Raw genomic sequence first — 71383 nt, 5'->3', positions numbered from 1 at the left:
AACGACCAATTTCCAGATGAGGAAACTGAGGCTCAGGGAGGGGAAATGTCTGGTCCAGGGCCTGCAACAAGCATGCAGAGGAGCTACACTCAAACTCAGGCCTCGCACACTTGACCGTCGGAGCCTCACCCCATCTCTTCCTGCTAGAACTCAGCCCGTGCTCAGCTCGGCCCCTGTGCTTCCTCCTGGTTTATCTGACCAGCATCCAGGCCCCAGGCCAGGTGCTGGATATTCAGAAATGAACAAGTAGAGTTTGTCTCAAGATCCCTCACGGTGTTGGTTGAATGAATATTTCATTCATTCCCTGGGAATCTCATTTTCCCGAAAGTCGTGGGCCCCCGTCCACGGCCAATCTGTTTGTCTCAGCCCCGGCATCTCATTTCTCTGACCACAGGTCTGCATGCTTCCCAGATGCCTGCTCCTGGAAGGCCCCCAGGACACTTCCCAATCAATGCACCCAAAGTGAACTCAGCAGCATCCCCCAACTGCTCTCCTGCCCCCACCTTCTCATAGGAGGCCCCACCATCTGCCCAATGGCCAAAGCCAGAAGCTCAAGCATCATCCAAAATGCCTCGCCCACCAGACTCTCAACCCAAATGGTCCCCAAGACCAGGGAGTATCAGCCTCAATGTCCTTCAGATCTGTCTGCCACTCACCTCCCGGGTAACAACACCTGCCTCCTCGCTGGTCACTCTAGGTTGGCACTCTCTCACCCCCCAACCCAGCTACCAGATGTAGCTCCCATCACCTTCAGGAGGAGATCCAAACACCGTGGTCAGCCTGAAAACCCCAGCTTGGTCTAGCAACCTCTCCCCTGTGCCCTAGCCATTCCAACCAGCCTGAACCATGTTTCCAATATGCTGTGTACTTTCTCATCGAGTCTTTGCACAGGCTGTTCCTTCTGCCTGGAGTGTTTTTCCCTCCCCCACCCCCATCTCTTGTCTGCTTATTCCAAAAATGCCCTTCAGGATTCGGCTTAAGTGTCATGGGCTTCATAAACCTTCCCTGATCCCCTAAGTCTGGTTTAGGTTTCCCTTGGGGTCTGACAGCCCTTCCCTCCCTGCGCCCCCCTACCCCATGTGTGAGCCAGACTCCAGCTGCAGGAACCAGAAACCCCTCTAGGTATGGAATCCAGGGGCGCCTGGGTGGCTCAGTCGGTTAAGTGTCCAACTCTTGGCTTCGGCTCAGGTCATGATTTCAGGATTGTGAGATCTAGTCCCGCATCGGGCTCTGCGCTCAATGGGGGAGTCAGCTTAAGATTCTCTCTCTCCCTTTGCCCTTCCCCCAACTTGCACTTGCTCTCTTTCTCTCTCTCTAAAATAGATAAATAAATCTTCAAAAAAAAAAAAAAAAGAGGATGGACTCCAGGGAGTTGGGTGCTGACAAAGCCACCAGAAGGGCTGGAGGGGCTCCAGAACGACATGGCAGAGCTGGCCCTATAGGGGGCCACCAACTCAGTCGGGAGGCAACCACAGGAACTGCTGGTTTTGAGAATATACCACTGAACAGTGATCCAAAGATCAGGAGGTCACTAACACCACCTCTAGACGTCCCCCAAACTGGTAACCAGGCAGGGTATGTTCCTGCAAGAAAACTCCGCCCATGACCATGTTCGCCCACAGAGACAGCCAAGGTGAAACCAAGATGGCCTGAATTTCACCAGATTCCTGAATTTCACGGGAGAGCATCTGGTGGGTGGGACCCAAGGAGCACGCACAATCGGCCTGTAAAGGAGGCTGCAAAATGAGGCCTGCAGCTTTCCAGTCTCTGCAGCCTCCAGCCAAAAGGCAAAGCCCATGTAAATGGATGCTGAGAGCCAATGGACCCTCAACGTGATGTGTCAGGACTCCCCACTGCAGCCTGGGCACTGTGTTGAGTGTATCCCCTGTTCACTTGTCTGTCTTTCCTACCAGACGGTGAGCACTTTAAGGGACAGGATGGTGCCTCACATACCCCTGGTTCGCCAGGATTTTTTTTGAGCAGTTACTATGTGCTGAACACTGAGCTATGTGCTTTTTATACTGATTCACTTTTTACAACCCAATAGGGTGGGGATTATTGCTGTCCCTATTTTATACATGAAGAGGAGGCCCAGAGATGTGAAGTGATTTTCCTAAGATTACTCAGTAATTATTGGAGATGAAATGAAAAACTAGATCTGACTTCAAGCTCCAAACACTTGCCACTTTGGAAGGCAGATTTGTCTTCTCGCAGGCATCCAGAGAAGTCACAGAAATGCTGTGCAATGAACAAATGAAGGCCCAAGTGGTCCCTCCACTGGGACACCTGCTGTCCCCATCCCAGCTGGCTTCATCCCTCTGGGTCCGAGTTCCTCTCCAAGGTCAGGGCTCATGGAGTAGAAAGAAACAAACTGCACTGCACTGAGACGCCTCACCTAGGGTCTAGAGGTGGCTACTAGGCTTGATGATCGCTGTCTTCTTCAAATTTCCAACAGCATTTTGGGTCTATGTACAATTTTCTAGAGCTAGGGTTTGTTGTTTTCAAAACTTTCAAACTCCAAAACCTTGATAAACTGCTGCATCGGGGAGAGATACAGGGATCTGTTTGCCATTCTGACCTCAGTTCAAACCTTATGACATTGCATGCATCCACTCTCCCATCCACCCATTCATCCCTTCTTCTGTCCACTCACTCATCCATCCACATGTCAATCCACCCATACATCCACTCACTCATCTACCCATCCATCCATACAATCCATCCATCCATCCACTAACCCATCCATCCATCCGTTCGCTCACTCATCCACCCACGCACTCATCCATCCATCCATCCAACCATCCATCCATCCATCCATCCACCCATCTATCCATCCAACCATCCATCCATCCATCCATCCAACCATCCATCCATCCATCCATCCATCCATCCATCCATCCATCCATCCATCAACCCGCCCATCCATTCACTTATGGAATCACCAATCCATCTATTCATTTATCCCTTTATGTGTTTACTCACCTAGCCATCTATTAACTTATCCATCCTTTCATTTATTAATTTATTTACTCATTTAATTATATGTTTATCTATTCACTCACCATCAATAATTCACAGATTCAACCATGAAATCATCCACACCAGCCATGTCATAACTTACCATCCATCATCCATTTATTTATTCAACCATCCATCCATCATCCATCTATCCATTTATCCACTGATTTCTTTATTCATCCATCCTTCCCTCCATCCCTCCATCCATCTACCCATCCACTACTTCAATTGTTTATCATTTCATTCATCAATTCATCTACCTTCCATTTATCTGTCTCTTCATCCATTTTGTCCACCCATGTATTCAGCCATCAAATCATCCATTCGACCATCTACCCACCCATCAAATCATCACCCATCCTTCCACCCATTAAATTCTCCATCCACTCATTCTGTTTCCTGTACCAGAACCAAGAGATGAATCACAGCTGGTCCCTCCCAAGAGAAGCTCACAGTCTAGCGATGGGAACAGATAGTTATAACTCAAGGTGGAAAATCTTAAGAGGTCAAAGGGAGCTCTAGGCAAGTGCCCGCACAGGAAGCAACTCAGGTCCATTTGGGATTCAGAAGTCTCCTTGGGGGAGGTGGCATCCAAACCAGGATTCATAGAGACAGGAAAACAGTAGACAGGAAAGACAGAAACACAGAGAACAAGTTCTCTTAGATATCTCAAAGGGTGACTCAGAATACCTATCTACCAAGATGTTCACTGAGCTTAAGACATTAAAGACTCTGATAAGTCCTGCAGCAAACATTAACATTGTTAAACTCAGTAATTCCCAGACTCATTGGACTGTGGAACTCTGTCCCCACATCACTCCTATTAATATCTCAGAGAATCTGTGTCCTTTAGAACCCTAGCTGAGAAATGCTGTCCTGGTCAAAACTCCTTGTTTTCATAAACAAGAAAACAAAATTCCACAAAACAAGTCTCTGCCCTCAAAAATTGTTCCATCTGGAGGTAAGATGCAATATTTGTGCCCAGGACTCTTTTTTAATCCCCAGAGCTGAGCACAGTGCCCGGCACACAGTAGGTGTTCAATAAGCATTTGTCAAAAGAATGTTGAAGGAGTCATTCCAAAACGACCCCTGGTTCTTAAGCTCTCCCTGTTCCCCAGTGACCCCTGTGTGACCTCAGCCAACTCCACAGACCCCAGGCTCGGTTTTTCAGTCTAGGAATGAGCAATGACATCTTCTTGGGCAGGACCGATGAAGGAAGCTCATGCGCACACTTGGCATCTGCTGCAGGCTCTGTCCCACGGGGTGGCTCTGTCCGGCCCGCTACGTTCTCACCCCTGCTGGCTGAGTTTCCAGCCAACGATGGAGATGAGACCTAGAGGCCTCTGGGCCTCGCTGAGTCTTTGTAACGGAGGCTGGTACCTGGAAACCGCCTGAGTAATCCCACAGCGTCCCTGCCCAGCCTGATGGGGCATGAACTGGAAATTCCCTATAATATTCGCTAATTAAATGATTCCTCCCCCCTCCTCCTCTTCCTTTAACCGCAGCCTCCTGCTCTCCCTTACTCAGCTCCCAGAGCACCTCCAGAAACCTCTGCAAAGGAGTCCGACTGGTTTGGGGAGGACCGGCTGGCCACCTCCCCTTCCTGCCACCTACCTGCCCGCCCACTGCCGCTGCCAGGGCCCAGGACATGTGGCCTGCTGGGAGGTGTGGGCTGTGCAGTTCTAGAACACTGCGCCGGATGCCCACGCCAGATAAAGGGGCCAGTAAGTGCCTCCTCAGCCCAAGCCCAACCCTTGTGCAATCCACATCTTTGTTCCACAGAGACAGCCACAGGGATGAGCGGATGTGCTTATCTGATGGGGCCATGAAGCTTCCAGATCATTCCAGGGACTGTTTTGATAGTCAGTCCTTGGGCTCCTCGCTGCCATGCAAATGTGCCTGCCCCTTCCCCACTTGGACGCATCCCTATCCTCCTGCCAGCAAGTCAGTCAACAATTATTAGGCATCTCCTCTGTGCCCAGCCCTGTGCTGGGTGCCGGCGACATAGAGAGAAGCAAGTCTCTCACCTTGTGGATCTCAGGGCAAGCGGGGCAGATACCCCCCCGCCAAAAATGGTTGCAGCAACATGGGTGAACCTCATAATCATTATGCCGAGGGAAAGAAGCACAACAAAGGTTAAATATGCTATATGATTCCACTTACAGAAAATTCTAGAGAACACAGACTGACCTGCAACAATCGAAAGCCTACTGTGGTTGCCTGGCGATGGGAGCGGGGAGGTGGGGGGCAGGAGAATGAATGATAAAAGGACACAAGGAAACCTGTGGAGGGGAAAGATCTGTTCGCCGCCTTGGCTGTGCTGGTGGTTTCATGAGTGCATACGTGTGTCAGAACGCATCAAAGTGCACACTAGGATATGTGCCAGTTATTGTAGGTCTGTCTCTGTTCTACAAAGATAACTGTGAGGTGGTGTGATCAGTGCAGCAACGGGAAACCTCAGGAAGGGCATGGGAGAAGGACTGGGAAGGCAATCAGGGAAGGCTTCCTGGAGAAGGAGGCTACTGAGCAAAATTCTGAAGATGAAAATGAGTTACATAAGGAAAGAAGAGAGTGGTGTTAAGTTCCAGATGGCCTGAGCTCAAATCCTGACTCCTCTGCTTTCAGGCTGTGCAACTCTGGGCAAGAGACTGTACCTCTCTGAGACTCAGCTCCCTCATCTGTAAAATGGACCCCACAATAGTATTTATCCCATAGGGCTGATGGGGGATTTAAATTATGGAAAGCACTTAGCCTGGTATCCAACGGTCACAGCATCAACACTGCAAGAAGGGGCAGCGATGTGAACAACAGTGAGGGAGTCAGAATGGCTTCATCAGAGAGGGAGGGAGAGGCTTCAGGGGCCAGGGCTGTAGGATGCCTGGGCCATGGTGAGGGCTGGAGCTGTCTCCAGAGGCCTGGGATGTCAAGAAAGAACTGAAAACGGGAGTTTCATTATCAAGGCTGTTCTTTTATCAAGGTCACATTAATTAATTGATGGGTGGATCGATTGATTGAATTTACAGTGGGGAAACTGAGGCTCCAACAGAGGATTAGGCCGAGATCCTGTGAAATCACAGAGCTTGAAGGGGAGGGGTCTCTCATTCATCTAAACCTCTCTGCGACCCTGTGAGCAAATGAAGGACTGCTATCTGGGTCTGCTTGCATGCCTCCAGTGATGGGAAACTCACTATCTCAACTGTCGGGCAGTTCTATCTGTAGGGCTTAATTAAGAGGCCTCTCAAATTGGCCCCAGCTCCTCCCCCTGGCTCTGCCCAGACACCAACTGCTCCCTTGGCCAGAGTCACACTGAGAGGAGTCCAGTGGACGGGGAGGAAGTGGAAAGAGATATGAGCGATGACAGAGGCGTCCCGGGTGCTACCACCAGCTCCCCACCGCAAGGCTCAGGGACATACCCTCTCCGCCTCTGTGCTTCGCTTTCCCTATGTGCAACCTGGAAACTTTCCTGCTCCACAGTCTCCTTCCAGCTCTCAGAAGTAGATCTGGCCCTGCCAAGGTGCCTGGTGGGGGCCCGGGCGGGCACAGGGGTTCACCAGTCCCGCCCATCCACTCCCATCTGGGGGTCAGGGTCGACTTCAGGGCAGGCGGGCCAGGCTCTGTCTGGGGATAAAGGCAGGCGCCCCAGGGTGCAGCCAGCTTAATAACAGGCTGCAGGAGCCAGGGGGTTTGAACCCGGGAGAAGAGGTTCAAACACAAATTGAACAGCCCACGTCCCTGTCTGTGGGTCTAAAGGCTGATCGTTCCCACACCCAGCGGGCCTGGCCCCTACTCTCTTCAAACCCATTCACCCCGGGGGTGCCCCATCTGTATGTCTGCCAGGTGCCAAACTTCTCATACTCAGAATAAGATCCACACTCCTGACCCTGGCCCATGAGTTCTGGCTCTGCCCATACATGACCCTGCCTCCTACCCCCTCTCTTCAGTCACTCTTCTACCTAGGGCCCCCCTAATGCTCTGCAAACATGCCAGGCTGATGCTGCCTCAGGGCCTTTGCACTTGCTGTTCCTCCCGCTCAGAACTCTCTTCCTCCAGATCTTGCCATGGCTGCTCATCCCTTAGGCCTCAGCTCTAAGGTTACCTCCTCAGAGGGGCCCTCGCTGCCCCCATCCTGTCGCTCTCTCCGTCCTCATCCTGCCTTATTCTCCTCCCCAAAAGGCTTCATTGGGATTTCTTGTCCACCTGGTTTGGCATCTGTCTCTCCGTGGATTTGGAGCCTTAGATGGCAGAGCCCAGGGCCGGCCCAGCACTGGGTCTAACGTCACCAGCACGGCTTGGCGCCCACCAATTAGTGTCAGTTAAACGAACAAGTGAAACGGGTGTTGGAGATTTTGACCCAGGCTGGGGGCCATCAGTGCTCCATCTACATGGACCCTCTCACCTCCTCATGGACGGGCTGGAGGGATGCCTAGACTGGTTCTCTGGGCCCCGGTACACACCCGCACATGTGAGTGTGCACACACACACGCACGCACGCACACTGCCACCAGCACCCTCTACCCTGTCCTCCACATCAGCCCTTGGCACCCAAACTTCTCAACTTTCCCTCCTTTAACCAGGCGCCAGCTGGCCCAATGCCAACTCCTCTCCCCCGACCTGCCTGCCCGCCCCGGGCACCAGACTCATAAAGGATGAGGAAGGGCCTGGGGTGGGCTGGCTGGGTGCCATGTGAACGCAGCCCCTGGGGCCCTCGCCTCCCCCTGTGTTTCCAGACACCTGTGTAATGAGTGTCATTTCTGGGGACCCACCAGGCAGGCCCTGGCTCGCCCCCCACCACCCAGGCGGCCATCATTGCTGGGGATGGGGTGCAGGGAGTGTGGGGGGCAAAGGGGTGGTGGGGATGTCTCTGCCATCCCTGGCCCCCAAGCTCAGCCCTGGGTTTCTGGATCAGCACAGAGCTTCCCAGCTTCCATACAGACTCCCAAGCTTCGGGTCCCTATCATAGTCCACGCTGGGCTCAGAAGGGGACAAGGGACGAGAAAGACTTCAGTACCTACTATACACCTACTTGGTGCTAAGAGCTGGAATTGTCACTTCCCACATCAGACACCATCTTGTCCACTCACCTGTCATCTGCCTGTCTATTGTCTCTCTCCCCTATTTGAGCCCAAGCATAGAGAACACTTCCTGGGCACCTACTGTGCCCCCGACTCCGTGCTAAACACATCACAGGTATCAACTCATATGTCCTTACAGCAGCCCTATGAGGTGGGTACTATAACGAGTCCATGTTACAGGTAAGGCTCAGAGAGGTAAAGTGACTCGACCAAGGTCACACAGTTGATGAGTGGTGGGCCAGGAGCTACCGCAGGCCATCTGGCTCCAGAGTCGTGTTCTTAACTTAAATACCACCTCTCCCCTCAGAGCAAGGTTTTTGTCACTGCTGTGTCCCCAGCACCAAGCCTAGTGCCTGGCACATAGTAGGTGCTCAAAAAATAGTGACTGAATGAATGAACGAGTGAATGAAAGAATGATCTCACAGAGCTCTGACAATATCTTTCCAGGTGGTATTTGCAGAGGAGGAAACCAAGGCCCAGGAGGGTGAGGAGGGGGACAGGTGCCCATCTTGGTGTCCATAGGGTCCAGCCCAGGCCCGGAACACAGGAGGCCTTCGGAATGAAACCCCAGCTCCTCCCCCTTGGTTCCGAGGCCTCCCAGGATCAGGATCCTTAGCACATCCCCCATCACCTCTCCCTTCTATATGCTGTTCCCTCTTCCCAGACCACTCTTCCAGCACCTCGCCCCTCCACCTCGGCTTAGAGGGCACTCCTCTGCCCGGAAGCTTGCAGCACTTTGGGCTGCAGGGCCCCATTCTGCTGACCCATGGGCCCTCTAGTCCTCAGCCCGTGGTCTTACTTCCCTCTCCTTCGGGGCGTTTGTCCTGCACTGGCCATCCAGCCACCCTGGGTTTCATCCCCACCCTGCCGCTGACCTTCTGGGTGAACTTGGCCTGGGCCATAGTTAGCTCATCTATCAGATGGGTAGAAAATTTGAATGTCAGAGTATGTGAAGGCTTGCTGTCCGTCAAATTGGGTCACATCAGTGCCCTCCCGACTCAGATCCTGCCAGTGGCACTCGGCCCACAAATCCCTGCATGATCTCAGCCCTGTTGACCTCTCCAGCATCATCTCCTGTCACTCACCGCCACCCCCCACCCCCACCCCCGGTTCCGTTCAACCACCTGGCCTCCTACATTTCCTGGAACATTCCAAGCCCAAACCCACCCCAGGGCCTTTGCCCTTGCTGTTCCCCCTGCTGAAAATCCCTTCCCCTGGGGTCCATTCCTTCTCCTCCTTTAGATGTCTCTCCACACTACCTCCTCAGAGAAGCCCTCTCTGATCCACGCAGCTCCAAAACACCCCTACTTATCTCTGCTATGGCCTTCTCCCTGCCTGAAACTGTCTTATCTGTTCATGGGTTTGCTCCTATGTCCTCCACCGGAATGCAGGCAGAGACCTTGTTCGCCACTCTGTTCCCTGGAGTCTGGTATACAGTAGGTGCTCAAGCAATGGTTGTAACATGAAGGGAAGATCATCAAAGTGCTGCCCTTCCCCTGCCTACCCCCACCCCCAGCCCAAAGTTCAGGGACTGGGAACCAGGTGGCTCCCTCTGAGCCCCAGAGCCTGTCTGGTTCCCAGCCCCATAAAAACCACCACTCTCACCACTTCGCCCTTGGGCAGCAAAGAGTGAAGGAGGCAGGCTCGGGGCCCAGGGACTGACCCCAACATGGCTTCTGAGACCCGGGCCCGGAGAAGATGCGGACCATGACTGTCAGTGTTCACGGGGCACTTTTTGCGGGCCCGGGAGCTGTTGGAACACTACAGACAGTGCTCACGGCCACGCTGCAAGGTCAGGATCACCACAATGACCCTTTGCCAGTGAAGAAACCGAGGCGTAGCGGGGTGCAGCTGCAAGCTCCCAGCCGAGCAGCCAGGGAAAGGCACAGTCAGGATTTGAACCCAGCTCTGCCGGGCACCAAAGTCCGTGTGTGCGCTCACCCACCCTTGTCAGCCCACAGATATCGAGTGAGCGCTATGTGCCAGGCACTGGTTCCGAGCACTGATCCTTGAAGCCGACTAGTACTGAGACCACAGGCACGGTACTCAGCCCCGGTGGGCCTCAGTTTCCCCAGCTGTGGACTAGACCACGTGGCCCCACCCTGTCGAGTTGTTGAGGAATTGAAAGGAGATCGCCTGAGGTCAAAAAGAGCTGCTGGGATTCAGTGCGGCCCTGCACGGTTGCATGCCGCTGCTCCCCTCTGAGCCTCAGTTTCCCCATGTGGCATTCATTGTTTCATTAGGGTTGTCATAAGACTAGGATATTTGCCCAGCGCCTCGAACACCGTAAGCGCTTAATAAGTGCATACAGTTATTTACTCCAGTTCTCTGGGCCTTGCTTTCCCCATCTGTAACCCCAGAGGGCAGCCCTGATCAGCCACGACCTCTTCTAGGTCACTGGGGCAGAAGCCCGGGGGTCCTGGGGTGGCCCTACCAGGGAGAGGAGGTCCTGGGGGTGGGGGAGGGCGGCAGGGTGGCTGGGATCAGGAAGCTGCAGGAGGCCGGGTTGACTCACCGGCCAGCCGGGCTTGGGGGCTGGGCCGCGGCCCCCCACGCGCCCCTCTGGGCCCGGCCCCGTGCCCAAAAGTGCTGTGTCATGCTCTGTCATGTGGCTCCGGGTCATTAATACCCGAGTTCTGGGAAGCTTGGGCCGAGTTCCCGGAAGGGGTCAGTCAGTTCAGTAAACAGACTGGCTGGTTGGTCGTCAGAGCTGAGCCGGGCGGGCCTGCAGCTCAGAAGGCAGGAGGTGGGGACTGGTGGCCACAGGAGACAGGGGAACTGCCCCATCCCTGTGCAGGGCAGGCACCTCCCAGGGCAGCCTGGCCCAGGCTCTGCAAATGAAAGGGGAAATTGAGGCTCAGAGAGGGCAAGGCACTTGCCAGAGGCCACACAGTGAGTCCAGAGTTCAAACCCAGATTTCTGGACTCATCAACCAGTGCTCTCGGCATCTGCCTGACTGAAGGGCAGGAGGCTTTGCATCCTCCTTACCCCCAAATCCTAACCTAGACCCTGAGGCCAGTTGATTGGATGAAGTCAGAAACACAGGGAAGGCCATTTGGGAAGGAAGCAAGTTTGGAAGGGTATCAGGCTGTCCCCTGGGGTAGGTCCTAGAATAATAACACTTAGCATTTCGGGCGCCTGGGTGGCTCAGTTGGTTGAGCGACTGCCTTCGGCTCAGGTCATGATCCTGGAGTCCCGGGATCGAGTCCCACATCAGGCTCCCTGCTCAGCAGGGAGTCTGCTTCTCCCTCTGACCTTCCTCCTTCTCATGCTCTCTGTCTCTCATTCTCTCTCAAATAAATAAATAAAATCTTAAAAAAAAAAAATAACACTTAGCATTTCTTGAGCACCTACTCTATCCTCAGGCACATCAGTACCATGGAGGGTACTACTCTAAATGTCTGACATTAAGTCACTCACTCACTCACTCACTTATTTATTTATTTATTTATTTAAAGATTTTATTTATTTATTTGACAGAGAGAGACACAGCGAGAGAGGGAACACAAGCAGGGGGAGTGGGAGAGGGAGAAGCAGGCTTCCCGCTGAGCAGGGAGCCCAATTCGGGGCTCGATCCCAGGACCCCAGGATCATGACCTGAGCCGAAGGCAGGCGCTTAACGACTGAGCCACCCAGGTGCCCCTAAGTCACTCATTTAATAGGCAGCCACCTTCACACAAATAATTCCAGCCATCATTTTTAAAGCACCTACTAAGTGCCACACACTGAGCTGGGTGATTGATATGCACCACCGCTGATCTTCACATGGACCCCATCCAGGCACACACTGTCCTCACCCCCATTTATCAGACGAGGAAACAGAGGCCTGGGAAGGCAGGCAGCTGTGTCATCTGGTGGCAAGAGAGTGGGCTCCAGAGTCAAGTGGCCCTGGGGATGCAGACCCTGGCTCCACCCATTCTATTTGTGTGATGTCACGGAAGTGACTCCACCGCTCAGAGCCTCGGTTTACCCCTCTAATAGGGATGACTCTGGTACTCAGGTCACAGGGAGCTAGACCTGGCGGGAGCACATGAGGGTCATTACAGAGCAGAGGTCAGAACATGGACTTGGGGCTCAGGCAGGTCTGGGTTCCAATCCTACGGTGTGACCTCAGGTAGGGAGCATAACCTCTCTGGGCTTCCATGTCCTCGGTAAAATGGGCATCATAACACCTCCCCCATGCTGCCGATGGGAGGAAGAGCTGGGCATTCCGCAGGCACTCAATACAGGTAACTTGTTCTGATATTTCACCTAAGATGACTCCGCTGGGGTGAGGGGAAGCAGCCCTAGGCCACGGATAGAAGGACAAGGCATCCACACTCTCTGCCACCCTTCCGGACCCACAAGCAATTTAAACAGAGGAGGTCAGCTCCTCATTCTTCTTCACCCTCTCCGCTCTTGGGCCTGGCTGTGCTCCTAACAGGTCTCAGCTTTGCCCATTGGTTCTTGTACTGCCTCTTGCCATCGCCAGCCCCAGCCCCGGCTCCCTTGGTCCAGGCCCCCACCCCATGATTCCCACCTTCACACCTGCACACACAGGGCCCTCCACCTGGCATGCCCTCACTTACTCTAACCCATCTGCCTGGTCTATATTTCACCCATCCTTTGCCACTTGGGTTCAAAACCGCCTCCTCCAGGGAGCCTGCCCTGATCCTCCCCGCTGAAAGCACACTCTCTCGGATTCTCTCTAAACCTCACTTACCCCTTTCTATCATTACACATCAGCTATTTTTGCACACGTCACCTCAAATTTTGGCTGCTGTGAGGTGGAAAATTTGCAAGGGAGATTTGGAAAAGAAATGTTTTTGCCTCTAAAACACTTAAAGAAACCTGCTAAATCGAAACGAATAAATCTTTCATTAATCCACTCAAACTTCACAATTCAGTAATAAATTCCTAATACAGTATTTGCGAAAATTCTCGTGCCGTTTGAAAACAATCTGCAAACGAGAATGTTCCTTGTTGGGCAAACACTCCCTGGTGTACGTGAGGATTGCCAAGAACCCAAAGTCAGTGGTAAAATAAATGAGCTGCTTGTTGCCAAACAATTTCGGAAGTGAAATTATTAATATTATTAAAGTCCTTTTGTGATTTTTCCAGTCCTGCTTTTGGTCTGGCCTCTTTGTGTATTTCCTGGTAACCCACCCCCCCCCCATTATCTCCTTCTCTTCCCTCCTGGTTCCATCTCTTCTTATCTCCCTCCTCCTCGAAAACAGTCTTCCATAGTCCCACCTCCACACCCTTGCTCACACTCCCCCACCTCCTGGAATGCCCTCTCCTCTTTTTGAGTCGGCAGCTGACGCTTCTTCAGAGTGGAGTCCAAGCCCCACCTCCGTCCCTGATGGCTCCCAGCCCCGCCTGACCCAGGGGAAGCCGCCCTCCTCGGCAGCAGCTACCCCTCCGATTCTCCTCTGGGGCGCCCCTCATCTGCAAGATGAGAGAGATGGAAGGGGGACAGGGATGTCAAATGCATGGCCCTCGGGACAAATCTGTCTATTCGTAGATTTCCCCAACATTGAAAACCCCAGAAAAGTCAACCCAGATTTATAGCTTCTAGTGGAAAACTGGAAATCCTGGCCTTTCCACATGGCGCCGTTGGGCTGAAACTGAGCGGTGCCCACCCTTGAGACAGGCCTGCCCCTCTTGCCAGCCACGTCACCATCTGCACTGCTTGCCTGGCCCTGGAGTTTGCAATCCTTCCACTGGAGCGGGGGTCCCAAGGCTTCCTTCAGTCTCAGAATCCCTTCTTGAAACACCCTAGGTGGATGGACTCTCTCTCCCTCTCGCTCTTCCAGGTGCAGCCCAATAAATCCTGCTCACCTCACCTTCAGAACAGGCTCAGAATCCAAAGGCTTCTCCTCTCTTCCATCCCTCCACTCCCTCGCCCTCCCTGGAAGGTCTACAGCCTGCTCTCCTCATTCTAAGCTAGAGGGATCCTGTTAGACCAATAGTTCCCAACTGGGGGCGATTTTGCACCCCAGGGCACATTTGACAATGTCTGGAGGTATTTTTAGTTGTCACAACTGGGTGGAGGGAGAAGCGCCGCTGGCTTCCAGTGGGGAGAGGCCAGAGATGCTGCTCGGCCTCCTGCAATGCCCAGGACAGCCCCCACAACCCAGAACCAGCTGGCTGACTGTCCAGAGCGCCCAGGGTGGGAAAACCTGTGTCGGAACCTAAGTCAGACCCTGCCCCTCCTAGGTCACAACCCTCCAGGGGCTCCCACTTCACTTGCAATAAAATCCAAACTCCTTCTCCCGGGCCCCAACAGCCCTGAGTGATCTGGGCCCCGCTGGCCTCCCCCCTGCTCACTGGGCCAGATTGCTTTTCTTATCTTTCCCCAACAATGCAAAATTTTTCCCACCTCAGGGCGTTTGCATCTGCTCTTCCCACCATCTGGAACACTCTGCCCCAGATGTCTGCAGGACCGGTCCCCTCACTTTCCTCCAGCCTCCTGTTCCTTCTGTGACGGGCCATGTGACACTGCAGCCCCTATACTCCTCGTCCCCCTTCGCCCCCTTCGCTGATTTCACCATCCCATACGCTCTTTTACTCATTTGTTTCTTGATTGTCTCCCCTGCTAAAATGTAAGTGCCACAAAGGCAGGGAGTTTGCTTGTTTTGTCCCCTGATGTGCTTGGCACATAATAGATGCTCAATAAATATCTACCAAGGGGTCTGGGTCTACCAGGCCTCCCATGCATTCGAATGTTAGAATTGCAGGGGCTTGGTTGACTGAAAGCCAGGATTCCTTTGTCCTGGAGGGAAGAATTCTCTGTTTCCAGGACTCCATGACCTTGAGCATCCACCAAGGTTCTATTCCAGGCTGATGCACTGCTGAGGGTCACCCAGGTCCTGGCTTGGAGAGAGAAAGGCCAGAGGGCAAGACAAAAGGGGAGGCAGGGGCTAGGCCAGAAGGTTGGAAGGCTGAGGCCACCGGTGGGGGTGATGGATGATGGGCCCCAGCTTGGGAGACATCCCAGGGCTTCCCAGCATTGGAGATCCTAGTACCCCTCAAAGAACATGAGCTGTGCCTGGCGGTGTAGGGGCGGGAAATTCTGGAGAACTCACACAGAAGCTCAGAAAACAAAGGTAGACAATTTGGCCCAGTAAAAAAGCCACATAAAGTGAATTCATCCAGAATTGGCGCCAAAACTTCAAAATAAAGATCCACCTGAGAGAAATTTGACGAGGACCCTATTTTGCAATGTCTAAAAAAATAGGTGAAAGATATATTGATTTTCTCTTCTCCTCACATACAACTATGCAAATTCTTAGGATGAACAAAGTCAATCGAGTGTTGCTGTGTTTAAATATATTTAAACAAAATTGCATGACAGCAGAGTGCAATGTCCTTTTCATTGCATTTGACCAACCCTAAATAATCACAGAGAGAGGCATCTCTGCAAAATTATTCAGTCTGCCCTGCGACTACCACTGGGCCCTGGTCACTGTCCCTAGAACGGGCCCGCCCACTGCAGCGCCTGGAAAGTAGAGGAAGCTGTGGCCCCACCCACCCCAGAATGGACTCCTGCGCCCCACCCCCAACATTTCCAACTTCTGATTCATAAAGTGGCATGGATGCGCCTGATTGGTGCATACCGGTCACATGGCCTTACTCATGCCTGGAGGAGCAGCCCTCAACCCCTCCTTCCCTCTGGCCAGGGTCCTGCCTCTCCCCCCCCCCCAGCCCCCATTCCTTAGCCCCTCACTGGCTCCTAATGTGGTCCTCCTGAGCTGCTTGTCGGTGGGAGAGATGACTGAAAGCGTGATCCCCAGCCCCACGGTGACCAGGGGCACCCGGGGGGCTATGGGAGAGCAGGGACACACTCACCATCCAGAACTATGAGGTGAGGAAGAGGGGAGAGTGTTCCAGGCAGAGGGAGCTGCTTGGCAAAGGTGTGGAGGGAGTAGGAACTCCAGCCACAGCTGGAGTGTGGGCAGGGCTGACTCTTCTAGAACCTTCTAAACCAGACGTGTCCACAGAGTTGGGTTGTTTGTTATTTTTAATTTGATTCGTTGGCCAACATTTAAAAATCAGGACTTTCACATGCGACCTCAGATTTCTGGCTTCTCTTGATAAATTGAAAGATCTGGGCCGAGTGCCGGCCAAGAGGCAGCTGTCCCCTGAGAAGGGCCTATTCTCTCCAGTTCATGGCAGTCGCCACCCAGCCCACCTCACTCAACATGTCACCTCCCGACCCGGAGATGTCTGAGTTTCTGTTCTAAAGCTAGCCAAGGAGGAATCGGGCCCAGAGAGCTTAAACAACACTTCCAGGGTCACACAGCACACGGATCAGGGCTACCGCCCCGGGACTCAAGACCCCCAGCCCTGCCCAGCACACTGAGCGTCTACCCCCCAGAAGCCCCCCGGACCCCACCTCAGTCCTCCAGGAGCTGCTGACCCTGGCCCCGAGCCCCCGAGGCCCAGGAGGCCGTGCCGTGGGTGCTGGGCAGCAAGCTGGGGAAGGCCCCGTCCTGTTTAGGTTTTGTGGTCTCGTGAGTAACTGAGTGGAAAAAAACAAGCTTGAAAAGATAACAGTTACAACGAAATTAAATCAAATCAGGCTCGTGACTCATTTATGGAGCCGTAAAAACAGAAAACAAAAACAAGCTGGCTCTGGAGAAGGGAGGCCAGGATGAGGAGGGGAGAAGTCGGGGAGGGAAAAACTAAACCAGCAGCAGCGGTGGCGGCCTCCTGGGGCTGTGGATTACCCCAACCATGAGGCCCAGCGCCAGGCCCAGAGTGGCCCGGGCCCAGGGGGCTCCGGAGCCGGGACACCTGAGGCCCAGGGAAGGGGCCGCAGACCCGAGATGCCGGCCAGATGGCTGGTCTTGTCCTCCCAAACACCCCCGTGAGCTGGAAACCATGAGCGCGCCATTCTACAGACAAGGAAACTGTCACTCAGAGGGACCGAGGGACAAGCCTCAGATCACACGGCCAGGAAGTGGGAGGATGAGATTCAAACCTGGTCTCAAAGCCTCTACGAGAGTCAGTCTTGCCATCTGGAAAACAGGCGCCTGAGTCCCAGGCCTGTTCTGGGAGCTGCCCTGGACGCCTCGGGAGCCCCGAAGGCGAGCCGCCAAGCACGGCTGCCCCTCTCTAGTCTCACTGTCCCATTTGTGCAATAGCAGGGTCACATCAGGCCACGTCGAAGGAAGGCCCAGGAGCTCGGTGGGTCTGACCCAGGGGAGCCTCAAAGCATGGCTCTGCCCATTTCCCATAAGCCCCTGCCCCCCCCTTGGGGGGGGGATGTAAGAAGAGCCAGAGGTAGAGCCTGGGGGAGCCCGCCCCACAGCCCTGTGGCTCCCCAGAGGTTGCCCTGACCCAGGGACGAGATGGTGCCGGCAGCGGGGAGCTGGACTGGGGGGACAAAGCGAGAGCGCAGGGCTGGTGAGAGCAGGATTTAAGGCAGCTGGGAGTGAAGGGGCATTGGGAAGCCACTGCCAAGAATAACACTGTTCACCACATTGGGGAGGGAGTGCTTAGCATGGCCCTGCATGGTGCTGAGCGCTTGACAGTTGTTCATTCATTCATTCAGCCACCCTGCAAGTCTTTAGTGAGCACCTTCTTGCGCCAGGTGCCATGCTGGGGGATAGGAACGTAACAATGATCATGAGGGACAAAAATGGAGCTGCCGTCCTTGGGGAGGTAGACAAAGAAGCAAAACCATGATGCCTCAGGTAGTGGTAAAAGCTACAGAGACGGGCGCCTGGGTGGCTCAGTTGGTTAAGCGACTGCCTTAGGCTCAGGTCATGATCCTGGAGTCCCGGGATCGAGTCCCTCATCGAGCTCCCTGCTCGGCAGGGAGTCTGCTTCTCTCTCTGACCCTTCCCCCTCTCATGTGCTCTCTCTCATTCTCTCTCTCAAATAAATAAATAAAATCTTAAAAAAAAAAAAAGCTACAGAGACAAACTAAGAGAGGAAGGGGGTGTCTGGGGTCAGAGGAAGCCTCACTGAGCTGTGACGTTTGCGCAGAGACCTAAAGGAGGAGTGAGAGCAAGCCACCTTTGGGAAGGTATAGCAGGCACTGAGGATGGGAAGTGCAAAGGCCCTGGGGTAGGAGCATGCCTGGCACATTTGAGGGATAGCAAGTGGGTCAGTGTGGCAGGGATGGGGTGAACCCTCCCAACAGCCAGCAGGGCGGGTACTTCCACTATCTCCCCTTAGAGAAGAGGAAATTGAGGCTCAGAGAGGGGGAAGTGACTTGCCCAGAGTCACACTGTCAGGAAATGGCAGCTCAGGGAGCAGAGTACAAGTCAGGCTGTGCGTAGAGGGGGAAGTTTATGTGACAAGGCTGCGTGGCCCAGGGGTGACTCCCAGGCAGCCTGTGTCACCTGCCCGCGTCATAACCACATATGTGGTGATTGTGTATCCCAACAAACTTACATCCTATCCTCACCAGCCTGGCCCTCCTGCTTTCTCTGCCCAACTCTGGGAGCCTCAGCCCTGCACTCATCCTGCCTCCCAGGCCCTCTGAGGTCTAGAGGGCACTGGGTAGCCAAGAACCCAGGGAACTCATTCACGCTAAATTGTGAGTGACTGCTAACAATCCCTGGTTTATCCCTATGCCTGGGTTGACCTTTAACTAGGTCATAGAAGTTTTGCAGCCTTGGTTTCCCCATCTGTCAAATAATGGGTCCACTTAGGTGGTCTCCACTAGGAGTTGAAGATTCTTGGGTGCACAGAGGGACAGGGCTTCCTGAAGTCACACAGCCAGGGAGTAACAGAACCAGGATGACCCCAGCCTACTGACTGCAGGACAGTGCTTTATCCTGGAGCTCAGCCCGCTGTCCTGTCTTCACCAACCTCTCCTCTGCCACCACCCTGAACCCCCTCACTGCTCACAGTCCCAGGCTTTTGCACGTGCTATCCCCTTCTTGGGAGTACCTTTCCCCTGGGCAATCTCCTCCACTCATAAAGGACAAACAGAGCAGGATCAGGGTGCAGAGAGAGACAGTATAAAGGAGGTGGAAGATATTGATGCTGGCAAGGGAAGGGGGCTCAGAGAAGGCTGCTCTGAGGGGTGGCATCCACGCTGAGACCTGAAGGGGGTGACGGAGTGAGTCATGTGAATACATGGTAGGTGAGGTTTCCAAGCACAGGGAATAGCATGTGCAAAGGCCCCGGGGTAGAAAGGTCTGAGGCTTATTAGAGGAACAGCAAGGAGGCCATTGGGTTGGAAAGGAATAGCAAGGGGGAGGGTGGGAGGAGATGAAGTCATCAGAGAGGTATAGGGTTTGCTGGGGGAGGGGATTACACAGGGCCTTGAGGACCATGGGGGTGACTTTGGCTTTTACTCTGAGCAAGGCGGGAGCCCTGGGAGGTCTCTGAGCAGGGGAGGGACAGGATCTGACTTAGGTCTAAGGGGATCATCCCCTCTGGCTGTGTGTGGAGAACAAACTGTAGGCATGAGGCCCCCAGGCTGGTGGCCTGGGCCAGCGCAGGGCAGTGGAGACAGGGTTGGGAGGGAGGGGGGTGTAATAGCATGTGGTGAGCAATCAGATGTGGGGGCAAGTGAGAACAAAGGGTCAAGGATGACTCCCAGGTTTGGGGGTACACCTGGAGGATGGGGGAGCCAGTAACTGAGACGGGAATAGTTTTGGGAGAGGATCAGGGGTTTTTGTGGGTGAGACTCGGGTCTGGAGTCAGGGGAGATGTCCAGGTTGGAGAGATGCATTTGAAAGTCTCCAGCATTTAGATGAGGACAAGGACTGTGTTTTTGGCACCTGTGCCCCCCCTCACCTTCCCTCCCCCCAGCACCAGGCTGGCCTGGGGGAGGCCTCGGGGAGCATCTCGGGGACCCTTGAATGAATCCATGAGCACGTGTATTGAGTACCTGCCGTGCTTGGGGCCAAGCCAAGCTCTTCCTTTCACAGACTCATTTCTTTCCCGCAACATCCTAAAGGGGTAGATCCCACCGGAGCCCTGTTTACAGAGCTGAGAGTGAAGGAATTTGCCCAAGGTGTCCCCAGCATTGGGGAAATAAACTATTGAGTTAATTAATTTGGGAAGGCTGCCCTCAAAGAGGTAGAGCAGGCAACGGGCGGGGCTGTCAGGGGAGCGCCCCCTCCATGCTTAGCAGCCACTGACCATGATGCTGGGGCTAGGGGAGGCCAGAGGTAGCTGAGTCACCAACATCTCAACCTCCAAGCCAGGGGTATGCTGCAGTGGGTCAAATACACAAGACCGGGAGAGAGACACAGAGTCAGAGAGAGATGGGACAAAGACAGGGACAAAGGGATCCAGGGAGACACAAAGAGAGACGGAACTCGGGAGGGGCTGACTCCTTTCCTAGCCCTCCTTCCCCCAGGACCTCATCACTGACCCCATCACCCTCTCCATCACTACCAGCTCCCTCCAGGGAAAGACTGAGCCTTCCCGCAGACAGTACTGGGCTGGAATCCTGGCTCAGGGGCTGCCCACCGGGTGACATTAGACAGGTGACTCCCTCTCCCCATCTGTGAGGCAAGGTTGATGGCACTCGCACAGCGCCCTTGGCTGCCAGAGGAGACGGAGCAGGGGGCATGGGGGGGCTGGTGTCTGTAACCAACAAGCACCCTAGAATGCTAGGTGCCCCCCCTGGGGCTGAGGGGGTAGTGAGGACACACTTTCTGAGGTCAGGGCCTGTGTTCCCCAAGGGGTCATTATTCATGTCTTCGTTCTCCACCAAAGATTTATTGAGCCCCTACTGTGTGCCAGGTGCTGTGATGGGCCCAGGGGACACAGATAAGTGAAAAAGGCAAACAAAAGCCCCTCCCCTGGTGGAGCTGACATTCTAGAGGGAGAGACAGACAAGCAACTGACAATTAATGCACATGCACCAGGTAGAGAGAGGGGCAGTGGCGGAAAGAAATCAGGGCACATGGGGAGGAAACGTCCCCCGGAAGGGGGCTCCTTATCACATACTTGCTGAGTACGGGGCACTTTCACCAGATTTATCACACAGAATGTCCCCAGCAATCCAGGACACAGGTCCTCTTCTTGTCCCCATTTCCCAGGTGAGGAAGTAGACTCAGAGAGGTGAAGTGACTTGCCCAAGGTCACTTCTTGAAAGGGGCGGAGCCAGAATTTGAATGGGCCCCGAAGTCCTGGGCACAACCAGAAGCATATAATCCAAGGTGGGATGAGTCAATAGCACTCCAGCGAGATACCAGGGCAGGGGCTTGAGTGCGGGACCATCAGGCAGAGAACGAGGCTTGTGCCAGAGGCCTCAGCAGACAACAGGCTAAGGACCGAGGGATCTAGGTCCTTGGGCTCCCTGGCAGGGCCCCAGCTCCAGCACCCACCGGCAAGGCCCTAGTTAGGGTGACAGCCACACCCCGGCTCAGCCTCTGGCCCGCGCCGCCTGCTGGGAACACACAGTCCTCAGGACTAGGAGGCTCAAAATAGAAAGCTCGGAACCTGGGTCAGAGCCTGGAATGCCTGGGCAGGCAGGCCGGGACTCCTGGATCAGCCCGTGTACTGCCTGGCCCTGGGGCTGGCAGGGCGACAGAATCATCAGGATTCACTGCTAGGGCCTCGGTCCCATCTGCTCCGCTCCTGAAAGTTTCCGAGGTGCCAGCTCCAGGATCTCACAAACCCAAGCTCATCTCCTCTCCTGGCTCAATCTCAGACTAGCTGTGTGGCCTTGGGCTGGTCACCTACCCCGAGGGACCTCTGTGTCCTTATCTGCCAAGAACTCGTAGAGTTGTTTGTTCGGTCATCCAGCAAATGTTTGTTGAGCACGGATTACGTTCTGGGCACCGTGCTGGGCGCTGGAGCTACAACAGAGAACAAAGGAGACGAAACTCGTATTTTTTTACTTTTAAGATTTATTTATTTATTTGAGAGAGAAAGAGAGAGAGGCGCAAGCGGAGGGAGGGGCAGAGGGAGAGAGAGAGAATCTCCAGCGGACTCCCCGCTGAGCCCGGTGCCTGACCAGGGCTCGATCTCAACGACCACAAGATCATGACCTGAGCCGAAATCAAGAGTCGGACGCTTCACCAACTGAGCCACCTGGGCGCCCCAAAGCAGACAAAAATCTCATGACCTTGTGGATAAGTAAAATCCACAGTTGTCAGATGGTGATGAGCATCCCAGGGGAACATAAAGCAGAAAAGGGGGGGTGCAATACTAGGTGGGGGATAGAAGTGGGGGGTCAGAGGAGGCTCCATATGAAGATTTGAGCAGAGGACACCTCGGAAACTTTCAGGAGCGGAGCAGATGGGATTTTGAGCAGAAACCTGAAGAAAGGGACAGAGGGGGCCCTGTGGACACTTGGGTGAAGAGTGCTCCAGACAGAGGGAACAGCCCATGCAAAGGCCATGAGGCAGCATGAGCTTGGACTGTTTCAGAGACCCCGAGGAAGTCAGTATAGCTGGAAGGGTGAGTGAGGAGGAGGAGGAAGAGGAGGTCAGATGATGGGGGACCTTGTGAGTCAAGGGAAGAACTTGAGGACTGATTCTCAAAGCACTCGGGGTACAATTCAGCAGGAGAATAACACGGCTGAGCCACAGTTTTAAAGGACCCCTCTGGCTGAATGTGAGGAGGGAATTTCTGGCGGGGCGGCCTCGATGGAAGCTTCTGTGCCACGGTGGGCAGGAGGCAATGGTGGCAGTGGATGCAGACGGAAAGACTTGGAGGCCCCTGTGGGCCTCAGGAGGCCCAGCAGGAAGTTGGTGGTCACGCAGCCCAGCCCAGGAGGCTGACTGGTTTGTCCAGCCTGAAGCCTACGACCCCCCACCCCCACCCTGTATGGGCCTGTGGCAGCCCCAGGGCTGGGAAACGTGCCTGGAATGTCAGCCATGAGGCCCAGGGGTCGGACAGTGCCCGTGGGACCCACCAGTGGCCGGGCAAGCACCCCGGCCACAGCCCTGCCCACACATGGAATCTCTTGGGCCCACTGACCAGGGTAAGTGGTAATTACAGGCCCTGGAGCAGAGGGGGAGGGGACCCCAAGCCAGAGCCTCCCCCACAGCCACCCCCATTTACTGAGCACCTATTTCATGCTGAGCCCTCACCACACACCATCCCATCCCCTTGGCAGCCCAAACCTGTGCTGCTGGGATGTCCACGTGACCCATCCTGCAGATGAGGAAGCAGACCTGCTGACAGCCCCACAGCAGAAGCCAAGGCATGCAGGCGTCGAGATTAGTACCCAGGACCCCAAACTGGGCTGCCAACGAACTGCTCCAGAGACCGGGGAGAGTCAGGAGAAAGTTCTAGAATGTGAGTGCCCTGGGGCTTTCTCTGGGTCTCAGCCCCCTCATCTGTCCTTCATTCATTCATTCCCAAGTGTTTACTGGGACCTGCTCTGTACAGACACCGCGCTGGGAGCGGGATGTAGAGCAATGAACAGCACAGACAAAACTCCCCACCCGTGCGATGGTGACATTCCAGTGGAAGAAACCAGTCAAGAAGTCAGATAAATAAGCAGAGCAATTTTTAGAGTAGGCTGTAAGTCCTAGGAAGAAGATGAAACAGCATGAGCCGACGGAAGGGAGGGCTAGCCAGGGAGGGCCTCTCTGAGGGGTGACTTTGGAACCAAGGCCCGACTCACTTCATGGGGAGAGCTGAGGGGAGAGTGTTCTCCAGTCCAGAGGGGACAGCAAGTGCAAAGGCCCTGAGGCAGCAGCATACAGTTATGTTCAGCCATAGGCCGGGGGCCAGTGAGGCTGCAGCTGAGCAGAAAAGGGGAGAGAATGGGTGGGCTGTGGTAGGAGGAGGGAGTGAAGTTAGAAAGGGCTTCAGGACAGGGGAGGTGATCCCCCAGAGCTTTGTGGGCTGCTGTGAGGACTTTGGCTTCCACTCTGAGTGCACTGGGAACCATGAAGGTTCTGAGCAGGGGAGGGACAGGATCTGTCTTGGGTTCTAAGGGAATCCCTCTGGTTTAGAAGGGCAAGAGCGGAGGCAGGGAGATGAAGAGAAGACTGCAAAGGTCCCAATGGGAGAAGGCAGTGCTGGCCCAGGGTGGGACAGTGGAGGTGGACCCTTGGACACTTGGATGAGCTCGCTGATGGCCCGGCCATGGGGCAGCAGAGGGATACCCAGGTCTGGAGCCTGGGCAGCCAAGTGGCTGGGGCTGCCATCACCGTAGTGGGGAAGATCCCAGGTTTGTGGTGGGGGCAGGGGGCTCTTCTGGGCATGAGGTCCCACTCGGGGTAAAAGAGGGGCACCTAGTCCCCCGCACCCCTGCCTCAAGCACAGTATCAGTGAAGGGGGTCCCATGGTCAGATGGCCCCAGAATCTAGGACCCCAGAAATGAGGTGCTGTCGACCTGTGAGAGCCCTGCAGACAGAGCTCCCATGACCAGCCCAACCTCAGCCCAGAGTGAGCAAACTCACTGTTCTTTGCTCTGCTCTGAGCATCCGCCAGACTCCCTAGAATCCTAGAGGGGAGGAGGTTGGGACCGGAACAAGGTTGTATGTGCCTCCCCTGCCAGCCAAACAGGGCTGAGGAGGACTCATGGCCAGCTCTTCCCTCCACATCTGCGTCCAGCCTGTTCCCTTTTGCCCTCTTCCCCTGCCTACCCTACCACTGGACTCCGGCTGCTCGCCCCCCGCCTGCCCCGAAGCCTTCAGAGATGGCACCCAGCATCCCTCACGGGACTCACAGCTGGGAACTCGGCTCCAGCCCCCATGACGCCAAACTCCCCATCCATCTCATCATCACTTGGTTCTCCGATTCTAAGTTCCTGTTTCACAGATGGAGGAACTGAGGTTCTAAGAGAAGGGGCAGGTTCCCAAGGTCACAGACAAGGCAGTGGCAGTGCCAGGATTTAAACTCAGGTCTGTCTAATTCCAAAGCTCTTAACCCCCATGCAGTACAGATGCTGGCTTAGGTGGGCAAAGACAAGGCTTGGGGCACAAGCGTTCTATTTGGGAGGTGATCCCAGAAACACCAGTGGGGAATGAGGAAGTGAGACAGGAAGGGAGGTGAATAGGTCGCCTCTGTGGGCTCGGCATCCTGGAACCTCTGGGAGAAGGAATAGAACATGCGTCTGCATTGTCCCAGCGCATCTACGTGCCCGTTCCCACCTCCCCTGGCTAGTGTCTCTCACGTCTGCCCCACACTCTGCAGCCTGAGTGACTCAGGATCACAGCCCCAAGTGTGCCCTCCCAGGTGGACGCAGAGAGGACCTGGTACTGTGACCATCCCAGAGGCATCTTCCGTCCCTCTCTCTTCCCACGCTGCTTCTGACCCAAAAACAGAAGCCTGAGAAACCAGAGCTGGTACAGATGGGAAAACTGAGGACCAGAGGGTCCACCCCCATGCCACGGGCTGCTCGGTGGGAGAGTGGCTGAATGGACCTCCCTTCTGGGCCGCCTGACTTCTGGAACGGTACTGGCCCTGGGTCACAGACGATGACCCGCAGGACGCGGCTGAGCTGTGTGACTACGGGCCGGCCCCTCCGCCTCTCAGAGCCTCAGTGTCCTCCGCTGAAGAAAGGGATCATTAAAACAATACAACAACAAAAAACTACCTCCCAAGATTTTTGTGGGGATTCGCTGGGACACTAGATCTAAAGGGCTTAGAACAGCACAGGGCAACTAGCAGGTGCTTACGTAAATGTCGGTGTTTAGAGGAGGTCATGCCTGGCGCCCAGAAGGTGTGCGGTAAATGGGAGCCTTGTCATTAGAGTTGTGATTGATCGTTGCTTAGGGCCCGAGCCCAGGCCGTCCCCCAACAGGGACACGATGCTGGCTGAGTGACCTCCCCAATTTCCTGGGTCCCCCAGCCTCTTGCTTAAGGCTGCTGAACTTGGGAGAAACAGAGGAGGAGGAGGAAGGGGCCGGGGCCTGGGCCAGGCCTGCTAGCGGTAACTGCGGGCAGTGACCCTGCCTGAGAGGCCCCTATCCACCCGTCCACCCATCCGCCGGAGCCGCCTGCCCATTCCACGCAGGGGACGCCTAGTCTTGCACAAGACAGGAAGAGGGAGGCCCGGGGTGGTGGCGGGTGACGCCAGGACCCCATGTCCACCCACTGCAGACAGGATGGGCAAGGGAGGCCCCAGCCAGGCTTCCTGTGTGCTGAGTGCACTGGATAGAAAGGAGAAGTGGTGTCCGGGGTCACAGGGAGATCCGGGCAGTGCCTTCCGCTCCCCGGCCCAACTGTTCTACCCACTGTCCCTGATGCAGGGGCCCAGAGTTCAAATCCCACCTCTGCCATCTCCCAGCTGCGTGACTGTGGACAATGCAGCTCAGGGCCTCTGAGTCCAGGCCCTGCTGGAGAACAGGGAAGCCGTTCCTCCAAGCCTCCCAGCCCCTTGGGGGTATGTCATCACCATGCCCATTTGACTGATGAAGAACCCAAAGCCATAGGCTGTTTTCAAGCAGCATCTATTATACTTGAAGATTTAGGGGCACGATGGGGGAGGACAGCTCTGAGGACCCAGTGCATGCTGGAGACACAACGATGAAGCCAATGTGATCTCCTATCCACAGTCCTGGGCCCACAGCAGGCATTACTAATCAATTATGATTCTCCCTCCGAGGAGTCCAGAACCCTGCTCAAGATAGCTCTCCAGCCACTGTCCAATCAAGCACCTGCGACCCGAGTAAGTAAGGAGAGTATATCTGCCTGCTCCAGCCCAGCACCAGGCTGGATCAGAGAAACACTCCCAAGAAAGAGGCTGCCTTCTGGCAAGCTACCTTCAGATAGGTCTCTAGAATCAGGAAACAAATCTACTCCTGCCTGCCCAGACTCTCAAGGCCCCCGCCTTGGGGACAAACCTGATCTGAAGAAGGCATCTCCCCAGCAGGGTTGCCAAGTGGTATATGAACAGCCCATAAGGCAGAAGCAGCATACTGGGGGGACCACAGTGGCAGAGTAACTAAGTAACTGAGAAGAGGCTGGGTCCAGGCTGGGGCGGGGAGGGAGCCAGGAGGGGGACAGGCCAGGTTCCCGGCACGCTGGGGGCTCCACCAGCAGCTCCAGGGAAAATCCAGTGACACAGAGCCCCACGGGGGGGGGGGGGGGATCGTGTGAAAGGAAAAATGAAACTGAATGCAGAGGGCTAGGCCTCCCGCCAGCCCCTGACCATCCAGCTCTGCTTCACTGCCCCCATCCTGGTCCAAGCCACCATCGCCGCTCACCTGGAAACCCGCAGTTGTTTCCAAGCCGCTCTCCCTGCTTCACCCTTGTCCCCACCACAACCTCCCCATGTGGCAGCCGGAGGGATCAAAAGTGTAACCCTGACCAAGTCACTCCCCTGATTCAACCCCCCGGTGACCTCCCATCACATTTAGGATAAAATCCACATGACCGTGCCTGGCCCAGCCCTGGACATCTGGCTCCTGCCCCCACCAACACCACCTCCTTCTTTTCCCATCACTCACCTCCCCAGAAATATAAACATCTTCCTGTTCCTAAAATGAGTCCACCCGGATTCCCACCTCTGGACCTTTGCTTGCTGTTCCCTCCACCTGTAAAGTTCCCCCCCTTTTCCCTTGGTGGCCGCGTCTCAATTAGTCAGGTCTCCATAAATGCCACCTCCTCTCAGACCACCCCCCAGCTCCTGCCAGGGGGGTTCCCCTGTTACCCCCCACTGGACCCCTCTGCTTATGTCTCTATAACATGTATCCGTGTCCGGAAGGACCTCCTTACTTGTACGTTTGTCTCTCTCTCTCACAGGAATGCCAGCCCCACAAGGGCAAACATCATGTCCACCCTGGTCACCGCTATGTCCCTAGCACCTGGCACACAGTAGGTGCTCAATAGATGTTTGTTGAAAGAGACTGAGAGGAAACGGCTTCAGTCATGTAGGGGGTTCTCACTGGAATCTTCCGAGGCCATATTCGCAGTCCTTCCCCGGGAATGACAGGTCGGTCCCCCTCGGGTGCCAGGTCCCAGCCTGCGCACGCTGCTGGCGAGAATTCTGGTATCAGTGGGAAAGATGATCGATTCGTGATGTCTGCCACAGGGCAGGCAGGATGGTGGGGCGTCTGCAGGCATGTATGTCTGGTTTGTTCATTGCTGTCTCCGCAACACCGGGACAAGGCCTGGCACCCAGTGGGTGCTCAATAAATATTTGTTGAAGGTCAAATACATGGGTTCTTTATCTAGTTGGCTACTCCCTTCAGGAAGAAAAACACCTTTAGTGCATTCAACCAACAACCTTCGGCCAGCCATTCGGTGAGGCCCACCATGTGCTAATCCTGAGAACAAGCAAGAGAGAGGTTCTGATCCTCTAGTTGGAAGGAAGAGGAGGAGGAAGCCCAGCTAATGAGGCTCGATCACAAGGTCACCCAGCTGGGTTCAGCTGACCAGAAAGTTCTTCAAGATCCCAGTCTGTCATGCCTCCCCAGGGAATCCCTACCCCCTCCCTGGGGTTCAGGGGATGAGGACAGGCAGCCTCTACTTCCCTTTTGGGGCATGCCACAGGGCTGTGGTTCAACGGAAGCAGGGCCCCTGCCCATCCCAGGCACCGGCCTCTGAGGGCCTCACCCTCCCCATTCCCAACCCAGACTCTTCCCAGCTGACTATGGGGCATCGGTCCCCCGTTCCTCTTTTCTCTGGGCAGGAGGAAGTGGGTGGGGCCGTGAGAAGATCCAGAGACTCAGTTTCCTCATCTGACAAGTGGGCTCAACTCCTGGCACCTTCAAAAGCTGGTCTTCAGAAGTGGTGGAGATTCAAAGAGACCATTCATGAAAGATGCTGAGCCAGGGCATGCCAGGTAGTCAGGTGAGAAGGCAGAGGCAGGCAGAGGTGCCTCGTGACCGCATCTCCTTGCTCAGACTTTCCCAAGGCTCTCCGTTGCTCTCAGCATAAGACCAGGCTGCTCTCCCTCTGTGGAGCCTGTCCAGCCCAGCCCTCAGCCTTCCCTACTCCCCACTCACCCCTCACCTCACAGCTCCAGCTCCAGGGTCTTTTAGATTCACCTACTCCTCTGTTCTGTCCCATCATAGGGCCTTTGCACTTGCTGTGCCCACTTGCTGGAACATTTGTTCCTTCCTTTCTCATCTACTTGGCCTCTATCACCCTTCAGTTCTCAGCTCGGCAGCTTCTAGGAAGTCTTTCTGACCTCCCCAGTCACATCAGCCCTCCTGCCCATTGTAGGCCCTTGTCATTTTGTACTTCTCAGTCACAAATTGCCATTTCTGAGAGTGATTTGGCTAAAATCCATCCCCCATAGTGGACTATGAGCAGCTTGTCGGCAGGGATCATCACCTCCCCAGCACCTGGCACAGAGTAGGTGCTTCATTAACATTTGCTGAATGAATGAATGATAAACACAGAATGAATAGCGCAATGGACACATCACGCCCCCAGACGCCCCCTCTCACATCCTGCTCTGGCCTTGGGCCCTGTGCCACCCCTACCTGCCCAGACCCCCTCCCCCAGGATGGCTGCTTCAGCCACCCTGCTCCTTGTCCCCAAAGCACGACCTCCCTCTCCTCTCACAGCCTTATTTTCCTGGATGGAAACCAGAGACATGGACCTCGATCATGGGCTGAGTTCCCCTGAGCCTGGTATTCTAAGGATGGGTCTTGGGGCCACCCTGGAGAAGAGGTCAAGGCCAGGAAGCCCCATCCCCGATATCAACTAGAATAGCAGCCCCCCCTTAATTATGTTATACTCAGGGCAGTCACAACTTAGGTACTTTGACAGGAATTCAGTTATACATGCTCAGGAAAAAATTAAAAGACAGCCTCAGAGAGAAAAGAGCCGATTGATGGTGGATATGCCAGGAGAGGGAGGTATGGGTTAGCGGTTCCCCCACAGTCTGAGTCTGCTCAGATGCAATCCTGTTTCCACACCGTGGCCCCCAGAACACAAGCCAGGCCTTCCCTGGGCGGGACCCAACGCAGGAGGGATTGGTGGGCTGAATTTATGGAAACCGTACATCCGCCTCGGTTGGGGAGGGCTGTGTCCTTCCTGTGGAATCCCCAAGGGGAACTTGGCCGTGGTCGATTTCCACCTTACAAACCAGCTTTAGAGCCTGCACTTGGGAGACGTGGGCCGCTGCACTGGGATCTTCTGTTGAACAATGGGTACCACCGCTCAGAAAAAAAGAAAAAAATTAAACCATCGGACAAGATGTCCCCACAGGGAGCACTGAAGGTGGCCTGAAAATTCCTACAGTCCATTCCTGCCCAGTATCACCTCCGGGCTCCTGAAGGCCCTGTTGCCCTCTGTTCTGGACAAGGTGGAGGTTCAGAGATCCTCTCCCCACGGCCTGGGACCCTCCCCTGCCCTGAGGTCCGGGCAGCACCCTGGACCCCCAGCCAGGACTTACCTCCAGACCCAGACATAGTGTCCATGGCCATCTCTGGGAGGTTATCTTGCCAAGACTGTCGCCAAGCACAGTGTTTTGTGCACCACCTGTGGGCCAGGCCCTGTGCTGAATAAGACTCTAGCTCCTTGCTAGAGCTCACCTTCAGGGTGGGCACACGACACTGAGCAAATGAACACATAAATAGAGGATGACAAGTGCGCAGCAGAAAAATGAATGAGGGCCAGAATGGAGAATGAGGGAAGGGCTGCAGTAGGGGCTGGTCTGGGAGGCCTCTCTGCAGAGCACAGGCCCAAGTGAGGAGAGGGGGCAGGTCATGGAAAGATCCAGAAGAACAGTGTTCCAAGCAGAGGGAACAACAAGAGCAAAGGTGGGGAAAGTGCGGGGGGAAATTGTGGGGTGTTGTTTAAGGAGTGAACGGCAGCACGGCCAGAAGGGAGGGTAGAGGGGCGGGGAGGAGAGGGGCCCATCCTGCAGGGTCCCCTGAGATGGGGAGGACTTGGCTTTCCTGGAGGCAGGTGGGAGCCACAGGAGGGCTCTGAGTAGGGCAGCAGTGTAAATGACTGAGGCTCCAGCAGGACCCCTCAGGAGGTGGTGAGGGCGGACGCAGGGAGGGGTAAGGATGGCGGCAGAGGAGGGGAGGCAGGTCAGATTCTGACACGGTTGGAAGGTAAGGCTGATGGCGTTGGAGAGGGTAGAGTGGAAAACAGCTCCAGGGTCCGAGACCTGCTGGGTGGGTGGCAGCGCCATTCTCTGAGTCGGGGAGCGGAGTGGGGCATGGCTGGTTAACTGACACCCATGTCTCTGGAGGAGGAAGAGGCCGGGCTCAGGCAGTCCAGGAACAAGGGACCCCATGCAGCTGGCTCACCAGGCATGGGCAGGTGAAGGCAGGAGAGGGCTCCACCTCACCTCAAGGGCCATTTGTGAGGCCCAAGGAGGACCAGGCAGGGAGGAAGAGGAGAACCAGAGAGCTGGCATCTGGAGGCCTGGGAAGACAGTGCTCACCACCAAGAGAACAAGCCAGAGAAGGTTCGGCACTTCCAGGCACATCCAGGTGCAGTCTAGAGGGAAAATGAATGTCAGCAAGGACTGGAACTGGTGGCCGGCCTGGCTGTGGCCCCGTCACCCTCAGAGCCATATTTCTTTGGGGACAACCAGAGAGGCTGAGTCCTGATTGATCTAAGTCAGCCATGGGAACTCTTTTCTGGCTTAAAGGTGGACATGTGACTCCATTGTCACATTGTTACAGGGAAGTCTACTGGGACATTTAGGAAATATTGTCCTGCTTGATAAAAGAGTGAGATTTCGGATGAGAAAAATCTCTTTTCTGCCCACCCCCTTCCCTTCCTAATTAAAATGTGGTTATGTGGGATGTGACATCGGTGCCACAGCAGCCCCCGGGGCCCATGAAGAAAAGAAAAGTGAAGAGATACCAACCTAGAACCCAGATAGTGGATCCCAGAACAGCCCCATATCCCGACTTCTTGTTCTAAGATTTAATTCAATGTCTTCACTGTTCCAGGCATGGAAGACGGCCTAATTGGGACAAAAGGAAACTGGGAATGAACCCTGAGACAGGGGAGAAAGTAGAGAGGGGGTGGGAATGAGGAGGCTGAAAAAGAGTCTTTTATTTATTTATTTTTAAGATTTTATTTATTCATTTGACAGAGGGGGAGACAGAGAGAGAGCACAAGCAGGGGGAGCTGCAGGCAGAGACAGAGGAAGAAGCAGACTCCCCGCCGGGCAGGGAGCCCAATGCGAAGCTCGATCCGGGGACCCTGGGATCATGACCTGAGCCGAAGGCAGATGCTTAACCAACTGAGCCATCCAGGCGCCCCTAAAAAGGAGTCTTTTAGAGAGGATTTCATTTGGGGCAGCAAACTCCTGGGGGAAAAAACAGTGTAACCTTACAGACTCTCAGATCTTCACCTAGAAGTCTAGGATGCCATGGATAGTTACACCTAATGTACAGATGGGGAAACTGAGGCCAGAGGCAGTCAGTAGTGGCCCAAGGCCACACAGCAGAGGCAGACTGGCTCATGCATCCAGCTGTGCTGATTACCTCCCATGAAGGTCCTTGGGCCTCTCTGAGCCTTGGCTGCTCATCTGCCAATAGGGATGTGAACGGCAGGTGGCCGTCCCAAGGTGTCATGAGTCTCAAGGATCCCTGAGGCACTCAGCAAACTGGCTGAGAAGTGGTGAGCACTCAGAACCATCGAGGCACAGGGCCTGGGTGCATGGCAGGCTCCACAGGGGTGAGTTCCTGTGCCTGCAAACAGCGGATGCTCCATGAAGGGTGTGCCTCCTCTATGGGAGGCACACTGCCAATCCTGGGCATACCACTGACCCCTGTAATCTCCAAGAGGCCTCATCCACTCCCCAGCTCCTGGCTCCCCAGGCCCCATGTTCAGTGAGCCACTGTTAAGGAGCACCAACTCCCCACTGTGACCTCACTGCATTCCCTCCACCTCTGCTTGCATGCCTCTTGGGACAGGCAGCTCACTATTCCTCAGAGAGTCCAGGGACTTCCCCTGACAAAATTCTTTGTCTCTGTGCGGCCCTAGGCAAGTGCCGAGGGCCTCTCCGGGCCTCCTTGTCCATGTGTGTAAAAGGGCATTTACGACAGTCCCGCCTCCGAGGCTGGTGGTGAGGATCCAGGAAGGCCCTAGCTGCAGCGTGTGGTCTACCGTCCCGGAGCAGCATGAAGTCTGGTGATTAGCCATTATTGCTCCCCGTGGCTGACCCACCTCCCGCCAGAGCCCTGGGTCTGTCAGATTTGGGAGTCAAGGTGTCAGGAGTGTCCCTAGGTCCCGACCCAGGAGCTAGAGGAGAGGAAAGGAGTGCTGAGTCTCCCGGCCCACAGCCTAGCCCTGCGGCCCCTGGCTCCGACTCACACCCCACCCGGGGCCACCACCGTCTCTGAGGACCCATTGTTCCTTTCGGGCTCCACTCCAGGATCCTGGCCCTGCCCTGGCTCCCACTTCCCTCTAGTTCCCCCATCATCCCCAGGGCTCAGGCCTCCCTACAAGAGGGTGCCAGGTGGGGCAGCAACTGAGCCATGGGAACGCAAGTTCGAATCCCTGCTCTGCCACATCCCATCTGTGTGACCTTAGGCACTTCACCTCCCTGTGCCTCGGTTTCCTCATTTGTGAAATGGGGTGACAGGACCTCACAGAGCTGTAATGAAGATTCTAGGAGTTTGGGGATGGCAGAGTGCCCCGCATGTAGGAAGCCTCAGGGAACATTAGTCCCACTTCCTCTGCTCCCCCAGGCCTAGAGGACAGAGCCAGAAAGAGCAAATGCAGGGGTGGGGAGGGTGCCACTGGCCATGAAGCTGGGGTGCCATGAGCAGAGCACTGGATGAGGAGTCTAAGGCTCCGACCCTGCTGTGTGACCTCTGGCAGGCCGCAGACATCTCTGGGCCCCAGAATGAGGGAAAGAAGAGGCTGGGATCTTCCTCTCTCCGTAGGAAGCGGGGGAAGGGGCGGGGGGCTTGGAGCCAAGTTTTCTTTTCATTTTTTTTCTTTTTAGCACAAAGGGCTTGAATGAAAACCAGCTGCAGGGACAGAGAATCCTATTGTGAAGGCACCTGAGATTCCTGGGCAAGCGGAAGGGGCAGCATTCTGGGTGTTGGGCTGGGTAAACAGAAGCCAGGGTATCAGCCAGAGACAGGTAGGGGGCAGCTTGGTTGGGGATCTCCTACCCCTCCATCAGGGTGCTAGCCTGGGCATCCAGGGCCCTCCCTCGGGCATCTCCTGCTCAGCCACAGTTTCTATGTGCAGACATGGGTAGACCATCTTGCCCCTGTTTCCCGAACTGGAAAATGGGTACAATAACAGTACTTTCCCTCTAGGTAGGAGCAGGTATGTTGTTAGTCTCAGGGCAGGCTCCTCTGTCAGACAGTCTTGGGTCTGAGAGTGGCTCTGCCACTCACTTGTTGTGCGACTTGGGGTAAGCCACTTTAATCTCTCTGTGCCTCAGTTTCCCCAGCTGGGAGATGGAAACATTAACAATACTAGCCTGCTGGGCAGATGAACCGAAATGACTCAACATGGAGCCTGGAGCATGGCAAATAGTAACAGTTATTACTGTTGTTTTTCCTCTTATTGTCACATGAGCTGGACCTGCTGAGGCCCCCCCAGAAGAAAGAAAGCCCTCTTTCTTCTGAGTACTCATTCATCTCAACAATTCCATCATGTATTTCCTAGGCACCTACTATGGGCGAGTCTTGGTGAAGCCAACATTCTGGGAGAAGAAAGATGTTAAAGTCAGGACTTGCATGTGAAAGGCTTGCACATAATACAGGTGCTCAGCAATACCATCCACCCAAAACCTGGCCTCCCGTGGCTGCTCCGCGCTGGATTCTTGCTGGGCTCTGGGGACGCAGCCCTCATCTGGGTGAGGGTGGGAGACTGGCACGTGGAAGAGGCAGCAGCCTGTGATGGAGGGTGCCCCAGGCAGCCTCAAGAGCCAGAGGAAGTCAAGGTGGGCTTCCTGTAGGAAGCGGTTACGAATAACAATATGTATTGAGTATTATTATGTGCCAGGCACTGTTCTTTTCACAACAACCCTTTGCAGGAGGTTTTCTTCTCACACTCTCATTCTGTGGGTAAGAGTCTGAGACCAGAGAGGTCAAGTAGCCTGCCTGAGGTCACACAGCAAAGACATGATGGAGCCGAAATTCAAACCCCATAGTCTAACTGAGTCCCTGCACTGCTCCCCAGACAGTGCTCTCCAACCTCCACAGGCTTCTGACCTGTTGTCCCCCCTGCCCATCTCCCCTGGCAGAAATCATTTGAAGCCTCATCCTCCTACCCTCCGGGGGTCCTGAAGGCCGGAGCCCTTCACAAAGGGAGGAAGGGGTGGGAGTAGTCAACAGGTGTCGCGAGCACAAACTCCTCAGAGGCAGAGCCTGGCCCTTGTCATCCCAGTAAACAGAAGGAGGGGACAGACATTTTCTGAGGCCTCCCTCCACCCCCGGTCACTTGATTCTCATAATAACTCCCAATGAGGTCAGCACTGGGTAATCCTCATTTCCAGAGGGGAAGCCTGAGGCAAGGAGGCTCGGAGGCCCGTGTGAGTCCAGACCCTGCTGAAGAAACGAAGGGGGCAGCCGCCAAAGTGACTCCTGGAGCCTCAGTTTGACCCTTCGTGAAATGGGGATGACCCAGGACCCACCTCTCGGGACTTCGGGGAGGAGTGAGGTGCAAGCGGACCTGCTCCCCAGGGGCCTGGCTGGCCGTTCTCACCGCCACTATTATTACTATGGTGCTGCCACGCCCCAGCAGGCCTGTGAACCCCCGTACCTGCAGCTCTTCCTGTAACGAAACCCGCCTGCCCGCGAGACCTCAGCGAGGGGCCCTGATCACTCACTTAATTATAATCTTTGGGGAAAGGAGAACACCCCCCTCGAGCTGCTGGAGAAGCCATTGGCGTGGCTGCAGCCTGTGGGGGGTAACCTGACGCCCCTCGGCCAACCCGGCCCCCAGGTCTTTGTCTCGGTCCTGCCCAGATTACTCTATTTTTCCAACCCCAAACCAGGGCTGGCATGAACTCAATGCTCGGCATTGTCCTGGGACCAGGCCCTCCCAGGGCCTCCAGGGCCAGGCCTCATCCTTCCTCCAGCTGGGGATCCAGCCCCCAGGAGGCGTCTCGGGAAATCAGAAACCCAGCAGGGCCAGCTGGGGCAGCCTCCCGTGTGCCGGGTCCTAGGCTTCTTGCCTGTCACCTCATCAAACCTTTACCACTTCGCTGCAGGGAGGGACTCACTGTGTGCCCATTTTCCAGAGGGAGAGACTGAGGCCCGGGGAGTCAGATGCCCACCCTGGTTGGTGTAGGTAGAATTGGCAGAGCCCAGGCCAGGCTGAATCAGGATGCCCCCCCAGAACCGGGTCTGGGTACCCCGGACCTGTAGCTGGAACCACACATCAGGGGATTTCTAGGGCAGTTATGTCCCCTCAGCGGGAGGTCCTCCGGGGATCTTCACAGGGTAGAGATGGAAGAAAGCTGGATCATGAGGCAGAAGGCATCACGGCTAAGGGCTCAGATTTCCATAGCAGCTGCTCCGGGTTCAAGTCCAGCTCTGGGCCCTGCCTTGCACAAAGCCTTGCTCCTCTCTGAACCCCTCTCTGAAGCTATAAAACTCGGTGGGGAGGGGAATCAGGCCATCAGCTGGGTGAAACACTTAGCAGGTACTAAGTGCTCCATTAATAGGAGCTTACAAACCAGAGCTTGAAAATGGCAAAAGTTATTGGCAGGCACGCAGCAGCTGGGAAAAGAGAACCCAGACAGCAGGAGAGCCCTCCTGCCCCGTGTCACCCACATCCGGGGCCAGAGCTGAACACTGAGCAGCACCATGGGCTACCATGGATGCCCACCCACCACTCCAGGTGGGGCAAACTGGTGACACGCTCTCCTTTGCTCCCTCTAGATCACCACCTTCCCCAGCCTAATCTGTGCCTCGGAGGCTGACCTGGAGGGATGCCACCAACCCTGGGCTTCCTGTGGGGTTCCCTGAATGGAGGAGATGGGAGGGCTGGGGGAGCCTGACAGCCCCCTCCGTGCTGTGCCCCCAGCCCCCAGGCTGGAGCTGTCCTTCCTGAAGTTCTCAACTCCTGCCAGGGGGGCCTCTCCCTGCACCCCATCCCTGCAAACATCTGCTCCCCACTGATGCCGGCCCCACTCTGCACCTTTCCGTTGTTGGTTCCCTTAACCCTGCCCACACCTTCGAAAAGAGTCACTTTATTCAATTTTCCCTGAGGTATCTGGTTTGAGAGGTCTGTTTCCTGCCACACCCCGACGACTACAGATCCGAAATCAATAAGGTAAAATGTTAGGATTTGACTAAGCAGCTGATAGGGACCTGAGGCTCCTTATAACCATCTCCTGGTTCCAGGTGGTTGTGGGCCTTCCTAAAAGAAGAATGAGCAGGGAAACCTGGGTGGCTCAGTCATTAGGCGTCTGCCTTCGGCTCCAGTCATGATCCCAGGGTCCTGGGATCGAGCCCCGCATCGGGCTCCCTGCTCCGCGGGAAGCCTGCTTCTCCCTCTCCCACTCCCCATGCTTGTGTTCCCTCTCTCGCTGTGTCTCTCTCTGTCAGATAAATGAAAAAAATCTTTAAAAAAAAAAGAAGAAGAATGAGCAGAGGAGACAAAGCAGGTTCAGCAGCCCGCCAGGAGGCTCAACCAGGATCCTGGGTGAGGGCCCTGAAGCCGGTGGAGGTCAAGGGGTCCATCCCCCAGTCTGGTCACTGCTCCCTCCTGGGTCCCTTCCTACCTTTCCCCTTGGCTCAGCACCTCCCTGCAGGAAATGGGAACCACATGCAGGAGATCATTGCAGAGGGGCCCCCAGGCAGGACCACTGCACCCCCACAAGGAAGGTTCTGGCTCCTGCTCAGGTCCCAGCCAGAGAACGGGCAACACTGAGGAAATTTGGCTCCAATGGGACCTCACAGTAGGCGGGGGCTGGGGGGGTGGGGACACCCTGGAGAACATCCACTCCCCCGGGTTCCCTTCTATTCCAACCTCATTTCCCCCATCTGATCAGGCTCCTGCCCAGCCCTTCTTGCAGAGAAGAGTTTGGGGGGGGTTTCTGTTGTTGTTTTGGGGGTTTCGTGGTTTTTTTTTACATCTACATACACGATTACTCAATCTGTAACTTGTCACACATGCCTAAATGGAATCATTTTGTGTGCACTGTTTTCATTTGGCATCCGGCCTTCTTTTTTCTCTTTTCCTTTCTGCAAAAGCCTTCTCTCTCCCCGTGTTGACAGTTGAGAATGGGTTTTTACATATTTTTCTGTAAGCATGAAAATCCCATACAGACTATGCCTGGACAAGGGATCTCTTTATCTGTCATTTCTTTTACAAATCAGGACCACATTGTACACCCTTTCCAGCATCTTGCTTTTCTCTGTAAGAATCTCCGCACAAACAGGAATTCTCCTTGATTGTTCACAGCAGCAGTATTCACAATTGCCAAAAGGTGCAAACAACCTAAATGCCCATCAACAGGTGAATGGATAAACATAATGTGGCCTATCCACACAATAGAACATTATTTGGCCATAAAAAGGAATGAAGTACTGACTAATACATGCTAATTAAAAGAAGCCAGACCGGAAAGGTCCTATATTGTATGATCCCATTTATAGGAAATATGCAAAATAGATAAACCCAATAGACACAGGAAGCAGACTAGTGGGCGGGAGGGGGGGGGGGCGGCTGGGGCAGCCGGGTGAGGAGTGGCATGTTTAGTGGGTACAGGGTCTGTTTAGAGGTTGATGATAATGTTTTGGAACTAAATAGAGGTGGTGGTTACACTGCAAATGTACTCATATCACCAAATTGCCCACTTTAAAATGGTTAACTACTTAATGACTAATTAAAATGGTTACTTTTTCATTATGTGAATTTCACTTCAATTTTTAAAACTATGAAAAATATAAACGTATATATTCTCCTTTTTAAAACAAAGGTAGAAGACTATGCCCACTGTACTCTACTTTGAACTCTTTCAACTAAAAATAAATCCTAGAGAAAAAGATGCCTCTGTAATAAAGATTGTTTAAAAACATACAAAGAAGCTGAGCCACACAAGTCACCTGGGAAAACTGTGAACCATTCTTTTTAATAGCTGCATAATAGTCCATGGTATGGACAGACCAGAATGGTGTCACCCATTTCCCCAAAATGATGCATGGTGAGTTTTCATTTTGCCTTTTTTTTGGGTGGGGGTGAGGAGGGGGGAGTCTCTTTTCACATGTAGGCACTAGGCACTTTACAAACAGGGTTTTATTTTGCCCTTACTCAACCCCATATTTTCTCCCATTTTTCAGATGGGAAAACCAAGGCCCAGAGAGGAAAAGGTCAGGAAGTGACTGAGCCAGAACTCCAAAGCCAGGCCTATCTGACCCCAGAGCCACATAGTCCTGGGCCCACTCCTTGCTGGGAACACAGCAGGGAGCCACAGTGACCAAGGCACCTGCCCTGGGGGAGCTGACATTTTAGTGGGAGACACAGACAGGAAATAAGATGAATCAGGAACCTACGAGGCCTATTCCGGGGAGTCAAGATTATAGGGACAAATAAAGGCAGGAAGGGAGATTAGATTTTTAAATAGAGCAGTCAGGGAGGGCCTCCTGGGAAAGGGACATTTGGTCAAAGATCCAAAAGAGGTGAGGGAGGGAGTCCTGTAGCTATCATCCATTTGGGAGAACAGTGTTAAGAGCAGAGGGAACAGCAAGGGCAAAGACCCAGAGGCAGGGAGCTACAAGGAGCTGGGTGTTGCCAGGGCAGGAAGGGAAAGAGGCAAGGTCAGACCACAGAGGGCTTGTAGCCCAGCCACCTCTGAGTAACAGGAGGCCAAGGAAGGGTTTGGAGCATCAGACTGGGGACTAGATTTCGGTTTTGAAAAGCTCCCTCTGGCTCTCCAGGAAGGGTGGGGGAAGAGGAGAGCAGTCAATGGGGGCCCAGGCAGGGAGAGAAGCTGTCTGATGGTGGAGGGCTGGTCTGGGGGACAGGGAGAGGCCCTGCCCACCTCCCCTCCACTATGTACCCCTGAATTTAGTCCCTCTTGGAGGAAGCCAACTCTCAACCTCCACAAAGTACCAAGAGGGGAAGGAGAACTTTGCTGATTCATAGGCCTGGGCTTCCCAACTTCCCTCCAGGGGAAACCTAAGCTCAGATAATGGGGTAGGGAGCCTCATGGAGGCTGAGAGCAAATAAATAAAGTAATACAATGGTGATAAATGATAAAAAGTTGGTTAACAAGTGACCTGACTTGGGGGGTATCATCAGGGAAGGCTTCCTGAAAGAGGTGGTGTTTGAGCCAGAATCAGAATCAGAAGTAGGAATTTAATCAGGCCAAGGACAGAAGGAAGAACATCTCCAACAGAAGGAACAGCACCTGTCAAAGCCCTGAGACTAGAGGCAGCCTAGTGAGTTCGAGTCTCTAAGAGGAGGCCTGGCCAGGCAGAAAGGGCCCTGTGTGCCAAGCCCAGGGCAGACAGTGGCCTAAGCCAGGAACACACCCATTCCAGGCCCACACATGGTCAGCTTCTGGCAAGAACTGTTTCTGCTGCCAGGGAGGTTGCAGCGGTGAAGTTCCTCCACCCATAAACTTCTCTGAGCTTCACCGCAAGCCAATAAAATAATAAGCATATTTGGAAGAGAAATAAAGGAAGTCCCAGAAATTGTTAACACTCTTTGTAGAGACAAGGAAATCGGGGCACAGAGAGCAGAGAGGTTATAACTTTGAGGAGTCATGCCGCGAGAACGTTGCTGAGAGCTTCCAGCCTCCCCGGCTCGCTTCCCGCTCTCACGGCACCAACTTTGTCACACTTGGAGGGGTCCTCATGGGGTAGATGGCAGCTACAGAGGCTGAAAAGTGTCCTGCAGCTGGAGCCAGCCCAGGGCCCATGGAGGTGAGGGCAGGGGATGACAGAGGGGAGGACGGACAGACAGAGGAGACAGACAGAGAGGGATGGAGAAACAAGAGGGACAGAGAAGAGAAAGAGACAGAGATGGAGGAGAGAGAGACAAAGAGAGGGACAAGAGGGACACAGCGGGAGGGACACACAGCAGGGCCTGGTCCGGGGCAGGCGGCTCCCAGAGCCCCTGAGTCTTGAGCTCTCCATTGCTGGAATTTTAAGAACTGTGCAAAGACTCCAATGTCTGACTTTAAAGCACTGGCGCTCACTCATTCACCAAGCACTCACTGAGCACCTACTGCATACCGCACACCAACACTGTTCCAGGCCCTGGGGCACAGCCCCCAGACCCAGCTGGCCCTCCTGGGACTGACACCCTGAGCGAACAGGGGCAGTTGCCCAGTGAGCAGACCCATGAACGTGTTTCTTCAAATAGTGATAGAGGGCTTGGCGGCTGAAGACAGGGAGCTTGCACGCAGGTGTGGCAGAAGGCCCACTCCTGCAGGTGGGGAGGCAGGTTGCTGGGGGTCGGGCCGACCCCACGAGAGGAGGGGAGAAACTGCCTGCTTGGGGGGGTACAGCAGTCAAAGAGCAGGAGACCTTCATGGGGCAGCAAGGAGGCCAGTGCCTTGGAACCGAGGCAGGGACGAGGCTAGGGGCAGGTGAGCTCAGGAGGTGATGGGGTCTGTCATGCCGGGCCTTGTAGGCCTCTCAGTGGGGGGCATGGTCTGACTTCGTTCTAAGGGCTCCTCTGGCTGTGTGTGGAGAACTGGCAGGGGGGCTCTGGGTGGAAGCCAAGGAGCCCAGGGAGGAGGTGACCCAGTGGTCAGGGCAGGAGACAATGGTGCTGGACCAGGGGGGGTGGGAGATGGGAAGGAGCCCAGAAGCTCTGCTCTGGAGACAGTGAGGGGTCTTCAGGTGGGACCAGCGCCCACTTTTAAGACCTTCATTCTCAAGCACTCCATGAACCCCGCCCCCATCTTTCTGACCCAATGAGCTGTGCCCCCGGCCCCTCTGCAGCCCAGACTCCAGAGACCTCACACATTCTCAATGGCCCTGAAACGAGACTTCCCAAATTTGGATGTTTCCTTCTGCTGAAAAGTCTGCAGGGGGAAAAGAACAGAGGAGGGAAGGGGAGGGGAGGGGAGGGAAAAGAAGGGGGTGAGGACGAGGCACCTTCCCCTAGCCACAGACTCAGGCACCCACCCCACACTCACCTTCCTAAAACCACAGCATGATGCGTAAAAGAAAGGCACTCCGCTGGAGGCGTTCTTGCACACTAGGGTGGTGGTCACTTTGCAATAGATAAGTGTATCAACTCAACAGGTCATACACCTTAAATATCACAATGTTATATGCTGATTATATCTCAAGAAAGCTGGAAAAGACAAAGAAAACCACTCCATGGCGGACAAGGGCCCCAGGGTCCATTGCCTCTTTAGGAAACTTTGGGAGTCAGTGATTCATTCTGACCAGAAATGATAATAATATCAGTCACTGCTCCTGCGTACCAGCAACATGCCAAAGGCTTCCCAGATATTATTTCTATTTTTATAAATTGTCATTGTGTATTTGGATTACAAAATTAAGAGACTCATTGTAAAAAAAAAAAAGAGAGAGAGAGAGAGAGGAGGGGAGAGGGATGTTGAAAAGGGAAGGAGAGGAACTCTAACATTGCAGAAACATGTAACTCAGGCTTTGTCAGTCACGCTGGCCTTCTCTTTGCCCCTTGAACACTCCAGGCCCACGCCTGCCTCAGGGCCTTTGCACTTGCTGTTCCTTCTGCCTGGAATGCTCTTACCTCAGACAGCCAGCCCCACGGCTCCCTCCCTGCTCACAGAGACGCCTTCCCTGACCAAGCAGCAGCCCCTCCGTCATGCCCGTGATTGTTCTTCACAGAACTTCGTGCTCCCTGACACTGTACTGGTCTACAGTCTGTCGGGCACCACTAGATTGTCAGCTCCGTGATGGCAGGCATTTTCATCTGCTTTGTTCGCCGCTGTATCCTCAGTGTTCTGAACAACTCCTGGCACACAGTAGGTATTCAGTAGTGAATGAATAAATGAATAAGTGCCAGCATGAATAAAATGTCTTCTCAGCTAGACCAGGGGGGCCGCAGCTGGGGTCTTCCACGTGTCTGGCATACAGCAGCTATGTGCAGAATGAACGGGTGGATGGGGGCGCATCAGGGACCAAGAGGTACGGAAGCAAAGGAAGAAAGAGGGGGAACTCTGTATGCAGGAGTCCTGAGTGCCTGTCCTGTCCTCATATATGAGCTCCCTTCACCCTCATAACAACACCGTGAGGTAGGATTTGAGCCCATTTTCCAAAGGAGGACACGGAGGCTGAGGGGAGAGAAATGTTTTTTCCCAGGCGCCGCAGCCAGGAAGGGGCAGGGCTGGCATTGAAAATCAGTCCCGTCTGCCTCCAAAGGCAGGCCTCCAAGCTGAGTGCGCCTGGCCCCTTCACACCGTCCACAGCGGCTGAGCACCTACTGTGGGCCAGGCACGGGGCTGAACCAGCCGGTGGGAACGTGAGCTCGGGGCTGCCAGGTTTTCAACCCTTGTAAGATAGGCTGGGCGTCCACGTGTTCATAGGAAACCTCTTGCTCTTCAATGCTAGAACCAAATCAAAATTTGATGTCTAGAAGACACTGTGCAAGCTAAAGAAAGCATATCTGAGGGCTCCTAGTTTGAGACCCTTGGTCTAGGCTTGGGATTTCAGGAACATGGACATCATTGAGGGTGGTGCAGGCAAAGAAGACTTCCTGGAGGAGGTGAAACCAGGCTGCTTTGGGCCTGAGGAGGCTGAGGCAGGCCTGAGAGGAGGGGCCAGGCTTGCGCTGCCCCAGGCCACACTGGGGGTCAGGGCAGGCTCCTGTCCAGGACTCCCTGAAGAGGCCCAGCAGGTGAGACCAGACTGACCCCAGGAACACCTCAGGGGCTGCCTGCCCGCTCTCTGCACCCATGCTTCCTTTCCACCCTCCTTTGCCCCTCTGGGATCTGAGCTGCCTAGGGCATGTTTCCCAGAAGACTCTGTCCCTGCGAATTTCCCATGCGGCCAGCTGGAAGGAGGTACTGAGAATGGCCCAGCACGGTGGCCGGGGAAACTGGTAAGGGCAAATGCCCGAGCTCTTTCATCTGTCGGTCATTAGAGACAACAGAACCTCAAGCAGAAGATGTCTGAGATCCAAAACACAAATGTACTGGTTTCCAAGGAAATCATGACACTTAAGTGAAGTATCTTCGAAATGTAATACTATGTCAGCAAGTCAGCTGCAAAGTAACATTTGGGGTTTTTTTTCTTTCTTCTTTTTTCAGTTGTGTCTAAGTTTTATTAATGATGTAGGTGCGTTTAATGTTTGATATGACTGAGGGTGGGTTTGAAACTTACTTCATCACTTACTGGCTGGGAGACCTTGGGCAATATGCTTACCTTCTCTGTGCCTTTATGTGCCTCATCGGTAAAATGGGGTTGAGGGGAGTAACCAGGACCCAGGGCCATCATGCAGTGTAAAGATGATGCCCATTAAACAGACAGAACTCAACCATCATGAGCACTCAGTAAGTGGAAGCTATAATTATGGTTATCAATATGGTGACACACCACTATTTCAAATCACATTACAAAACATAACAGATCCTGGAGACATCAGGATGAACTCATGTTTGGCTAAATACAGATACAGGTGGATACGTATAAAAATATTTATAGACCGGTGCATATACGTGGGTTAATATGCACACATAAGTTTCTTCGCTCTGTCAGCTGAGAAGGTCTAAAAGAAATGCCACCCCACTAACCATGGGCACACCCGGCCCCAGAGCTTGGTTTCTAATACCATTCTCCCATAGAAGGAGCCACTGCTCCCTGTGGAGAAATGGCTGATTCTAAGACTGGCGCAGGAAACATACAAGATGAGCCTGGAGCATCCTGTGGTGCCAGAGATAAGAAAGTGCTCAAAACAAAAGCCAAACAAAACATTAACCAAAAACACCAACATTGACGGGGGCACTCCAAGGGGCAACTGAAAGAGCTCCCAGTGGTCAAAGTTGGAACAAGCCGAGCAACAAAATACAGTAGTGTTGAATTATAACCCAATGTATAAATAAAATAAATATCCTTGAGTCCCTACTGATACAAGCCAAAACTGAATCGCAGAGTGACTTCCTTCCAAAGAGGATACTATGAAAAGGGGAAAACAGAGTAACTTTTACCATGGAGGAAACTAACAAACACTACCTGAACCAGGTGACCAAGGTCAACACCCACAGTGATACATCATGTTGATAGGACGTACCCTTGATATGATATGATAAAAATGGCACTTTCCTCCTGAGAACTTCCTCCCCTGACCATAAGAAAAACATCAAAGTATTCCAATAGAGCAGCAGCTTACCAAAAACCTGACCAGCGCTCCTCAAAACTGTCAAGGTCACGGAAAACAAGGCAAGTCTGAGAAACTGTCACAGCCAAGAGGAGGCTAAAGGAACATGATAACTAAATGCAATGTGGAATCTTGAGTGGGATCCTGTACCAGACAAAGGATGTCAGTAAAACCTGAGGAGATGTGAATAAACTGCGGACTTTGTTCACCGTAACGCCTCGACACTGGTGCATTAATTGTAACAAACGCACTGCACTAAGGTGAAGGCGTTAGCCATGGGAGACACTGGGTGTAGGGTGCTATCTTCTCCATTTTTCTGCAAATCTAAAACTGTTCTAAAAAATAAAGTCTACTCGGGCACCTGGGTGGCTCAGTTGGTTAAGCGACTGCCTTCGGCTCAGGTCATGATCCTGGAGTCCCGGGATCGAGTCCCGCATCGGGCTCCCTGCTCAGCGGGGAGCCTGCTTCTCCCTCTGACCCCCCCCCCCATGTGCTCTCTCTCTCTCTCTCTCCCTCTCTCTCTCACTCTCTCAAATAAATGAATAAATAAAATCTTTTAAAAAATAAATAAATAAAAATTAAAAAATAAATATAAATAAATAAATAAATAAAGTCTACTCTTCGAAACTCATTTCTTTTTCCAGTGTGCCTTTTCCGCCCCATACTCTTCAAGTCCGTGGAATGGCTTTCTCCACACCTGGCTGCCACCTCTTCAGCATCAGCACCTTCATTGTGCGGCCATCCATTCTGAGTCCCCGACCTCAGGTTTCCAGGTCACAGCGTGCTCATCCGCAGGCTGATGGGAAGTGGCGCTCTGTGAAAATCGTTGTGTGTGGAAATTGTGTCTTGAGCCAAAGGGTCTATTCTCCTGACATGGGAGTAGTTCCTGGGTTATTCATCCTGTAGACGCCTGTCGTTTACGTCAATAGCCAGCAGTGCCATTGGGGGGTTAACCCTTGGGGATCATTACTAATTCTAAGTGAAATTCTTCCTTCCCTGCAACTTTATGATCTCCGGGCACCTAACAAGGCACTGAGCATGATTTGAATAAGTTACTTCCCCCGCCGTGCCTCAGTTTCCCCGTCTGCCTTCCTCTGCCCCCGCTTCTAGGCAGGGCTCCATGGGAGAGATGGTCTGAAGGCTGCACCAGGATGGCCTCCGAAGCAGACGGTAGATTATCTGGGTCAAAATGCCAGGGGTAACACCAAGAAATTCTTCAGGAGAGTGAGGGGGTGGGCCCCACATCTCCAGACCCCTGTCCCAGGCCTCCTCCCTAGCCCTGAGGGCAGCTGACTCTGTCTGGGAGGAAAGAACAAAGGGGAAGCACATGGCAAGACACCCATTTCTCAGAAAGTCTGGGTTGGAAGTCAGGGGCCTGGGTTCAAGTCCTGCATCTGCCTCTGAGTCATAGTGTCACCTTTGGCCACTCACTTCCCCTCGTCTGGACCTCAGGTTCCTCATCTGGGAGTCAGGGGGTTGGACCAGCTGATCTCCCAAGCCTTCCCCAGTTGACACGGTGCTGTTGAAATCAGGGCTGGTGATGTTACACGCCCTCCCCCCACAAGCACCGAGGGCCAAACACTGTGGCCACGTTCGCAACTAACAAACACATTTGCATCTTACACACTGTGTTTGCACCTCACAGATGGCAGTGACCTGTTCCCTTTGTATTTCTTTACACAAGAAAGTAGGCAGGGGAGGGGCATGCAGGTGCTTTTCTTTCAGGAGCCCGATCCAAAGTGCCCAAGCTCTGGGCTGGAAGTGAATCACCATGAGTTTGCACTTCGTATATTGTAGTCATTCACAACTTTGGTCTTTGTTTATAATTATCACCGTTGGAATGAAATTCCAAGTCCTCACCCCTGCCTCCCTCTCTTTCCAATCCTCTCCCTCTCCCTCACCCTGCGCCTCCCATGGTGGCGGCCCTGTGAACCCACCTCACTTGTTCCTACCTTGGGGCCTTTGCCTCTGCCATTCCCTGCACCTTCAACACCCTTCTTTTAGGCCGCCGCTGCTTCTCAGGGAGGCCCTCTCCAGCCCCGCTCCTTAAAGAAGTGCCCAGTTACTCTCTATCACACCTCCCTGCTTCATTTCCTTCTAAGCCTTTACCACGGTCGGAAATGATGCTGTTTGCTTCCTTGTTCCCTTGTTCACTGTCCCTCTGTCCAAAGGCAGAGATTTTGTCTGTTTTGTTCTGTGACGGGCCCCTAACACTCTACCCAGGGCCTGACATATAGTAGGGTCTCAGGAAATACTGGTGAGATGAAGGAGCGCACAAAGACTCAGAAATCCTCAGCAGCTGCCCTAATCTGTAGCTACAACAGCCGGGGTGCTTGAGCACCTACTATGTGCTGGCCGTGGTGCTACTCTTTCATCCCTGGGGCGGGTAGTTTTATGGTCTCCGTTTTGCAGATAAGACCAAGTGTTCAGACTTCAGAGCCTCAAAGGACAGAGCAGCTTTGAACCCAGTCTGAGAACTCCAGGTCTGGGCTCCTTCCACCCTGCCAGTTCCCTCAGTGACAGAGATGCAGGGAGGGGGGGCCCGCCCCCACATGCCTGCACCCCTCATCTAAGGCAGAACCTTCTGAACACCTCCCTGTCCCCGCTGCCTGGTGGAGCCCCTGGGGCCAGGCTGGGAACCGGGTGTGCAGGTAGTCTGCCTGTGTGCCAGGGGGTTCCAAGAACAGGCTTGGAGAGCAAAGGGTCTGAACCAGCCCAGTGTGGGGGTGATATGGGCCCACTTGTCCCAAGTAAATTCTCAGTGTTCACTGGGGCATAGAGGGTACCAGCGGGCACCGGGGCTCGGGTCCCCACCTGCCTTCCCCTGGGGGTAGGGCCACCCCCCAAGGCTCTGGCCTAGCTAGCTGTTGCTCAGTTTCATGCTCTCAGCCCGAAAAAGGTCAAATCATTCCACACGCCTTCTCCAAGCAGCCCAGGCCCGGAGCTAGGGGATGCCGGGCACTGAGCTAACTCGGGCTCCCAGGACCTACCCTCAAGAGGCCCCCAGCCAGGGTGGGCAGGGAGGTGGCAGGTAAACAATAACCAAAAGGCAGCCTGTAAGTCTTGAGTGCAGACCCCTCCCCTCTTTAAATACTTGCTAGTTGTGCGTCCTTGGGCAAGTCTCTTCACCTCTCTGGACCTTCATTTCCTTCCTAGGAGATAATCCTGCCTCCAACTCCGGGAGAGACCCCAGCAGAGTGGCTGGCAGGTGGGTGTTGCTGCTGATTCGATGGAGGCCCCCCACATTCAGGGCCTGCCTCAGGAACAGACAGGAGAGAGAAGACAGGGGAGGACAGGTTCCCCCTCCGGCTGGGGAAGCCCCCCAGTCCACCTCCCACCACCAGAGGAAGTACCTGCCCAGCAGGGCCTGGAACAGTGCGTGGGAGTTTGGCACAGAGATGCAGAGGGAAGGGCGCTCCCGGCAGAAGGCACAGCCGGGGCAAAGGGAGGGCATTCTGCCCAGTGAGCCTCCTTCTCTCCCTTGGGCCCCCGCTCAAAACCACCTTCTCAGATGGGCCCTCCAGCTCGCTTGATCTGAGGGAGCCCCTGCACCCTGCACCCCCTCAAAGCAGCAGGCTCATTTTCCTCCTTAAACTTACAATAATCTCACCCATTTGCTTATTATTTGTCTCCGCTGCCAAGTTCCCCAAGGGCAGGGACAGTGTCTGTCCCAAGTCTAGCACAGTACCTGGCGGGTAGCAGGCTCCTAACAAGGCACTGAGCATGATTTGAATAAGTTACTTCCCCCCCCCGTGCCTCAGTTTCCCCATCTGTGAAACAAGCACCACAATGACACCCACCTCATAGGGTTGTTAAGAATTAAACAAGTTAATATTTGCAGAGCCTCTAGAATAGCTCCGGCCCTACAGTAGGTAACCTGAACATCATATAGATAAAAACCACGATGAACAAATCAAGAAAATCACAGATGCAGAAATCACGAAGTCACCCTATTACAGATCACCCAGGTGTATCATCTGTTACACTACACCTCATGTTTACATTTCATTTCCTATTTTACTTTTCCCCAACTTTTCCTTTTGACAAATTTCAAAACCAGAGAAAGTTCGAAAGAAAAACCCAGCACAACGAATGTCTCAATTCACCAGTTGTTGACTTTTAGCTTCATGAGCTTTCCCTCTCGCTGGATAGAACAAGATGAATATTTGTACTTTCATTCCCTTTTCTTGTTTCTTCTTTCTGACCAATGTGGGAGCAAGCTGAAGATACCAAGACAGTTTATTCCTAAATTCTTCAGCTGCTGTGATTTTTTTTTTTTTTAAGATTTTATTTATTTGACAGAGAGAGACACAGCGAGAGAGGGAACACAAGCAGGGGGAGTGGGAGAGGGAGGAGCAGGCTTCCTGCGGAGCAGGGAGCCCGATGCGGGGCTCGATCCCAGGATCCTGGGATCATGACCTGAGCTGAAGGCAGCCGCCCAACCGACTAAGCTACCCAGGCTCCCCCAGCTGCTGTGATTTTTTTAAAAAATCTCTCCCTCGATGGATGTATGAATTCTCTGGAACTGACTGTAACTGATTCCCTGATTTTATAAATCTATAAATCTATAAATCTGCTAATCCATGAATTCTTGAACCTGGAAATGTTGGTTCTAGAAACCAGCACCTGCTGGTTCTTGGAGTTCCCACATGTCGCTAATCTGGGATTCCTGGCGCCCTGCCCCCGTGGTTCAGTAAATCTGCAAGGCCACAAGCCTTACTGCTCTCAGTTAGATCCCACTGTCTGGCGCCCCTGAGCCCTGATTCCCACTTCCCAGAAGTGATGCCCGAGAGGGAGCAAGGGGAAAACCCAGCCGCCCAGATCCCGACACAAAGCCAAGCCCCAAGGATGCCAAGAGGCACAGGGCCCTAGTCACAGACCCAGGGGTGAGCGCCTGGCCTGGCCCCATCCAGTGGCCCCGAAGGGCCTTTTGGGTGCCCAGGCCTTCCTCAGGCCAGCGGGGTGAGGGGCAGACGGGCAGGCGGCCCCACCCCCGCTCTACTGGTGGAGCAATCCTCTGAGTCACCCCCACCTCATGACTCGCCTCCCGCCACCACTGAGGCCTGTAATTATGGCTGCCGCCTCCCCCGAGCCGGGCCTTATCGGTCCATCGGGGCAGGCCAAGGAGGGGGACGCCCGGAGGTCCCCCACAGACGCGGCAGTCCTGGAGCTCAGTGGCACGCGATCCGGGCATGCCTCTGCCATCGGCGGCAGCTAGCCACAAGCCCAGAGGTCGGCTTTCGGCTCCCAGAACCCCCACCAGTCTTTCTCTGAATGGCCTCGGCTTGCGCCATTCAAGCCATTTTGCTGCTAGAGTGTGCGCTGATCAAACCCTGCTAGGGAACCCGCTCTGTAGGTCCCCCAGGGGCCAAGGAAGATCCAGTGGAGAGCTGTGTGTGGTCTAACTGGGAGAGCTTGCAGTGGGTGCTGGAGAAAGGAGGAAAGAAGGGACGTTGGTAGAGCGATGGGCGCCAGGGACTGGCGCTGGAGGGGAGGAGATGGTAGGCAGGTGGTAAACCTGCCCTTTACCTCTGTACTTCCTCCCCTTGTCAGCCACCCCTGACCCATGACGAAGGAACTCTGGTTCCCCATTTTACAGATGGAGAGACTGAGGTTCAGAGAAGCCCGGGACCAACTCCCATCCTCCGGGGCATAACACTGGTGATCGTGCTGATGCTGGGGGCGGGGGGGGGCTTTCCCTCACCCTAAGTAGAGTGTGGAGACACCAGCAAGGGCAGTCTAGCTGCAATCAAACATCCTGAGTTCAAATCCCAACTGAACCCCTCTGTGCCTCAGTTTCCCTGTCAACTGAAGACAATAACAACGCCAGCCTTACCTGGCTATAGTGAGACACCTTCTGAGGGCACACTGCAGGCTCTTTCCTGCCTCCTCTTGCCATTGGCAGAGCCTTCCTGATAGGGGTTGATGGGAGGCAGGGAGGCCAAGACGTGCCTCAAATCAGACAGGCTGACTCTGTGCCACCAATCGCCTTCTCCACACACACAGGCCCCCGGGAAGCTGCAGGCTGCCCCTCCCTCCAGGGCAGGGTCCCTAGGATTAGCGCCCCCAATCCTGCACCTCATCTCAAGGGCCTGCAACAAGGTCGGCTGCTTTGCAATTATTAATAATTTCCTCCCTCCTCCCTCCCCCAGACCTGCTCAACCAGTCTCCCCACAGGCAACAGAGCAGGCCTGACATTTGAACCGACTATTATTCTCTCACTGCTGAGAGAAGCAAGGAGGTCTGCATCTTAATGCTGGCAGAGGGGTGCGGGGAGCCGCATGGGCCCTCTCCAGGTCCCCCCTTGATCCTGCGTTCCTGGGCACAGCAGTCAAGCTCCCCAGGACAATAGGTTCATTGCTCCTTTCCAGAACACCGGTGAGAGAGATGAAGCCCCTGCCCAGGGGCAAACTGGAAAACCCTCCTGAACAGAGGCAGCAGTGTGGGATGGTTAAGAGTCAAACTTGGGGTCTGGACTCATGTCCTGGCTCTGCCCTTTCGTCACTGTGTGGCCTTAAACAAGTCACCTCACCTCTCTGAACTTCCATTGTCTCATCTGTGTATGGTCTAACCGGGAGAGCAGGGTGATGAATTCCCACACTGCAGGGTCAGTGGGATTTCAAAAGCTCAGACCCATACCCACCAAAGCACATGGGAAACAGGTCTAGGGGGCCAGGATCTGGTCACACTCTGTCCTCGGAGCCCAGAGGGGCTGGGCCACAGTGCTAACCAGAGCTCTACGTGCGACAGCCGGAGGGGCCTCGAAGCACCAAGACCTTGGAATCCAGTCCAGTCTCCAGCTGCGTCTGAAACCCCCCGGGGGGGGGGGGGGGGCGGGGACCGGCCAGGGTCACTATGCCCTGAGTACTCCCTGGCAGTTAGGGAGTGTGCCTGCAGCACCCAGCTCACCAGAAAGGTCCCTTGCTGCCCGAGGCACCCATGCTGGCTGCAGGGGCGGAGGGTAGCTCAGACCAGGGGGTCCTGGGGCCATGGGGAACCACTGAAGGCCTCTGAGCAGGGGCAGGACCTGAGCTGGGAAGGTCAGAGGTTGAAGTCTAACATTCAGAGCCTTGCCAGCTATGCCTTGGCCTTTGTGAAATATTAGAACGTCCAAGAGCTCAAGCCACCTGGTTCAAATCCAGGCTCCAATTCCTACAGCTGTGGGGCCATGAGCACGTGACTATGCTTTTCTGCACCTCGGTTTGCATCTGTAAAATGGGGGTGATAATAGCCTAGAATTCTGGGGAGTTTAAATGCAGCAATGACTTTAAAGCACTGAACACAGTACTTGGCACATAGTAGGTACTCAGTAAATTGAAGCTGATAGTCGGTTCTGCATCCACCAAGGTGTTTCGCTCTTCCTGCTGTCCCCTCTGCCTGGTAGGCCCATCTCCACGCTTTTCATATGAACTCCTATGCATCCCTTAAAGCCCCACCTAACTGGTCTCATCGCTGACCCCTCACACACGTGTGCGCACACACGCACACACACACACACGGGAAGTCCTCTCCTCTGGGCTCCCTGACACCGCACATGGGCACCTCCTCCCACAACCTGACCACACTGCAGGCAGATGAGCTGATGCCTGTGGGGTTCACCATTAGATCATCAGTGCCTGGCATGGAGGTGTGTGGGTGAAAGGTTCTCTCTCGCTCTTGCTCTCTCTCTTTTACTTCTTGTATGATTTCAACCAAAAACAGACACCCCCACCCCCCACCCCAGGAACATCCCTGCAGTTTCCAGTCAAACTTTGAAAATTTCCTCAGGCCATCACCAGAGTGGAGGACGGCACCAACCCCAAAATGCAGAATTCAGGATTGAAAACCCTTTCGTTAAATGTGTTATACAGATTATTTGGGGGGGGGGGGGTAGGAATCCCGAGTGGCAGGGTAAGACGTGTGAGGCAGCAGCACACCGTGTGTGCCATCTGGAACAGCCTTCAAGGTAAGTTGTCAAGTAAAACAGAAATAAAATGAGGAGCAGAATGGAGTATAAACCAGTAGGCTATCATCTGTGTGTGAAGGAAGGACGGAGGAAAGGACAATATATATATTTGTTTGTATGTACATAAATTAGCTCTGGGGGGGACAAATCAGTTTAATGGTGGCTGCTTCTGGGGAGGAAAAGTTGGAGGCTGGGAGTCAGGGAGGGTGGACACTTACTTTTCACTCCCTATCCTTTTGTACTTTTTGGATTTTAGACCATTTGCTCACAGTAGCTACTCAAAAGTAAGTACATGAACAAAGTATAGGGCTTTGGAAGTCACATACTCCAAAGCCAGGCCCAATTTGATACAGCGACCCTCCTCGGCACCCTGACAGGCGATGCTTCCTTGAATGATCCCAGGGACAGGGAGGTCAGTAACTCACCAGCCAGCTAATCCATCTTGGGATAACTTGGAAGGGTGAGCTTGGGCTCAATGAGACAAGGCAGAAATGTGCTTCTGGGGCTGCAAGCAGGTGCCCCTCTCTCGCCCCTGACAGTGGGCACAAATGTGAGTTCCTGCCTAGGGATCTGCTTCTAGGGCCTACCTGTCCCCAGGCCCAGGCGGGAGGTGGGCAGGGTGGCAGGGTGTGCTCTGCTGTGACTCAGGCCCCACGGGTGCCCGAGGCACAGCCAGCTTCCCAGGACACAGGGCTGTGACTCAGGGCCACAGCAGGGCCAACCCAGGTGGCAGCTGGCGGGCCACCAGCACACCCGCGCCCTTCCCAGCCTCGAATCCCAGCAGGGCCTCTGTCCCAGGCACACACCACCTGGCTCACCGCTGCCCCCCTTGGCAGACAGTAGGACGAGGAGATTAAGGCTCTGGCACCAGACAGCCTGGGTTTAAATCCTGCCTCTGCCATTCACTGACTTGAGCCTCAGTTTCCCCATCTGTATAGAGGGGAACCACACTGCCCTGCCTCCTAGTAGGGCTGTTACAAAGATGATCTGCATTAACTGGGAAAAGCGTCTGGATCAGCCCCAGCATGGAGTCTGCACTCAGTAAATGTCAACCATCACTCCGGTGGGGGCCCAGCCTGATGCAGGGGGGGTCACTGACACCAAAGCCTTGGTGGGAAGCTTGGGCGCCCCAGCTCACCCAGCATGGCCTGGCCAGCAGGCCCCGGAGGAGCAGGTCTCCAGGGGCACCTGGCTTCAGAAAGATCTACCGGGCAGCCCCCAAGGAAGCCCTGGGTCCCCCTGACAGATTGTCAGCCCCACGACGACACAGCTTTCCTCTGTTTATGAGCTGCGTCCCCAAGCCCGGAACAGTGCCCAGCACAGTAGGAGGGGGGCTCATGGGTACGCAACCCACGCCATCCCACAGAGTCCCACGCTTAGAAGCTGCCATGTTTGGTTTCATCTTGAAGCTCTTATTTTGAACAAGGGGCACTGTATTTCATTTTGCACCCAAATTCTACGGTCACTCGTGTACATGGGTGACACCCAGGATGTATTTTTGAATGAACGACCAAATAAATGTCACCTGTGGCAGCTCTTCTCGTTTTACCCCGAGGGCCATGGCCTCCAAGTCTCCTCTTACAGAGGAAGAAACTAAGGTTCATGGAGGTGAACAGACTCACCCCAAATCACCCAGAATTTGGACCCAGGCCTGTCAGGCCCTGAAGCCCCAGTGCCTCTGGCCTCCTCAGGCACAGCTGGGGCGGCCTCTCTGTGCCAGCGAAGCCGCAGCCCCACGGATAGGGATCTCAGGGCAGCGAGACCGAAGAGCAAGCTCCGCCCGCCCCACCAGGGCCACTCTGCCGCCCTCTTCTCAGCTGGGGAAACTGAGGCCCAGCTCAGCGTAGGAGCTGCCCGCTTGGCAAGGGTGCCTGCCCGGGAGGCGGCCTGGCCCGGTGCCCGGTCAGGGGGCGGGGGCCTCTGTGAATCGCTCCTCAGTCCCCGCCGACCACAAGCGGGTTGGGTGAAAGGCGGCTGCTCCCCGCCCGCTTCCCCGCCAACGTGGGCCCAAACAATGGGCCTTTGTGCCTGACGTGGGCGGGTTGTCAAGGTGCGCGGCCCTGGCCCTGAGCCCTGGCCTCAGCCTCCACGCTGGCAAGGGGGCCGGGCCAGGGGGTCTGCGGGGGCCGGGAGATCCAGCAGGTGAGGGAGTGAGGCCTACCTGAGACACTCACGGCAAAGGAAACCGAGGCACAGAGAAGATAGACCCGGCACCCAGGGCCACACAGCACATGGACATCAGAGATGGGTCGGGAACTGGGACGCCAGCTTCCCGCTCACTGCGGCCTGTGGTCCCCACCCCGCAGCAAGGGGCTTGGACATCCCTACTGCGAAAACCTTCCCTTGGGGGGTCAGCAGAGTCACAGTGCCCTTCCTCTCTCTTCTCACCATCCCCGTGTCCCCTTTCCAAAGGGGCTCAGTCAGAAGTGCCCCCACCCACCCCATCTCCAGGAGGTCCCCCAAGATTGCATCCACAGCTTTGTTAAGAAAATGTCGCCCCCTCACAAGGCCCCGCCTACCCACTCTAGAGCTCTTTCCCTTTTCTAAATCATAGGCCCAGCGGGAACCTCCTGATCAGGCAGGCCCTGCCCCGAGCCCCATATTACAGGAGGAGACCGAGGCTCTGGCAGGGGCTGGGCTCGCCCGGCCCACTCACCCGGGATGCAGCCGTGGTGTGTAGTGAGACTCCACAGATTTCTGATGACCCTGGGAGGAAGAGGGGGGCTAAAGGCCAGGCCGTGCCCTCCCGGCACCCACCTTCTGAGGGGAGGAAAGAGAAGGCAGTGACAACAGCAATGATAACGCATAGCTCTCCGTTATCAAGCGTGTAATAAATGCTTACGTATGGGATCTCATTGCCTTGTCACAAATCCACCAGGGGGCAGGTAGTATAGTTATCCCCATTTTACAGATGACGAGAGGAGAGGATGAGGCTGCCTAAAGTCAGCCAGCTAATAAACGGATCCAAACCCTGCCTAGTCCACGAATGTCCCTACTCGCCCAACCCTCACAACCACCCTGCCAGGCCAGGTGAATGATCCCAAGTACAGATCAGAAAACCGAGGCTGTGACAACAAAATCAAGTGCCCAAGGTCACCCAGCCAGAAAGTGGGACGAGGGATTCAACCACGGGCTTCTGGCCCCCAGCGTCCCGGTCTTCGGTCTTATTTCCTTCCTCCTCCCCCCACAATCAGATTCCCTAAATGTCCCTCAAATCCATCTGTACCAGCGGCCGCTCAACCTCATCTCCCACCAGGATGGATGCAATAGCTCCCCGACACCCATCCTCACTGGCCTGACCCAACACATAGGAGATGATCCTGAAAATCCAGAAAGAGAATCCCAGAGGAATAAGCTACATACGCATGCACAGGAGCTGGAAGATCACTGCAGTCTGTTGACACGACAGATCCTACACTGGGAACAAATAGATGCATCCGAGCTGCTACACCACTGGGCACAGAGTTCTGGAACAGGACTCGGAGTAGGAAAAAAAAAAAAAAAAAAGCAAGTTGCAGAAGCAAATGTACAAGAGACACCGTCTGTACCCACAACCGAATCAGGGTCCCCGAACCCTCAGGGATGTGTGTGTGTGTGTGTGTGTGTAAAAGTATAAAGATGTGGCACAATGACTTTGGGAAACTGGCCACAGCTCGAAAAACTAAATATGCAAATACCCCATCATCTTGCAATTCCCTTCTTTTTTTTAAAGATTTTATTTATTTATTTGAGAGAGAATGAGAGAGAGCACATGAGAGGGGGGAGGGTCAGAGGGAGAAGCAGACTCCCCGCCGAGCAGGGAGCCCGATGCGGGACTCGATCCAGGGACTCCAGGATCATGACCTGAGCCGAAGGCAGTCGCTTAACCAACTGAGCCACCCAGGCGCCCTTGCAATTCCCTTCTTGAACAGAGACGAAAAGAAGGATGTTCTTATGCCCACCAAAAGATATGCACAAGAACATTCCCAGCAGCACTACTCAAAATACTGGAAACTGGAAGGAATGTCCATCTCCATAGACAGGTGATTAAGGTAACTGTGGCCTGTTTAAACAGTGGACTACAACACAGCAGAGAAAAGGAAATGAACCACGGACGCAAAACACAGAGAGAGCTCATGGGCCTAACAGTGAGTGAAAGTGCCAGATACCAAACAGTACATACGGAATGATTCCACGCATCTGAAGTTCAAGAACAGCAAGACCAAATGCTAGAATCGGTCTATAACTGGATGCAGGTGGTGATCCCATGAGCTATCAGATTGTATAAGTAAGATTTTTTTGCGTTTGATGGTGTGTACTTTATACCTCCAGCGAACAAACAACAGAAGAACCGAGACATGCATGGGATCCTGAACACCAAATCCGGGGTTGCAGCAACTTTTAGGAGAGAGACGACTGGGAGGGGTTTCTGAGGTTGCCAACGATACTGGGGTGTTTTCTTCTTAAGCCGAATGATGGCTGCGCAGAAGTTTATTTTATTATCCTTCTTACTTTTTTGAATGTCTAAAATATTTCATTGGAAACCAAACCAAAAACAAAAACCATTTCCGTGGCTTCTCCTGCTCTAGAACGTACAATGGCTCCCCACTGCCTACAAGCTAAGGTCCACCCTCCTTCTGCATGCCATTCAAGGTCTCATCCTGGGCCTCAACCTGTCTTTCCAGCCTCCTCCCTCACCCCTCCCCACCAGCCAAGCTGGTCTCCTCACTCTTCCCTAACACGCCTTAAACATTCCCGTCTCCACGCCTTTCCTCCCACCTGGAATGCCCTCCCCATTCCTGTCTACTTGTTCTGTGCCCGGCATTATGCCGAGTGCTTCCGGCTATTAACTCCTGAAATCAGGGGCTGAGCCATGGTGAGACTGGGGCATGGCTTTCAGCCCCAAATAACCTCCATTGTCGCCCCCCAAAAGCCACCCCAAATAATCCAAGTACAAAGAGTGGTCCTGCTGTCCCCAGTTTCAAGACAAATCCTCCCAAACTCCAATCATTCCCTGATATAGAGAGATTCTGGCCCACTACTGGATTTTAGCATTTTACACAGGGGGAAGAGAGGCTCAGAGAGGGCAAGTGACTTGTTTGAAACACTCAGCAAAGACTGTCCTGCTCTTGAGATCTTTTCCTCCTCTGAAAGCTTCCAATCATGACTGGCCCCCAAGCTTGTTCCTGCCTCAGGGCCTTTGCCCTTGCTATTCCCTCTTCTGGAATGTCCTTCTCCCAGAACTTTCTATGCCCAGATCCTTTTCATCATTCTGGTCCCTGAATTAAGGTCAGAGCAGCCTTCCCAGACCCTTAACCCCAGGGCAAAGTAACTCCACCCCTATCTTTCTCTATTACATAACCATATTTTATTTTAGTCAGATAACTTAGCACTCTCTAAAATTGTCCTGCATATTTGTTCACTCACGTCTACGTTATCTGCCATATGCATACCCCTGTGATCTCAGTGGCATGAAGCAGGGCTTTTGTCTATCTCGTACACTGTTGCATCCCAGGGCCTGACGTAGCAGGTGCTCTGTAAATGAGCTGGAAGAACACAAATCACCAACTGACTCTGCCTACCCAGGGTCCCGCAGCGAGGATATGACAGGGAAGAAGGCACTCCGTGGCCATCTGGGGCTAGAATCTTTGCTCTTCATCATTCTGCTCTCCCCAGTCCAAAGGCTGCACTGGGTCCAAAGAAATAGGAAAGAGAGGCAACCACGGGCCGGGCTGTTGGTCCTGGCAGGTGCCCCCACAGCCCACCGCACAGATGGAAAGGGCCCCACATCCGGCTGGCAAAGTGCATTTTTTTGCCATTAATATTTCTAAGCTTGTGTAACGATATGGTTTTGCCCTCATGGTACTGTTCCTTTGCAGCCTGCATTTTCCTCTTTGTATTCTAGCTTCATTTTTCCAGGCTTTTAGCATTTTCACAGATGCTTATAAAGTTCGTATGGCCGCACGAGAGAGAGAGAAAAACAGAGAGTCAGAGACAGCGAGAGACAGGGAGACAGAGTCCAAAACAGAAGGAGAGACAGATGGGGACCGAGAGAGACAGAGGGAGTGGTGATGGTGGAGACAGCGAGATCCAACTCCCACATCTTACCTAATGTGCATCTCCCGAACAATGACAGCATTTAGTGAGCACTTACTATGCGAAACACTTCTCTGTGAGTGAGCACATATGATTCTCACAAGCACCCTGGGGAGGTGAGGGCTACTTTTGTTCCTATTTAGAGATGAGGAAATTGAGGCAGAGAGGTCACCCAGCTCAGTCCCAGTCATACAGCCAGCGGGTGGAGAAGCCAGGTTTGGCCTCAGATCCGCCCCAGAGCCAAGGCTAGACCATTTCATCCAGGAACAGGCCTTGGGGTCTCTGGGTTTGTGTTAGGGCATTTCTCCAAATTGTCTGTGCCAGCCAAATGGAGGTTCTGACTCAACAGGGCTGGGGTGGGGCCCAAGACTCTGCATTTCTAACCGCCTCCCAGGCTGGCCCCAAGCGGCGGGTCCTAACTGGGTTTACAGGAGTCTGTTACTATGTTACTATGAGGGTCCCACCGGCAGCCACTCAAACCACCAGCCTTACCCACAGGCCCCTTTGATTCGATTTTCTCTGCTCAGCACTTCCTGTTGATCCGTCCTCAGATTCCTGGGAATTCCCCGCAAGCCGGCTCTCCCGCACACAAAGACAGCTGCACAAAGATGTTCACTGTGGTGTTGTTTATAGGAAAGACAACTTGGAGCCACCTGAATGCGCACCAAGAGGGGACAGTTACACACACCGGGATCCATGTAGCCTTCAGCGATGATGGACGAGCAAAGCTCAAAATACATATGGCCCCTGACCCAGCAGTTCGACTTCTAGGAATATATGCTACAGACTTGCACATGGACACAAAGACGTTTGCACAAGGCTCTCTGTTGCAATTTCTAGTGGCGAAAGCCTGTAAGTACCTCAATGGCCATCAGTAAGAACCGGGTCATTAAATCCTGGTCGTTTCCACAAAGGACTACTTTTTTAAAAAAGGAAGGGCATTCCTTATGCACTGATGTGGACCATCTCCAAGATCTACTGTTAAGTGAAAAAACAAGGCCCAGAAACATGGGTACTGTTGTCGAATATCTGTAGGCAGAGAAAAAGAAAGAAAATCTATGCTTTTGTTTGTATATGCTTAGAACCTTTCTGGAAAGCCAAACAAAACGTCCCAGGAGGAACTGAGGGGACGGGGGGCAGGAGGAAGACAGACTTTTAACTGCAGGCTTCTGGTACCTGTGCATTTGGTGCTCTATGAAGGTATTACCTGCAGACAAACATTAATAAAAGTTAAAATCTGTTAAATGATGGAAGAGTGCTACATTTTTGAATGTGGGAAAATGCTTTGATAAACTCTTAAGGGGAAAAGGAGGGGACCCAACTTATATGCTGTAATATTTCCATGCAGGTAGATAGGTATGGAGAGAAATGTCTGGGAAGACCGTCACCAGATGGTTAACAACCAGAGTTGCTGTTATTTATATGCTACATGAGTTCCTTCACTGAATTCTCAAGACAGCGGGAGGGAGGTGGACAGACTGGTACTATCCTCATTTCACAGACAGGGAAACTGAGGCCCAAGAGGGGAAGTCTTCTGCCCAAGGTCTCACAGCCCAGGGAGGAGAGCTGGGGTGTGGGCCACAACCATCGGACTACAGAGCCCTCTCAATTCAAACTGGGCAATTTATACTTTTTCTTTGAATTCTTCAGCATCGTTGGAAGTTGAAACAATGAACCCAAGTCTGTCTGTCTCTCCTTCTCTCTCCCTCCCTTCAAGCCCCTCCTTCTAAACAAAGTTGTTAAGAAAAGACCCTTAGGATACCTCACGTCCCCAAGTCAGCAGCCCTCTTCCCTAGCACTCTGTCCGCCTGGTACCTGCCCTCGAGCTCCAGGTATGGAGAATCATGAGAGCAGCTTTCAGAAAGAGTGCATTACATATCAAGCAAGGGCAGAGAGAATGTTCCAGATAAGAGGAGACCAAAGAGACTTGCCACCAAAGGCAGAGTCTGATCCTTGATTGGAATCTGGACCAGGAAAAAACAAAGAGCAAAAAAGCCTCAACCATTAGGGACACTTTGGAGCAATCTCAGTAATTTGGCCACGGGCCCAGATATTGGGTGACAGGAACGAGTCAAAGCTAAATCTCTCAGGCATGATCATGGCATTAGGGCTGTGCACTGTGCCAGAGAATGCCCTGTTCTTCAGAGATGCTCCCTGAAGTGTTCAGGGTAAAGCGTCAGGACGTCTGCAACTTACAAACAGTTCCGCAGAAATCATGCAGACAGAGAGATAGAGGCCGAGAATGCACACAGGGCCAAGGGCTAACAGGTGGAGAATGCGGGTGGAAGGACTACCATGGTTCATGGTAAGGTTTTTGCACTTTTCTATAAGTTTGAAAATCTCTAAAAGAAAAAGTTGGGGGAGATCAGTGGTCGTCAGCAGCTGGTGGTAGGGAAAGGGATTTACTACAAATGGGCACAGGGAACTTTCTGGAGTGAGGAAGTACTCTGTATCTTGTTCGTGGTAGTGGTTATGTAACTGTATAAGTTTGTAAAACTTCACAGAACTGTACACCAAAAAAGGGTGAATTTTACTGTATGTAAATTATACTTCCAAAAAGGTGATTAAAAAAAAAAAACGTAACAGCTGTGGGACACAAGGAGCCAGGAGGGCCCCACTCCCCCATGGTCTCCAGGAGCACAGTGGGTCCTGCCTTGAGCCAGCCTTGCCTGAGCCTGTCCCACGGTAGACCCTGGGTGGGTTGGGGGGATGGTCAGCAATGCAGAGGGGCTGGCCCTCCAGGTCCTGGGACCCACAGCCCAGCCCCGGGGAGTGTCCAGGCACCACATGGGAGCTTCCTCCCAAACCTCCTTGGCCTGAGTCCAGGGTCTCAGGTTCCCCAGGGCCAACAGAGACATACTGAAAAACCTCTTTGTGTGGCCTGGAGAAAGTGGGTCTGGGTGCCCCTCACGAGGTGTTCTCAGCCTCACCAGAGACAGAGAGTCAGCAGGAACGACCATGAGTCATCACTCTGTCCACCCCATCCCCACCAGTATAGCCAGAGCTACAAGGACCCAGAGGAGGAAAGCAACTTGCCCAAAGTCACACAGCAAGTTAGACAGCTCTGTCTGGGATGGACCGTTCCTAAACTAAAGCTTTGGGCCTGAGACTGTCACCTCCAACCTCGGTCCCCCACCCCCCATTTCTCAGACAGGAAGACCAGGGCCCAAGTCTGTATCAGAGTGCAGATTAGCAACAGCTCAGGACCCCTGGCCCCTGTGGTCCTATTTGGTGTGGTTCCCACAGGCTTATGGTGGGGAGCAGGGGAGTCCTGACCACCGTCCACTGTCATCTTCACTGTCCCCTCCCAAGCCTCCTCTGCTCCCATAGGGGCAGAGGGAGGGCAGGGAGGAGGAAGGGGTCCCACGCCTGCCCCCCACTGCCCCAGGGAGCGCCCACATGGCAAAGAGCCACAGATTCTGCCAAGCCCATGAAACTCACCTCACCCAGAACCTGTTTCAACTCCTCCAGCTCTCCTTGGCAGCCGTGGAGGCCTCATTAAGCGAGGCCAGCACCTCCCACACACCACCCGAAGAAGGGGAGGGGGCGCACGCCAACAGTGCAGTCCTATGGAACCTTCCCCAGAGACCCCCAGGCCCTGGGGAGGGCAGAGGCAGCACAGTGCCCTGCCAGGCCTGGGGAGTGGGGGCCTCGCTGCAAGACAGCCCTGCCACCTTCTCCCTGGGCAGGCCCGCATGGGCCCCACAGAGTTGTTTAACCTCCTTAATTAACCGGCAGTGATTAAGAGGCCACCTTGGAAGGCCCCCGGGGCTTCAAGGAAGGCTGGGGGCTGGGAACTGGGGGCAGGACCCCCCCATCCAGGGCAGGCTGAGAGGCTCCCCCCAAGTGGAAAGGGGAAGGAGACCCTATCCCACACCAGAGGGTTGGGGGCAAAACAGCCCATCCTCCTCAAATTGGCTGTGTGATGCTGGGAAAGTGGCCTCACCTCTCTGTGCCTTGGTTTCCACCGGGAGGGAGGGCAGGGTGGCAGCGAGACTTGATTAATGACTGTTTGTGAAAAGGTTGGGGAGATGCTGCTGATAGGCCCGGCTATTATTCCGAGAAGGCATCGAGGAGTGTCTGAGCCCATAATTACCAAGAGGATGAAAACAGTAAGGAGCGAGGAGGCCTCGCCCGGCCCTGCCCGGTGCCCCCACGTCCACCCTCCCACCCTGGCAGGGGCTCCTCTCCAGGACAGGGAGACCCAGGGAAAAGAGATCTCGGACCCCAGCCTGGGCCCTGAGCCTTCTACTCCTCCTCTCAGCACCCAGATTTTTCCAACCGTTTCCATCCATCCCTCACTCATTCATTCATCCCACACATGTTTATGGAGCACCTACTATAGCCGGGCAGTACAGCAGTGAACAAAACCAACATGGTCCCTGCCCACAAGGGCACAGCCCACTAGAGGAGGTAGATAATAAAAAAATAAAACTCCAGCAAGGGGGCAAAATACGGAAAGAAAAGGAAAGAAAAGAAAAAGAAGAGAAGAGAAAAGAAGAAAGAAAGAAAAAGAGAAGAAAAGAAAAAAAGAAAGGAAAAGAAAAGGTGATGTGATGGGTAACATGACGGGGGGGAATTGAGCTCAAATGATCAAGAAGCGCTTCTCTAAGGAGATGACATTAGAGCTGAAAACCAAGGGGTAAGATGGAGTCGCTGTGGAAAGAGAGTTCCAGGCAGGGGAGCTGCATGTGCAAAGGCCCTGGGGTGGGAAACATGTGTTGGAGGAGACCGGAGCAGAGAGGAAGAAAGGGAGAATGTGGGAGGGGAGGTCAGAGAAGCGGGCAGGGTGGGGAGCAGATCAGGCATGGCCTTGGGGGGAGCGAGGAGCCTGGATTGCATCCTCAGGACCGTGGGCAGCCTTGGGGGTATTCTGAGCAGGGAAGGGACAAGGGCAAGATCCTCTCCCCGGTGTGGTATGCAGGGCCCGCTCAGTGCATACATGAAGGTTGAATTAAAATTCAAGCGGCTGAAGATCCTAATGAGGATCACCATGCCTATTTGTAGAACACTTTCCTACTTGAGGTTCAAATCCTGGCCTCACCACCTCCTGCCTCTGTGACCCTGGGCCTCAATTTCCTCTCCTGTGAAATGACAAAGATCACAGAGTCTTCCTTTGAAAGGGGGTGGGGCATTCCCAATCAAATGGCAGTGATCATATAAGCCCCATAAACTCCTGGAACAAGGGTTTCCTGAGCACCTGTTACGTGGAGTGGAGACCTGTCGGCAGCACCTGCTGGGAATTTTGAAGGGAACTCACAGCTGCTCCTGAGGTCTCTGGAGCATCATTGCCTGAGTTCAGATCCCAGCTCTGCCCCTTAGGAGCTGTGTGCCATGGGCAAATGTCTTGGCCTCTTTGAGCCTGTTTCCTCATCTGTAAAATAGGGTGATTAGTAATACCTACCTCATGAATTGTGAGGATTAAATTAGTTCATATATATATATTCATATATCTTTTAAAAGATTTTATTTATTTACTTGAGAGAGAGCAAGCATGAGTGGGGGGGGGGCGCAGAGGAAGAGGGAGAAGCAGGCTCCCCGCTGAGCAGGGAGGCTGACATGGGGCTCGATCCCAGGACCCTGAGATCATGACCTGAGGTGAAGGTAGACGATTAACCAACTGAGCCACCCAGGCGCCACATTAGCCAGATATTTAAGACAAGTAGACAAGGCCTGCTCCAGAGTAAGCTTGATTCCTGGTCATTTTTTTATGATTCATTTCCTAAATTCTTTCTTTAAGCTCCCACCTGCTTGCCAACAACCCCCCCCCCCACCAACACCCAACGCTGGATTTCTCAGCTCGGGCACTGCCCAATACGCCAGTCCCACCTCTCGGCTCTGTTTCTTTCCAGCAACCAGAGGGATCCTTTCAACCACATTTCTCCTCAGCTCAACACTGTGGTGGCTGCCCACTGTCCCCAGGCCAGCATCCCCACCTGTCCCAAGCCACCTCTTGTGCCACCCTCATCCTCCCACGCTGCCCTCTAGCTGGAGCCACTTCCAGTCCTCTGAATGTTCTGTCCATCTTGCCTCAGACCCTTTGCACATGCTGTTCTTTTGCCCAGAATGTCCTTCCTCCCACTCTTCTGCCTGAGCTGGATCCTCCTCCTATGGGAAGTCATCCAGGGCTCCCTAGGGCTGCTCATATAGCGCCCTGGGCTTCCCTCATGACAGCACCTGTTGAAGAGATGGATGTGTCAGAGTCCCCAGCTAGAATGGGAGCACGTTGGGGGCAGGAACAATGTCTGAGGCATCCCTCTCCTGCAAGACCTGGGGGAGGTATGGGGAGGGGAGGTGACAAAGAGAATGAATGTTTAAGGTGGGTTGAGGTGGCAAAGTGGAGTCAAGTCGAGCTGAGTGGAGTTAAATCAAGTTTAGATGGGGTGGGTTGAGGACAGGAGGTGAGCTAGGCTGGGTTGAGCATGAAACTGAGTGGGACTGACTCGAGCTGAATTGACGTGGGTGGGATTGAGGTGAGTGGAGGTGAATTAAGCTGAGCTGAACCAAGGTGAACAACTAGTTGAGATAAGGTGAGTTGAGTTGAGTTAGGTTGACTTGAGTTCAATCAGTTTGCGTCCTTTACTGGATTGCGCTATACTGAGCTGAGGGGCACAGAGCCGTTGTAAACCGAGTGAGCGACACCGAGCTGAGATACGCCGAACTGAGCGAGTTGAGTTTGGTTGAGTTGAGTTGACTTGAGGAGTTGAGTCAAATCAAGTTCAGGTGGGTTTAAGCTGAGTTGAGTTAAACTAATGTTGCTCAGCTGGCTGTTGTTGCTGCTGTTCACCCCCCCAGGAGCATTCTGAGACACCTGTTTCCTAACTAGCCCCCGTAAGAAATTTTAATGCCACAGATACACTATGTATGTGTTTATGGCTTGTGTGTGTGTGCTTTATACATAACCAAGTGTTCTCCCCTCCACGAGCATCAATTTCCACCCTCTTGGGGGCGATATGGCCCCCCACGCTCGCTCCGCGGCCCCTGAAGACGCATCAGTTAGGCTGAGCTGAGGCGAGACCCGCCTCTTCCAAGGGGAGCTGGCGCGTCTTCCTGGAGGAAGGGGCCTCTGCCTGGGCGGAGGCAGCTGGGAGGCTGAGGCAGAGGCCAGGCCACCCTGAGTTCCAATTCCCCTTGCACCCTGCACAGGTCCCTTCAGCCCCATTTCCTCACCTGGCAGTGCGTTGAGTTTAGCCGAGGGAGGCCCATGTGGCTGCAGGAGTGAGGAGGAGACAGACAGAGGAGGTGAGGTCCTCATGGGACATGAGGGGGAGTGTGGGTTTTACCCTAAGGGCAATGAGGAGACATGGAGGATTCTGAGCAGGAAGCCACATGACCTGCGTGGAACCGACGCCTCTGGACCGAGCCAGAGTGGACGCCCCACAGGACAGCGCCCCTGATTGGCTGAGCCGAGTCACGTGTCAAGAGGCTGGAAACCGAGTCTCCTCGTCTCAGCATCCTTTGTGGGAGATGGAAACTGCTCGTAGAGCAGGGAATTCTCCAAACATGAGAAGGAGATTCAGATTCAGGGCAGAAAAGAATGGTCCAAAGTACCCAATATTAACCAAAAAAAAAAAAAAAAAAAAATAGAAGAAGAAGAAAAGAAAAAGAAATAGGCAGAGTGCTACAGAGCTGATTGGGTGGAAAGAGAAAGGCCCAGGGTGGCCCCGGTAGAGGCTGCCCCCCTGCCCCAAGAGCAAAGCCACCCCCCAGTCCCCAGCCTAGGACAGGGGCCCTGGGAACGCACTGCTGGATCCCGGAAGCTCGGGCCAAGAGTCACTGCCTTCACTGCTTGCTTTAGTCATTAAAGAGCTGTTACCTCAGCGTCCATGGTGGACCTAAGGGGCCCTGGGTGGGCTATCTCCCCAGCAATGCACACGCCCAAAGGCCTCCCCAACGCCTCTCCCACCCTTAAAAAAAGACAGTCTCTAGAGCCAAGCAGACCGGGGGTCCCACCACAGGCCAGTGGTTTGACCTCCCTGAGCCTCAGTTTCCCTATTGTGAAAGTGGCAGAACCACACCTACTGTGTGCAGGCACCAGAATGGGTACGTTATACCTGTGGTCCTAATCCCCACAGCAAGCTGGGGCCGCAGAGCCAGGACTCGGACCCAGCCAACACTCCAACCCTGCCTTTTTTTTTTTTAAAGATTTTATTTATTTATTTGAGAGAGAGAGAGTGCACGAGAGGGGGTAGGGTCAGAGGGAGAAGCAGACTCCCCATTGAGCAGGGAGTCTGATGCGGGACTCGATCCCAGGACTCCAGGATCATGACCTGAGCCGAAGGCAGTCACTTAACCAACTGAGCCACCCAGGCGCCCTCCAACCCTGCTTTTAACCATGAATCCATAAGGCCAGGGAAGGCTGATCACTGTTTTTCGAGCGCCTACTCTCTGCCAGCCACTGTGCTAAGCACTTGCATGGATTCATATGCTTCAGCCTCATGATAAACCCTGTGAAGTCAAAGCATCTCCATCTCTGTGTGAGGAAACCAAGGTTGTGGTGAGGAGGCCTCCTCCAAAATATGGAGATGTGGAAAAGGGAGAATTTCCCCAGGCCTGAGGCTGAAATTCTAGTATTTCCACTATGCTAATAGGAATAATAAAAATAATAGCTGTCATGTACTGAGCATTAGCTGTTTTCCCTGCCCTGCACTGGACATTTTATCTGCATCATCTCACTTAGTCCTAAGCACACTCTGGGGGGCAGGGGGGGTGCTATGATTAGCTCGTTTCCAAACGAGGAAACCGAGACACAGAGAGAGAGGTGAAATTGACCAATTCACAAAACGGGAAAGGGGCAAAGCTGAGATTCAAGCCCAGGTGAGATGGCCCCAGAGCCCATGCCCTCCATCTCCCCTCTGCATACCTGGTTCCAGACACACCTCCTCCATGAAGCCTTCTCCAAGACCCCCGCCCACCTCTGCCACCCCTGCCCCCATAAGTGCATGCCCCCTTAGCACTCAGGTGGCTTCTTCCACGTATTTGTCCACCATGGGCTGTGAGTGCCATCTTTCCTAGACTTTTTCCTTTGACACCCCCCCTCTCCCCACCAGCACGGCCCTCCCACAGGGGACCCTGGACCAGCCAGAGCCCCACCTGCTCCACAATGATTAATTAAGCCCCCAACTGTGACCTGTGTCCCTGGTCCAGGCCTCGTGCCTGGTGACCTCAGCTGGGTGTGGTGAGGGTAGGAGGGATGCGGAAGAAGCAGAGACATTCTGTGGGATGATGGGGTCCCCCCACCGCCTGCCTGCTCCCTGAGAGAAGCTTTGGCAATCACAGAAGGCAGTGGGTTTACCAAGAAAAGGAGGAAGAAAACACAGGCAGAGGGCAAGAAGCTCATGGGTGAATCAACACCCAGTGGGCGGGTAGAGGCTGGAGAGCAGGCTCCACGGAGTTGCTGGCCTAAAGGAGGTCAATGGCCCGGGAGGACCAAAGGCAGAAGGACCCCAGCAGAGAGAGGAGGGGTGCACATGTTTTGAGCACCCGTGTGCCAACCATTATCCACTCAGACCCAGATAGTGTAGGATATGAATACCTGCACTATCCACATCCCCATTTAGTGTAGCAAAACACTGAAGATCAGAAAAGTAAAGTGACTCACCCAAGGTCACAAAGCATCTAAGTGGTAGAGCAGGGTTTTAAATCAAAGTCTATGGCTCAGAAAAGGAGTTAAAAGTACAGTCTTTATAGTCAGATCTGGATCCCAACCTGGGCCTCCCCACTTGTAACCATGTGCCCTCGGGCATGTGACAACCCCTCTCTGGGCGTCCATTTCTCCATCTGCACGATGGATATGACAAGGTGCCAACCTCATGGATTGTCAGGTGGCATCTGTGAGCCAGCACAGAGTTTGTCTCAAATCAGAGAGGGCTACTGTAAGGCTGCCAGTGTGGTCTCTAGTTGAATGCCCCCATACCTGGGGAGCTCAGTCCTTCACAAAATAGATTTTTCAGCCATAAAACTTCTCCTTATTTTGAACTAAATAAAACCTGCCTTTTCCTGGGACCTTCCCAAGGTGGCCATGGAGAACTCCCTGCCTTCTGCTCCTCCTCTATAAAATGGAATGAGGCCACCGACCTTGCAGAGAGGGTACAGTCACTTGACATTTATTGTGTTCCCAAGCAGTGGTCTCAGCACTGGGGACACAGAACTAAATAAGACCAACAAAGTATCTGCTATCATGGGGCTGATGCTCTACAGAGAGAAGACAGACATTAAACATATAAACCCCTAAGAAATATAAACACTAAATAATCATTTACTTGGAAAATCTAAATACCAGAAGCATCCAAACAACAGAGAACATTTAGAGTTTATTTTTCTGTTCATCCATTTTGAAAATGACATCATTGTGTAAATCAGATAATGTTCCTTCTTAGCTCAAAACCCCTCCATGGCTCCCACTGTCTTCGGGATCAAGTCTAGATGCCCTAATACAGCCTACCTGGCTCTGTGTGATGTGGCCAGCCCCCTCTGGCCTCAGCCCTCTGTCCACTCTACTTGAGCCACATGGGTCTCCTCACTGTTCCTCCTACATGACAAGCTCTTTTGGTTCTCAAGGCTGCCGCACATGCCATTCCCTTCACCTGAGGCTCTTCCTCTCACTCTCCAACTGGCCAAGTCCTCAACACCCTCCACCCCAGGTACACACATGTGGGCCCTGTCTTGCCTATCAGCCTGGCTCACTTGGCCTCCTTCCCCTGGCCCCTGCGAAAATCCACGCAAAACGGAAAGAAAAATAGCCAAGAAGGAGTGTGAGTCATTTGTTTACAGGCTAATTAATTACTAAGCTCGAAAACCTGATTTCCATTCTTCCTTTTTTTCCCCTCTCTGCCCTTTGAGAATGTTTGGAATCTACATTGTTTCCCAATGCAAAAGTATGTCAAGTTTATTTTTAGCAAATGCACATGATGGCTGGGACTGTTATTCATCCCCCCCGCCGCCCCCCCCCCCTGCGTCAGTGGGGAGCCGGCCACAGAGCGCGCGGGCTGCTTAATGCTCTTCAGATGTGGATCCTGCGAGGCCAGCAGGTCTGTGACAGCCCTTGTGGCCCTCGGGTCAGTGGGACCCTACCTGCGTCCAATGCCGAGGGACTAGGGCTAGGGGTTCCAGGCTGCAGTTTCTCCTCCTGACCAGAGGTGGTGCTGTGGGGGTGGGGAGCAATTTGTCCTCCACTGGCTGAGCAAATGCCTTTTGTCTGGACTAGCAAGTGGGGAACTGGGGTATTCCAGCGACTTGTCTCTCCGCTTCTTGCCTTTACGAGGGCAGGGGGAGAAGCCCAGTTGATTCACCTTTGGTTCAAGCAGGACAGAAAAGTTCTCGTGCTCTATCTGGCTGATACTGTGCCTTCTCGGCTCACTCCCCTCCCCCATCTCCACTCCCACCCTCCTCACTCCCTTCCCCCACCCCTGCCCACCCCTCCCGGATGGGGAATGGTGGCAGCCTGTTTTGGGAGCCTTTGCCGAGGGCTTCCTTCCAAGATGGCTGCCTCCAGTCCCTGTCCTGGGATGGGGGCCAACAGCTACCCCAAGGGGATAAGAAAAGACCCGTCTCCAACAGACACTGTTTCCCAGCAATAAAGGTGACAATATGGCTGTGACGTGGGAGACTGTCACCTCCTGAGGGCAGGACTCTGCCAATCGTGGTCTATGTCCCCACTGCCTGGTATACAGTGGGTGCTCAGTAAAGACTTGTTAAAGATCTCTTAACAAGTAACCTGAGTTCCAGCCTCACTGTAGGATATCGGTTAAGTCACTTGCCTTTTCCGAGTCTCAGTTTCCCATCTTGCAAACAGGTAACTGACCTTTAACCCTAGAGCAGGGGTTGCAAACTCAGCTGCCTACAGGAGCCAGGCAGGGACACAAAAGTGAAGCAGGTGGGGGGCAACTGTGACCATTTCCTGCCTGTGGAGATAGCCTTTCCACCCCAGCGCACAGTTCACCTGAGCCCAGGGTTCCCGGATCTTCCCATCTCTCAAGAGAAGCCAGAAATCTGGATGTTTGTATACAATGTCCCAATTTTTCAGTGTTGGCCACTCATTTGACTTTCAGCAAAAGCACCGCACAGGCCAAACCCAATGCGCACCTCAAGGCTGACCTGGCCCACGGACCACCAGTTGGAGTCCTTGGTGATTCGTGTTTGTGGCTCACTAGGCCTTGAACAGGCCCGTCACACCCGAGCCTGGGACAGGGGGTTGGGATGGAGAAGGCAGCACAAGCCTCACCCCATGTGGGAGTAGCGATTA

The sequence above is a fragment of the Neomonachus schauinslandi genome, chromosome 10 (genome assembly GCF_002201575.2).
Source record: "Neomonachus schauinslandi chromosome 10, ASM220157v2, whole genome shotgun sequence".
Taxonomy (NCBI): Eukaryota; Metazoa; Chordata; class Mammalia; order Carnivora; family Phocidae; genus Neomonachus; species Neomonachus schauinslandi.
This window is presented reverse-complemented; position numbering follows the sequence as displayed.